The sequence below is a fragment of the Sesamum indicum genome, linkage group LG6 (assembly GCF_026168435.1).
Source record: "Sesamum indicum cultivar Baizhima isolate 11 linkage group LG6, ASM2616843v1, whole genome shotgun sequence".
Taxonomy (NCBI): domain Eukaryota; kingdom Viridiplantae; phylum Streptophyta; class Magnoliopsida; order Lamiales; family Pedaliaceae; genus Sesamum; species Sesamum indicum.
Window position 1 is genome coordinate 11,055,170 of NC_142662.1, and position 72,089 is coordinate 11,127,258.

The window sequence follows — 72,089 nt, forward strand, 5'->3', positions numbered from 1 at the left end:
CCACGACTTGCGCTGCCCTCGGGCCTCTTTGTTGGTTGTCTTCCTTCTTTTTGTAGCACTTCTCAAACTGACAAAAGAATACATTCGATGAAGTTTTGAACTTATTGTTAGAAATGGTGACCAGAAAGCCAATTAGATTGGAGGTTTTGGAAACATTAACAATCTTTATGAATTTGATATTCTCTTGATGAATGTAGTAAGCATTCATCTATGACACCATGTGTTTGTTATGCTTACTATTTATTTTGAACAGTGTTTTAACATCACAAAAAATGCCCACAGACCAATTGAACAACCAAAGTAGTTGGGCTGCTTATTGGATGGCAGCTATGAAACTAACTTCTGAGGGTTTGTCTGAAACGTTCCAAGTTGAGGATCTCGAAACTGAGCATTGAGAGTCATATAGAGACTTGCACTAAGTATTGCATTCATTGGGTGAGTGTCGTGTTTCATCAGTGATAGAATGGGATGTATATGAAATTTTAGTGGATTAGTTGACAAGGTTGTTAAGTGATTGAATTGACTCGCTGGAATCTTCATATGGAAGCATTAGAGGCTTGGTCGGTATGACTTGAATTCCTGGCTCCAATAGTACAGGATTAGTCCTTGGAATTGAAAAATCATGGCAGTCGCATGCTTATGATGGCTATATCTTGGATTTGGCAAGAGATGACTGTGTCTTCGATGTAGTCATTATAAGCCTTTTGTAGTATAGTCGAATTATGTATGTAGGATGGTGGATTTCAAGATAGAATCTGTCCCCTATTAATATATGATGGATATATATCCTATGCGTTCTGAGATGGCTTAGACTGTCTAAGTCTATGGCCATAGCAATTGGTCGAATAGGAAATGATTTCCTTTGTCGATCAATAGAGTAAATGCATCTCAAGTACTCAGGATAGTTGCTTGGTCCAGGATGGGAATTGACGCCCAATTCCATGCTCTAGACTAAGGCCGGGGATAGTCGACGGAAGGACCATACCTGTATGGGACTCGAGAGCCTATATGTTCACGCCATCATTCACGTAGTCTCTAGTGGCATGGACCGTTGCTAGACGACCACCCATGGTAACAAGCGTTTCTGATTAATGTTTAATTGAAAATAATTAATTATATTAAATTTAATTAATTATTTGTGTTGGATACAATGCCCAAGTCTAGTTGAGGGTGAACTTAAAGAGTCACACACGAATCACTATGGAATTGGTGGAATTAATTTGAAATTAATTCGAAAAGAAAAAAATTAATTTAATTGAATTAAATTAATTCTAGGAGAATATAAATAATTGGATCATATATTTAATAATCTATTTAATGGATGACTCAAACATTAATTAATTTTGGGCTTAACACCTTTAAATTATTTGGATTACTTTATTAGGTTTGGCTTAATTAATTGATTGGATCAATTAATTAGCGTTTGGGTTTAGATTTATTTACTTGGATTAAATGAATCTTTAGACTTAGTTGGGCTAAAATTAATTTAATTAATTATTATCCAATGGAATTTGTTGGACTTAATTTAATTTGATTAAATCAAGCCCGGTCCATATTAAAAGTCCAAGCCCATTTGAGGGAGGTCGAAGCAAGTTAAGAAGGACTTAAAACTCCTCACTATGATGAAGATAATGGAGTGATTATTTCATCATGGTTGAATGTTATATGCATGTGTGTGTACAGGTTGCCTTAGAGGCAAACTTGGTAGTTATTGAATTTTGAATTCAATTGTTTGTAATGTACAAAACTACATAGATATCATGCATAACCAGCACTTGAGACACGAAATTTGCTCTCTTTTTTCTCCAAAAATGTCCTCCTTTTTGTTTTACATTGAATTGAATTCAAGTTAGAACATAAAACAGTCCAAAACCACTAAACAATAGCATTAGTTTGGAGTTGTTTTTCTTCTTGTTCTTTGTTCTATCTAGTAATAGAAAAAGAACTATATCTCTTCCTTAGTGTGGTGTGAAAAAATTAAAGGGGTTCCTATTTGGATCCTAAACTGAACGAATGGTAGAACGTATAGGGAACAATGCACGTTGTTGCTCAACTATAGAAACAAAATGGTAAAGTTTCATTTTCGTTTCTATGTTTTTTAGTTTCATCCTTTAGGCACTTGTCTAGCAGTTTATATGTTGATTATTATGATTTTGAAAGGGAACACCCCTTGGAATCGTTTTAATTATTTTTAAAATTGGTTTTTTTTTTTGTAAATGCATGATTTTATTTCAGTTTTTAATTGTAGAAATTCAGAAAAATAAAATTATAAACGGAGTTGTACGGCCGTTGCTGCCCTACTGTCTGCACGCGTGCGGTAAGCAGAGGCGCCTGTGTGCACGAGCACAGTTGGCAGCAACCGGCCATCTAGTGTTCTGAACAGCTGGCCGTTTTGTGCCCTTTTTTTCTGGAAAATTGGATTTTCCTAATTTCTGCAATTTTTTCTGAAATTATTAATCCAATCACATATCCTCATCTCCTGCTCCTTCGTCAGGGTATAGACCGTTTTAGGCATAGCGTTCGGTCTCTATTTGTCCATCTCAAGCCCTGGTAGATTACATATGATCTTCAAGTTCTTCCGTGCATTAAAATTGTTCTTCGTTTTCCTTTTATGTCCATCACAGTGTTGAATATATTATCAAACAAAATTTCCTCAACGTGCATGACACCAAGGTTGTGTCGAATTAGATGCAATGTCCATCCCAGAAGATGTTTTTCTTTATCCACTTATGGTCATTTCCATAACCTGAGGGGAGTATCAATGGTTGTTTAACTGCACGACTGAAGTCTGCAACCCAATCACTCATCTACTCTCCTATCAGCCTCGAATATGCAACCTTATATTCCACTCAATTCTTTGTGAAGGCTTTCTTGTTCTTTCAGTAGGGATGGTCCTTAGGAAGAAGCTGTTTGTGGCGGTCAAAGTTGTGACGTCCATAGAAATTTTCACATAATTGGGAGACTAATTGGTAATTATTAGAAATTTAAATTTAATTAGTAAATAAATTATGGATTGAATTTGGGAGAAAATAAAACTTGAATGGATTAAATTGGAGTTTGTTATAATACTTGGGAACAAATTATATTAATTAAGAAAATAAGAAAGGACGTAATGAGTATTTTGAGAAAAGTTTAAACTAAATTAACAAAAAAAAAGAAGAAAGAAAGAGAAAAGAAAAAGAAAGAAAAATGAATTGGAGGAGGGGTGGGCCATCACCCACCGGCCACCCTCATGATATAGTATATATATATATATACTCTCAAACCTTCTCAATACAAGAAGCAATTTCCCTTTTCTTATTCGGTTGGGGCGCAGCGAGGTACGATTTGTATTTTAATTTTTATTAATTTATATAATTATATTATTTAATTACTCCATTTATTAAATATTGTTTATATTGAGCGATGTACTATTTATCCAAAGTATTTTATGATTTTGGCTATTAAAATTAGTGTCGAAGCAAATATCATATTCGTTATAAAAATGGTATAGTTGGTTAATTAAATTATTAGATTTGTTAGATTTAATTATTATTATTATAGAAAAGTTACACAATTCTATCGGAATAATTAATCAAAGATATAATTCTATGTATTGTTGCTCAATTAAATTATATAGCAATGATAAATTGGTAGAAAATTCATAGAAATATTTTGAAAATTATATTTAAGAAATAGTATATTATTAAAGGGGAAAATGAGATTCTAATAGTAATATAATTTAGGGATGTTATTAAAAACAATAGTTATAAATATATAAGGTGTTTGATTAAATTAATTCTTATAAATTAGTTGATGAATTAAATATATATTTGAGAAGCTTAGAAAATATAGTTATTTAAAAGAAAATGGAACAGAGGTGAACTTTAATATAAAGGGAATATTAAAGGATTGATGAAAAATATACAAACATTATATAATATTTTATTTAGAGTTTATAATATTCTAAATATATTGATTATACGTATAATATTATATTATAGGACGTGACGACAAAGTAGAGGGTTGAGCAGTCCCTCATGAAATCGAAGTATTTTGGAATTTAAGCTACGTATAGCTAATTGGATTTATATATAGCTATATTTGTAGTATTGTATATATTATATATATTGATTTCTTAGATGTGATTGTGAACTTAGCTTTATATTTATATACGTGAATTTCATATATTGATTGTTTATATAATTAGTTGTGGATTATTTGTTAGATTACCATGATATCGGTGAAATTGTTACTATGTGTTATGTGATTGTAATGTAGGGACATGCGGGATATGATTATGTGACTATCGTATAATTGATTGTTGTATGAAATCAAATTGGGAGTTATTATTAAGGAAGTAATTGTTATAAAGAATAAAATGATGATCGTGAATGGAAATAAAATATGGTCTTTACCTAGTTGGGAACACAATCAATGATTTTATGATAATGTGATTGATGTTGTGATGCGAAATATAAATTAATTAAGCTAGGTACTATGGCACGTAGGGTATCGAGGTATTTCGGGCAGCAGAGAATATCCTGTAGTATTAGCTACACAGTGGGAGTGGTGTGGGGATACCATGTTGTTGTGATGTCCTGTGCTGATATTGCTACACACTGGAGTAAGAGAGTGTGGGGATATCACATACAATAGGTATCTTGTGTTGTATTGATATGACGATGATATGATGATGGCCGGCGAAACCATTGACTGATGTACTCCAACTAGAGTAGGGCCCTTAGTTAATAAATGATAATATCAAATATTATGTTGTGGGTTGATTTATAGTTATGGTATATATTACTGCTTATATCGGATGTTGCTATATGACGAATGACTGCTAGTCGATGTGATTGCATGTACATGAATTGTTGCTTGTGTATATATATAGTCTGATTAGCTATACTTATTGAGTAGGCAACTCATTCCTTGCCATGTACTTTTAAGAAAATAAGTCACACTGACTAGCCACGTTGGACTTTAAGCCGTGCTGTCGTTCTTATTAGGTGGGTCAGCCGTGACATCTGAAGCCACAGTTTTGGCGGTCAGATTGTTAAATTTTCTAGTCTTTTATCGGGTTTGTGTTTAAAATTGTGATACTACTTTCTTAACGTTATGTATATGAGGACATCTAATGAGATATATATAAACTTTTGGTGGTATCTATTATCTTTTGTGATATATATATATATATTACATTGATAAAATTAGAATTTATTTTACAGATTGAAAGGGAATTACTTATCAAATGAGTTCTAAATTAAACAAATAATTAAATAGTGATAATTAGATGTAGCGAGTATGGGGTGCTACAAAAGTAGCACACCTTCCTACTGTGTTGAGATGGAATGCCTGTGTGTCATGTATACAAACAGGACAACCCATACAACAACGGTACTCTATCCAAATGTCATCCCATAAGTGGGTAGGTCGTTCGCGGTCCACATCAACGCCGCCCGCATAATGAATGCCTGGTCATGGTATTGTCATGCATTCGAACACCCACATGCCACAATTGCAACAACTGCTCAATCAACGACTTCAAGTAGACATCGATTTTCGGCCTAGAAGAGCCAAGGATCACCATCTTCAGAAATATATACTCAGAACTCATGCACACACCACGGGGGAGATTATGCGGTGTAAGTATGATGAGCCAACAAGAAAAAATACGAGCGTATTGCCCGTGCGGTGCCAACCCATTTGTGCAAAGGCCAACCGAATATCATGCTGCTCTTCTGCAAAATCGGAATATGTTTGGTCAAAATGCCTCCAACCTCTGCATCGAATGGATGACATGTGGAGCCTTTCGTCATCTGATGTATGGCGTGCCACGTCATGTGCTCTACAGTTGCTCTCGAAACACACAACCTCTAAAGATTGGGTGTAAGCAGCAGGTACCTAAGAACGACATATGGAGACTTCTTGCGGCAGGGATTTTGCTCCCTAATCAGCTTGTACCTAGTGTTTTCACAGAACCTGCAACCATTTTTAAACGCATCAATCTTTTCAATGGGTAAACCCGAATCCCTTATGAATTTCTTCGAACTATAGTAATGTCTTGGCAGGGTGTGATCGCAGGGAAATATATATTAATAGCCCACTGGGATATTTGAGCATATGTTCGCTCAGAAAAATTACCCTCGGCTTTGATAGTCACCAAACCAACAACCAACATCAATAGAGATTTCCGCTCTACAACGGCTAGTCAACAGCGTGCACTACATCGTAAAACCGGTCTGACAACCGTGGCACATAATCATAGAGTCGCCTATCAAACATCAAACTAGGATCGGTATTAGTAGGACAGGACCTCATACCATCATCAGACACAACATTCGTGTCAAGAAGAAAAATAACCTAGCCTGGCTGCATCAAAAACCATCCTCCACCCAATCCATTTGTTGTAACCACAGTAGTGCAAATTACCCTCCTCTTGAGCAGCTAAGGTTTCTCTTCCTGCACTGAGGGTCAGTCACAGCATCAAAGTACTTTTACACCCTCTCATCGACATACAAAGTTCAATTATATTATTTTGGCATAACTCTCGCATACATAAATGATAATTAACATCCTCAGGTGTTTTGAACCTTTTGTTTCTACACTTCGGACATGGGGACCTAATTTTGTCTCTATTTATATATCTAAGCTTACACTTGTCCCATTCTATGAAAGTCTTAACACCATCCTCAAACTCTAGCATAAGACCTACCCTCTCTAAAAAGTTCTTATCATACATTTATCTCCTCAGTTATCGTAACATGATGATCACTACATATTGATGTGCATATTTATAATTATATATATTTCAACCTATAAATCTATAAATATTACTTTACACTAATAATACATAATATATAAGATCCAAAAAAATAAAAAAACTAAAAACATTAAACATCAATTTAATTAACAAAAAGGGTTAAGGTTGTTACCTGGTCAACCAACTCAAGAGATCAACAGTACCAGTCCAATTTATGAAATTCTAGCCGATCAAGTGTATACGCACGAAAATCAGAAAGAAATTGAGAGTGTGAGGTCTAATAATCAATTATAGAATAAATGAAATGAAATAAAAACAACATGCAACACACATATATGTAAGCTAAGTTGTACTTATTTGTGGGGCGAAAATATAGCTATTTCAAAAAATAGTTTTTGAATATAGCCATTATACTCATTTGCAGTTAGAAAAACCTTTGTAACAATGGTAACGCACAAAGTCATTCCTATTGGTACGACCTTTGTATCAGCCAGTTGTAATACGACTTGTAACGGTCTTTTATCCAATGCGGGAAACGACTTTTCATTTTTTTCTTGGACCGTTACACAAGGACAAGGCCGTCACAATAATTGTACTAAATTTGCATCGACAAAAAATTATTAACGGTCTTTTTCAGGGTCATAAACATTTAAAATTTTGACCGGCTATAGTTACATGTTTTGGAACGGTTAACATCCGAAGAAAGGCAAGCCATCCCTCATTTCATAAGTAATTTCAAAAGTCATTACAACTTGTGAGTGCCAGTTATTTATAACGGCTTTACGGATACACATGTGTAGTAATGGCTTCTGTAACGATTACGGTTGTTACAAACAAATGCAATTCTTATGGACTCAAAAATGACATCATCAAATCTTCTCCATTCCAATCTTGCTACAAAGACCGTGCACAATCATTTTAAAGAAATCGTTACACTTTTTTTTTGTGGTGAAAAGAACGCATGAAAAAACTACCATGCACTAATCGTTATTCACTTGCATTTTTTTGACGGAAAAGTATCATTTTAGTCCGCTAAGTATGCCTAATTTTGATTTTAGTCCGATAACTATGCCCATATTTGTTTAGGTCCAGTAACTTTCGAAATTGCTTACTTTTAATCCTCTGACAGATTTTTGGACAATTTTACCCCTATGCAACTTTTAAAATGCAATTTTAATCCATATGCACTCACTTCAATTTTTCGCTAATGCTCGCCCGAGATAGTATTAGAGCCTAGGTTTATTGAAGAAATATATGATTATATTATATTTTGATATTATTTATGCACTAATGGAGGAGACTATTTGAGAAAAAATGGAACGAACGAAAGTTCAAGTTACTCTGAAAATAGGGAATATTTTAAAATTTTGAAAATACAAAGAAGAGAATTTCTCATGGAATTTCTTGACAAGTGTTACAACGGTCCCAAGAGATTGATCCAAGACTTCTCATGCCAGAAGAAGAACAAGAATGACTGAGAAATTTTGAAGTTCGACAGGTACTACCAGGAAATGCAGCGAACACTCCACTGAAGTCCAAAATTAAATCCTAGCCAGGAGAAGCGGAACGGGTAAATTCTTATATAATTTCAGTTTTAAAAACTATGATTAAAGGAACTGACTGGAAAGAACTCGAGATACATCTAAGATCTCCCAAAAGACAGTCCAAGACTATGGACATAGGCTAATTCATATAGGTCAAAAAGTGGAGGAGATCCTCAAGATCTTTCCAGATCCGAAGTAAAAAATCGCAGATCTAAAGTGAAAGCAAAGGGAGAACCCTGAGATATCAAAATCCAGACAAAAGCAAATCAGGGATTCCCTTGGAACAATACCTCTTCTACATCAGATGAGGAAGGCCACGGAGATTCCAAAAGCGAAAGTCTAGAGCAGATCTAATTATCGCTTCCATCAAATCTATAAAATAATGGAGGTAACAAGAGTGGATCTATCAGATTTACAAGAATTGGCGGAAACCTTTTCCTAACTCGGGATTGTGGATTTAGTCAATACCCAAACAAGTGAGATCACTCCAGCACTACCACCACCAGAGGGAAGTACATGCTCTAATGATGTTCCGTAGGATCAACCGATGAGAGAAAGTGTGGATTTCCACACTAATGCCACTCCAACGTTCGTGGGAACCACACTAAAGGAAAATCCAGGAAAAAATTCAAAGTAAGTACCTAAAAATACACTTTGAGAAAGGACCATGCTCCAGCCCGTACATCCATACGGCACTATACTTAACCTGCATATTATCGATTTTTGTAACACCAAGAAGTTGATTGCAACCATCAAGATAGCAGCAACTACCCTAGAGCTCGCCAAGAAAAACTTCATAAACTTGTTGAGTTGAGCTTGGAGGGATCTATGAAGATCGGATGGGATAATACCCCAAAAGATACCAAAGCCAACATCCTTCCCGGAGATTTGAGAGGCGCGATAGTAGATCGGCTAGGAAGGCTTATCAAGAACACTTCATCGGAGATGGATACTTTGAGGGAAGTAGAGCAGAAAAGGCTAGAGAATATGCACAAACTCTTTTCAGCCTTGAACTAAGGAGTATTTGCATAGTAGATGAATACATTTATTGGTTTCATAAGTATTTCTTCCAGAGTGGAGTAGCAACGGAAGTAGCAGCTCCAATGTTCTTTGCAAAAATATGCAGTCCATAGAGGAAAATGTTGATCCAGTCATACAAAGTACCTGAAGGCCAACTAGATTCAGTTGCAAGGAGAACGTCTTTCCTTAAAGACAAACTGAAGGATTTATGTTATCAAGCATCCATCCAGAAGAACATGAAAAGACTAAGAGGTAAAATCAAACGAGCTCCTCTTTGTTGTGATAACAATGATTTTCCAACTACTATAGGAGAATCAAGCGAGCCAAGGAAAATGAGGAAGCAAAATAATGACTCCTACCCCAGGAGTTGCAGAAGAGCCTTTTCCCAGCGGAGAACATGGTGGTCCCAGTCAAAAGCTAGAACATACAAATTTGGATAGAAAATAGAACCCTCAAGGGCTTCATCCCAAGGATCTAGACGAACAGATGCAAGATCCATTGGAAGAACCCCTATAAGAAGAACTTTCAGACGGACCTATACCCGAGCAAATGAAAGTTTCAAAGACTGTAATTGCTAGACTTGCGGAGCAAGAAGACATATCTCCCGACTACCCGGAGAAACGTGGTGAATAACAAATATTTGAAGCCACGAATGACATCTTGGATGCAATCTACTAAGAAAATTTAAAGCCACGTTATAAATCTCATAAAAATGTTATTGTAGATATCCTGACGAGGGATGTAGGCATCTGAAGCAAAGTCCATCATGCTAATACTCATGCACCTTTGAGAAAACTTCGAGGAGCTTGACAGGAAGTTCGGGTAGCTAGCGGTGAATGCCAACTTTTTGGACAAATCCTAAGAGCTGATCTAGACACAGTTCAGGTTGCAATAAGGAGTTACTTACTAGCATCCACATCGCTATGGAATAACTTAAGAGAACCAATTCGGAAGGCATCACCTTGAGGGATGACTCACGAGTTGAGGGAGCATGACCCTGGACATGCTTTTAGAGTACATGACTCTAGACCTGCAGTATCAGACTCTGGTGAAATGGCAAAAATTGAGTCACAGGAAGTTCAAACTCCTATAGATTCAAGTCAACCCAGCACCTCTAGGGTTAAAGAGAGAGAGATTAACCTTAGGCCAATGACAGACACCTCTAAGGTTAATACTAATGAATTGATATCTTCTTCTGCTTGGCAGGAATATCAGCGAATGTGGGAAAAATTAATTTCTCACAAAGGAGTAAACCTAGGCAAGACCATTATCGGAACACCCGAAAAATATAATAAGGTTTGGATGTTAGAAGGGTCTAAACCAGAAGATGTCCAAGAATGGTATGATTTTGGAGCTCTTGCTTAAGTTCATACTATGGCACCAAGTTTCCTAAAATCTCAAAACTTCTGGAATAGATTAGTGAGGCGATCTTCGATTCGTGGCAAAACAACCCCCACCTAAAAATAGGCGATGTTCTGGAGATAAAATTCGTAGCAGTTGCTCTAAAAACAATAGGAAAAGGGTCTCACCCAACATTTCATTCCATGAAGTTGCAGAGGCCAGACATGGTGGCTTTCAATAAAATCAAAGCTGCCTCAAGAGAAGCTCCTCTAGTATCAGCCATCAGTGAAGATAGCATCTCTGGCAGAAGAGCTTGGGGACTATGGGTCTGTCTCACTGAGATGGACAAAGTTAAGTATCCATTCAAAATCTTCTGCAACAAAGTGAATGGATCGTTTTTGTTAAATTCCATGATAGGAAAAAGCACTGAGTTCGTAGAAAGCTTATTTGAGAATAAGAGAATGTTAATTAGGGAGTATAAGCTGTCGGCGATCGAAGTTACAAGGATGAATACGTGCAAGATATTGCATGTTGGGCAATAGTATAACCATTTATGCCCTTGCTGTGAAATACAAGAGAAACCCCTGTTCTAGACAAGAATTTGGGTCACACAAAATAAACCCGAACCAGACCAGGACAAGAGAAAAAGAAAAAAATTTACAAAAAGAAGTAAAAATGAAAGAATGTAAAAGATCAAGGATAAGACTGTCGGCAGAAAATGACAAAGGCCAACAGTCAGCAAAGCAGGAAAGCTAGTTGGAAATCACATAGCTGACAAGCTATTATGACCACCAGCTGGAAAAGAACAAACGCAGTGACGTCATTTGAAAGAGACAAGAGGATGGCGAATGCAATGATGACATCAAAGACAAGTTTGAAGTCTGCGTACGCCTATAAATAAAGATGCAATGAAGCAGATGGGGATCATTATAAAACTTCTCCTACTCTTCTAATCATTAGAGTTTGGAGTCTTTTCAATCTTTTTTAGTGTTTTAATCTTTCATTTTATGGGGGTTTCCCCAATAAGTCAAGTCCTCTATCATATGAGAGGCTAAACAGTTGTCTCCTCCAATGGAGGAATAATATCTATGTAATATTTTCTATATTTTTTCAATAAAAGTAAGGCTTCTGTTCAACTTGTTCGTTCAAAATTCTATTAAGTCCCTGTATTGGAATCCCTTTCACTCCCTAAGGTAGGAAATGAAATAAGGCTGTGCTATTTTGTTACTAAAGGAGCCAAGTACCTACAAATCATCTGATACGATAGTGTGATTGGAGGAAGTTCGTAAAATCGAGGACTTGGAGAATCCGGAAATAGAGCTGTCAAAACAAGGTACGAGTCTTAGTTTATTTCGGAAGCATATTGGGCCATTTTTAGAGTATTAAAATGGACTATTAGGCTTTATTACCAAAGAAGGGCAAAATGGTCATAAAGTTGGCTGAAGGACCGAATCTAAGCAAAATGAAAAGATACAAGACCAAAATTAATTGTTAAAATTAAAGGACCAAAATGATTTTAGGACATAAATATAGGACTATTCGAATCTTTTTCCCTATTTTTGATGACAAATAATTTTGAAGTCACATGAAACAAAAAACGAAATAAGTTCCAAATTAAACAACCTGATTGAACAATCATATTTCAAAATGAATGACTGTTGTATATACAGAGAAAGGATGAGTGGTTTATAAGACTTTGATGATTGCTAGTTCTTTTAAGAAATCAGCTAAACTCGTATTTGATTCGGTATTAGGGGATACAATACTGCCAAGGAAGAAACACTTGAGAGAAGTATGTGGCAATTTAAATAAACGAAACACTTGGGGTTAAGCTACGATAATTGTGTCACAAATGGATGAAAGACCGAAAACTAACCACTAGATAACCTACAACTGAATTTGAACGACCTAGCATTTTTTACGGGAAAAATTGCAAACAACCCCCTTGTGATATCACAAATGATCAAATTATCCCCTTACAAAAAAAACAAATAGCGATTTACCTCCATGTATTTTTTAAAGTACAACAATTTACCTCCCTATGTTTTTTAAAATTAAGTAATATTTACCTCCTATATAAGGAGGTAAATTGCTTCTTTTTAAAATGTACTGGGGAGTAAATTGCTATATTTCTTTTTATAAGGGGTAATCTGTTCATTTCAATATCACAGGGGGATAAATTGCTATTCACCCATTTTTTAAGTATTGATAAGTTTTAAATTAACTGTTGTGTATTAAAGAATGTATTTTGTAAGATTTTGGGGTAGATCACAGATTACCTTTAAATGTAATTCGAAATGTTTACGTAAGCTCTTATAAGAAAAATAAAATATCAGTATATCCTAATATATTTTTTAAAAAAAGAGCAAATTATCCCCTCACCAGAGAGGCAGTACACTCCTTTTTAAAAATACAAAACGTGAAATGGTATTTTATTTTTTACAAAAATTTATACGAACATCTCAAATAACGCTGGGAGGGTGGACAGTCTAGGTTGGTTTGGAATGAACTATTCATCCTTTCATAGTTTGTCCGAAGGAGTTGTGGAAAAACAAAAACAAAAAGTCTAGTACTATTTTGTATTTTTAAAAATAAAAATTATTTGTTAAATTAAGTACTTAGCTAAGCTAAGTGTCAGTTATTATATCTATTTTCTATTAATTTTATATTTATGAATGATTGAACTTTGAGTTTAATATTGTTAGTTGTTATTAATGTGCTTCGGTCAAATATTCATACTATTTGTATTGAATGCAAATTAAAAAATAAAAATCTTTCTGTTACAAAATAGTTATTTAGATACATCAAACCATAGGGAGAAGATAATTTTGGTCCTTATACTTAACATTTATGTAGTTTTGATCCTCAAATTTTCAGGCTTGACAATATTAGTCCTTAAATTGATAATTTTTTAACAGTTTTAATGCCTGCCAATAGATATTGCATTAGAATCGACGCAGACAACATTGGAGGGTAGGAAACCTCCTTCTCCCATCTTCAATGTTGTCTGCTTCATGAAATTGGTCAAAAATATAAGCTTCTATCATTTTTGTTCAAGTTGAAGGTTTAATATGTTGCAAAGTATTGGGACGTTGAGTGAGGGTTTCTTTTTTCAAAAAAGGGGATAATGTGGATTTTTCATAATGGTGGGATGATGAAATGTGTGAGCCATAAAAGATGATAATCCTTGGACAGTTGAGAAGAACAAACAATGAAAATGAAGTCAAAAGCTACAAGGCCAAGAGGAAGTGGAACTAGAGAAAGAAGATATGAGAAAAAGGATGAAGAAATTAGAGGAATTAATTGAAAGTCACACCTTAAATGCTGAAATTTATGTGTGGACGCCCCTGGGGAAGAAGCTAAGGGAGGCGTCCCCGTCTCCAATGATTGAAAGCCAGGGACCTCCACCATTGGCCTCACATGAAGTCCCCCATAGTGGCTTGCGCATTTTGAGTACCTTCAACAAAGCCTCCAAGACATCCAGTACCAGATTGTAGGGGCCACTGAAGGTGAGAAATAGGGTGTCCATTCACAGAAACAGTGATGTCCGACGATCTCTCAGAAAATTGTCGTACCACGGCCATTGCTGAATACGATGGCACAACTGACCCACAGGAGCATCTCTCGCGCATAGAAAATGCAACCCTCCTCCACAAGTGCATGGACATGATCAAATGCCTGTTTTCCTCACCACCTTTGTCAGGGTAGCTCAACAATGGTTTAAATAATTGCACGTGGGTGCAATAAAAAGTTTCCAGGAATTCCGATCTCTGTTTTTTCACCAGTTTCCCAATATTCAAAAGCTTCAAAAAAAGCAACTTAGTTTCTTTGGTTTTAGACAGAGGAAGAACGAACCTTTGAAGGAGTACCTCCAAAGGTTCAACGCAGCCTACCTTGGAGGTGCTTTTTGCTACCCAAGAAGTAAAAACTAGTGCTTTCGCTCAGGGGCTTTTTGGAGGAGACTTCTTAAGGTCCTTGGCTAAGAATTCCATATCCAAGTTTGATACCCTTCTAGCTCGCGCCACAAAAATACATCAATATGATGGATGCCCAAGCCTTCAAGAGGGAGATCCATGGGGAAAAGAGGATGAAACGAAAGAAGAGCCCCCTCTAAGAAACCGCGAAGTAATTTTCGAGACAAAAAGCCATCATTCCAGAAAATGAATGTAGTGTACACCCCCGTTGACCGTACCAATCAACCATGCTCTCATGGCGGTGGTAGGAAAATGCTCGTCCAAAATTGCAGAAAGATGGCCCCCATCGCCCCAAATCTGACGAACTCTATCATTTTCATAATAATTATAGTTATACCACCGAAGAATGTCGACACCTCAAGAATGAAATTGAAAGACTTATCCAAAATGTATACCTGCAGGAATATGTGCATTGGGAGAAAACCATAGGGACAGGACCATATCAGAAGCAGGAAGCGAAAATCTCTAGCCCAGAACCCCTCCCCAAGGAATGATCCAGACATGCTCCTCGAAGCAGAATCGAGATCAATGACCCCCTTGCATAGGAATCATACGAATGATAGCTGGAGGACCTATTGGGGGTGATTCTCACCATGCTAGAAAGTCTCGAGTAACAGAAGTGCATGATATAACCTTCAAGGAGGTAATGGAGGTGGAGAGGATGGAAGACACCCCTCTCATCCAGTTCAGATGAGCAAAACGATTAGGATCTAAAACATTCCATAATGACGCTTTAGACATCACTGCCACACTAGCCAATTATGAATTGGGGCAAATTTTCATAGATTTCTGAAGCTCAATTGTTATGTTATTTGGGGAAGCTTGCATCCAAATGCAGTAGGGGGCTACCCCCCTAAAGAACGTGAATACCTCCCTATATGCCTTCACGGGGTAGCTAGTCCATTCGCAAGGCACGACTTCACTCCCCTTGACCCTAGGGGTCGAGTCCACTCGGAAAACATGTTTCCTAAAGTTCCTGGTGGTGGATGTACTCTCTGCCTATAACCTTGTCTTTAGAAGACCTACCCTCAACGCTTTCCAAGACGTAGTCTTTACTTATCATATGAAGATTAAATTCCCCGCACCTGAGGATCTAGGAGAATTACAAGGGGACTCCCTTAAGTGACGCAAATGCTACATAGAGGTTGTACGCAAAGGGCAGAAGAGAAATAAAAATGAGGTGTTTAAGGGGGCACCCCCAAGCAAGCGAGGGAAAGAAGCTGAGTTGGTGGGGGAAACTAAAGAAGGTGAGGGGCGCCTCCAAAGTTCAACCAGCTAAAAAATTGTTAAACATTGAACTCGTGCTTGGGGATCCGGAGAAAATTACTCGAATTTGTTACCAAATACAGGATAGAGTTCGGGAAGAAGTAATTCGATGCATACGCTGCAATGCAGGCATCTTCACATGGACCCCTTTAAAACTTGGAAGGGATCGACCCAAACACTATTACCCATCATCTCAATATCGATTCCAGCATCAAATCAGTTGAACAAAAGAAAATACATTTCGAACCTAAGAAAGATAAGATTATCCAACTCTAGATGGTTAAATTGATGACAGCATGACACGTCAAGGAGATTCAGTTCCCTGAGTAGCTATCCAATGTGGTTTCAGTACTTACGCCTAGAGGAAAATAAAGAATGTGCATTGACTTCAGAGACTTCAATAAAAAATGTGCTAAAGACTTTTATCCCCTACCCAAAATCGATCAACTAATTGACTCTACCTTGGGGTGTAAACTACTAAGCATGATGGACGCCTCGCAATCATGTTATGGTGGCTCCTGAAGATCATAAGAGGGTCAACTTCATCACTTCTGTTGGCAAAATTTTGTTATGTGGCTATCCCATTCGGCTTAAAAAATGCAAGAGCTACCTACAAGCTTTTGGTAGACAAGATATTTCGTCCACAATATGGAGGAACATCAAAGTTTATGTGAATAATATATTTGTAAAAAGTAAAAAGGCCAGAAATCACACCACGGACCTAGAAGGGATGTTTTCTATCTTGAAGCAGTATCGATTAAAGCTTAATACAGGAAAATGCGCATTTGGAGTACGAGGAGGGCGTTTCCTCATATTCATGGTAACTCAAAGAGGAATCGAGGTCAACCCTCTCAAGATTAAAGCCAACTTAGACATTAAGGCCCCAACCAACATTAACGAAGCACAGAGACTAACTGGAGGATAGTTGCGCTTAGTCACTTTTTTTCCAAAGCAACAAAAAAGAGTTTGCCCCTCTGAAACATTAGAGACCTCGTGAACAACGTGGCCTTACAGATCCTGCCTCGCCAACTTCGCGCCCTACATTTCTTCAAAGTGCACAAAGACGTAGTGACGCAAGGGGAATGAGTTAATGCCCATCACTTCTCCATGAGTTGCAGATAAAGATTTTAACTCAGAATCTGTCACTTTAGGTGACAAATTGCCGATCCACATGTTGTTGGATGGATGAATCTCCCGCTGCAAATATTTGATAGTCATATCTTGGTTCTATGTAGTTTTCGCCCCTGATTTTACAGGTGGTGCCATTAAATGGCTCAAGTAAAGAGAACAAGAAAAATAATGGATTGTCGGAGGTTTCGATATGAATGAAACGCTGAATAAAAGGAGATTTGTGTGCAATTGGGATATGGTGGAGTGAGGTTTTGTAAGTGTATGAATGGGGTGGTTACTGCAATATTTTGTTGGATTTGTCTGAATTTAATGAAATTTAGTGGCTCTTGGTTGTATAGTGCATTATTTGGAAATATGATAACTTTTATCCTGAATTAAATTAAAATTCTAAATTGGTTCTATTACTTAATAATACTTATTAGACTTGTCCTCTATAAACACTAAGAAAATTAGTATGGCATTACATTATAGGGTTTAATGCAATTTCCGTCCGATGGTATGGTACTTGAATAAATTACCCCTCTATGTAAAAGAATCAAATTACCTTCCTATATTTTTAAAAATAAAGCAATTTACATCTGTGTCTAAAGTGGTAAATTATTTCATTTTAAAAAATATAAGGAGGAACTTTGCAAATTTCTTTTTACAAGGAATAATTTATTCATTTGCTATAATAATTACAGGAGGTTGCTTTCATTTTTTTCTCATTATTATAAACTTTCTTGTGTTTTTAATCTTAAATTGTTGATTTTTTCAAGCAATTTTATCTTGAAATTTCTTTAGAGACTAAAGTTCATGCTTCCATTTTTGCATACTTTGTGTTCAATATTTTTCTTATCATTATATTTTATAAAAATCAAACTTTGAAATTTTAAAATTATTTATTAATTGCATGCTATTGATATGATAAAGTTTATATCCATACTTTATGATTGTATATGATAATTTTATTAATCTTCTTACTATTATTATTACTCTTCTTGTTATATATTGCAAGAGCCGATCAATTCTATGCAATTTACTACTTAAAATCTTTCATTATATTGTTGATTCCATGCAACTTGTTGTTGAAAAATCCTCCTAAAATCTCTTATTATAGCTAAACTTATGTCAAATTTCAAATTCCTGACTAACTACTAAACTTTCGGTCAACGATGTCTTAGCCTATCACTCATATGTGAGCTAGGTTTCTTGAATAAGTAGGTGATGGGTTCGAATCCCACCGAACAAGTGAGTATATGACTCACTTTATGTGAGTTTATTATAATTTATTTTATTATTCTTTGTTATATTTAATATATGAATAGAATATCGATATATTGTCAAAAACTAATCAATTTATTAAAATATTGATGTTATCATGTGATTACTATATATATATATAATAAATTCATCCCAAAAATTTTCAAAAATATGAATTAAATTCCCATCAATATTTCCGTTGTTTGACAATTTTTAAATTTCACTAATTGAATGATGGGTTCTTCCTTATAAGAAGATTGGTGTAATTTTAGTTGTTTGGCATTTGGGTCCATATAGAATTAGAATTTGCAACTTGGTCCATTAGTTGTGCATATTTCATGATTTGTGGACACATTTTTCCAGAAAGTTAAAAATTAGCTGGAAAACCACATGCGCACGTCATGAATATGTTATCAAATTTATGCTAGCACATGACTTGCACGTACTAATTTTTGACAAATTTAAAAATTTCTAGCCAAAAACGTGTTAGCAAATTGTAAAATTTACTAAGATAAGTTTAACTTTTTAAAGGCCCAAAACGCCAAATACCTCTAATTATAGGACCAAAACTTTTAATAGACTTTATAATATTCACTTCAAAATGAAATCATTAATCAAAATTATTATCTACGTTAACATGATTTTAATCTAGAATTACTTGATAACTAAACATTCAACTTGCTCCACAAATATTTATAAACATTCTATGCGTATTTTCAGATAATAGTACTTAATTATCTCATTCGATATGTAATATTTCTTTTAAAGAAGTTTATGTGTCATTCCAGACATGGAAAGTAGAAAAAAAATAGAGAAATCAAAAAATTAAAAAATTACCAACCAGTTTAGCGAAGTTAAACATTAGAGACTTCTCGTGAACAACGTGGCCTTACAGACCCTATCTCGCCAACTTCGCGCCCTACATTTCTTTAAAGTGCACAAAGACATAGTGACGCAAGGGGAATGAGTTAATGCCCATCACTTCTCCATGAGTTGCAGATAAAGATTTTAACTCAGAATCTGTCACTTTAGGTGACAAATTGCCGATCGACACGTTGTTGGATGGATGAATCTCCCGCTGCAAATATTTGACAGCCATATCGTGGCTCTATGTAGTTTTCGCCGCTGATTTTACAGGTGGTGCCATTAAATGGCTCAAGTAAAGAGAACAAGAAAAATAATGGATCGTCGGAGGTTGCGATGTGAATGAAATGTTGAATAAAAGGAGATTTGTGTGCAATTGGGATATGGTGGAGTGAGGTTTTGTAAGTGTATGAATGGGGTGGTTACTGCAATATTTTGTTGGATTTGTCTGAATTTAATGAAATTTATGGCTCTTGGTTGTATAGTGCATTATTTGGAAATATGATAACTGTTATCCTGAATTAAATTAAAATTCTAAATTGGTTCTATTACTTAATAATATTTCTTCGACTTGTCCTCTATAAACACTACGAAATATTAGTATCGGATTACATTATAGGGTCTTATGCAATTTCCGATGTATGGTATGGTACTTGAATAAATTACCCCTCTGTGAAAAACAAATCAAATTACCTCCCTATATTTTTAAAAATAAAGCAATTTATATTTGTGTCTAAATTATTTCATTTTAAAAAATATAAGGAGGTACTTTGTAATTTCTTTTTACAAGGAATAATTTATTCATTTTCTATAATAATTACAGGAGGTTGCTTTCATTTTTTTCTCAATATTATAAACTTTCTTGTGTTTTTAATCATAAATTGTTGATTTTTTCAAGCAATTTTATCTTGAAATTTCTTTAGAGAGTAAAGTTCATGCTTCCATTTTTGCATACTTTGTGTTCAATTTTTTTCTTATCATTATAGTTTATAAAAATCAAACTTTGAAATTTTAAAATTATTTATTAATTGCATGCTATTGATATGATAAATTTTATATCCATACTTTATGATTGTATTATGATAATTTTATTAATCTTTTTACTATTATTATTACTCTTCTTGTTATATATTGCAAGAGCCGATCAATTCTATGCAATTTACTGCTTAAAATCTTTCATTATATTGTTGATTCCATGCAACTTGTTGTTGAAAAATCCTCCTAAAATCTCTTATTATAGCTAAACTTATGTCAAATTTCAAATTCCTGACTAACTACTAAACTTTCGGTCAACGATGTCTTAGCCTATCACTCATATGTGAGCTAGGTTTCTTGAATAAGTAGGTGATGGGTTCGAATCCCACCGAACAAGTGAGTATATGACTCACTTTATGTGAGTTTATTATAATTTATTTTATTATTCTTTGTTATATTTAATATATGAATAGAATATCGATATATTGTCAAAAACTAATCAATTTATTAAAATATTGATGTTATCATGTGATTACTATATATATATATAATAAATTCATCCCAAAAATTTTCAAAAATATGAATTAATTTCCCTTCAATATTTCCGTTGTTTGACAATTTTTAAATTTCACTAATTGAATGATGCGTTCTTCCTTATAAGCAGATTGGTGTAATTTTAGTTGTTTGGCATTTGGGTCCATAAAGAATTAGAATTTGCAACTTGGTCCATTAGTTGTTCATATTTCATGATTTGTGGACACATTTTTCCAGAAAGTTAAAACCACATGCGCACGTCATGAATATGTTATCAAATTTATGCTAGCACATGACTTGCACGTACTAATTTTTGACAAATTTAAAAATTTCTAGCCAAAAACGTGTTAGCAAATTGTAAAATTTACTAAGATAAGTTTAACTTTTTAAAGGCCCAAAACGCCAAATACCTTTAATTATAGGACCAAAACTTTTAATAGACTTTATAATATTCGCTTCAAAATGAAATCATTAATCAAAATTATTATCTGACGTTAACATGATTTTAATCTAGAATTACTTGATAACTAAACATTCAACTTGCTCCATAAATATTTATAAACATTCTATGCGTGTTTTCAAATATTAGTACTTAATAATCTCATTCGATATGTATTATTTCTTTTAAAGAAGTTTATGTGTCATTTCAGACATAGAAAGTAGAAAAAAAAATAGAGAAATCAAAAAATTAAAAAATTACCAACCGGTTTAGCGAAGTTAAACATTAGAGACTTCTCGTGAACAACGTGGCCTTACAGACCCTGCCTCGCCAACTTCGCGCCCTACATTTCCTTAAAGTGCACAAAGACAAAGTGACGCAAGGGGAATGAGTTAATGTCCATCACTTCTCCATGAGTTGCAGACCAGTGCTAATATAGTTTTAAGTACGTGGGCTCCAAAATAAGAATGACCATTTCTAATACCATTACTAAAATAATTTTACATGACTGACTGTTCATAAAACAGTTACAGAAGACTGTTCCAATAAAAAATATAACCATGCCTAATAGTATTGCAAACATTGACAAACAAACCATTACAAATACTATTTCTATATTTATCACAAATATAAATAAATACAGTTCTAAAATTCAGACACGAGTGTTATAAAGACCTTTCCAAAAGTAAACCGATGTAAATAATATAGCCATTCTAAATTTAGTCCAGTCCATTCCAATTAAAAAAATAAATTTTTTAGAAATGTTTAATACTGAGAGCAATTTCTAACAATGTGTTACGGTGCCCGTCCTAAATTGGAACGGTCAAGCATGACCTGTTCCTAAATATTTGTAACGCATTTATAAGAATGTATAGCCAACTATTCCAAAAATCAGTCCACATTAATTTGGTCACTTTCAAACATTTCGAACGAAAAAAAACAAAAACCGTTCACAGATTTTTTTCTATCCTCTCTCTCTCCTGTCAACTTCTACATCAATTTTTATTCTCTCTCTCTCTCTCTCTCTTTCCTTCAGAATTTTCTTATTATATTTATTTTATATTTTTTATTTATCTAATTAATATATTTTTAAATAATAATTAGTTTTTTAAATTTAAATTAATAGTGCACACACATTTAAGTGTGCCATATATATATTAGTCGTTTTTTATTTTTGATCTTGAGGCTCTATTTATCATTAAATTAAAATATTATTCAGATTAGCAGATTGATTATGAACATAAGCTATTTATAAAATAATAATAAGTTTTGGGTAAACCCTAAATTTATAAACTGGTATCTTTTCAAGACATTTGATGGCATATGTGATTGAGGTTGATTTACATTAAAAATTAATATAAAGAGTTTGTGTATTTTACAAAAAGAAATTAATAAAAGAAAGGGTGGGGGTGGGGGCTAATGGCAACTTTGGGAATTACAAGTGGTACATGTCGTCATCATCATCTTCATACCCAAAAAACACAAACATTTCTCTCTCATATTTCTCAAAGTCTGTCTCTCTTCACTTCAGAATGGAGATGACGAATGCGAATTCCTTTTCTTCTTCTTCTTCCTTTTATGGATGATTTCTCAGAATCATGATGTCATAGTTTTGGGAAGAAATTGTACTAAAGATATCCCAAAAAAGAAAAAATCCACGGGTAACAAACCCTAAAAATCACCATCCTCTTTGCGGCCATTTTACCCAAAACCACCGTCCATCCACAATCCCACGTTTTAAGCCTCACCCCTTCATTTTCCATTTCCTCTATTCATGTTCCGATTCTCACCCAAAAAAACAGAGGAAAGAATAAGGGGGGAAAGATCAGCAGAAAGGGAGGGAAGGGTTAGGGTTGAGTACCAGCGGCGGCGGAGGGTGATGTGAACAAGGGGGCCGTTAAGTGGTTTCATGATCTGGGTTTATGACTTCGGAGGGTGATGGGGACCTCTTGTCTCTGTTCCAATGTAATTCATTTTGACGCTCTCAGCTTTCCACTTTTCTTGAAATATTGGGTGATGAAAACTTGTTAGCTTTTCACTTTTGAATGTATGGAAACTGCGCTTTTGGTTTTATCATTGGGTTGAAGAGTAGTTCAATTCTTGGCTTCTTGATTGAATTCTTGGTTGGTTTTCTCTGGAATCAAGTTTTAGAAGTGTTCTCTTGTTTTTCTTGGGTAAAAGATGTCTAGAGAACAACACGTTTTTCCACCCTCCAGTTTTTAGTTTCTTTAGGGTTTTCCTAAAAGATGGTGGGTTGTTCGTTTCTTGGTTGATTTCTTTCAAGAATTTGATTGGCCTGCCAAGGCAGGGTTTAGTTGTTTATTAACTGCTGCGCCACTCAGGGATGTTCTTGATTGAATTCAAGTTTCTCAATTATCTTCTTTATGGTTTTTATTGAACTTTAGGATGTAAGAATTGGAGTGAGAATGCAGATTTTTGTTTTAACGAAAAAAATGCACCCCAAGAAGACCATGCGGTTCTTAGATAAAATTTGGCTATTCTTCTTTCTCTTTGGGTTTCATCCATTTTAAACTGGGACCTGCAGAGGAGGTTTTTTAAGTTACAGCCATCCGCATATATCTACAAATAAAGCCTGATTATGCATTAGTCATGGAATTTCTATGGCAAATCAAGGAAACAGAATGGGCTTGAATGAAAAATAATAGGCATGCATTTCTAACTAGGTATTTTATCATTATCACGGATCTGTTTCTTTTGATCCCTTTATTGGTTGTTAGGTATGACTAACTCCATCTTGTTGTCAGCATAGTTCAAAACTTTAATATTGGAACATATGTGGATATTGTTTTGTATGTTCTTTTGGTAGTGGTCATGACTCACAAGGAAAATATGTTATGGTCACCTGTACAATTAAATTAACAGTCGCGTATTTAATTGACAGTTGTTAATGTTTTCATGAAGTCCTAACCGAGGACATAACTTGTCTTAGCCTTATCATTGCTTTATCTGCCACTTTTAATGTATGCCCTCTCACTTCTTGTTTCTTTGCTATGAAACTGAGCTCTTATGACAATTTGCACAATCTTAATTTATAAAATATAGAGTTTTCTAAAACTAATTTACTAATATTTTGTGTTTTTCATGGTTGTTTCAGAGATTGGTCATTTGCCTGAAATGGCCAATAACTCCCAGTCCACAAGCATGCAGGTATCAAATTTAAAATGCTTTCTTAAATAATATCGTTTGATAGTGGTTTCTACTTAAGCACATATTCTTGACGTATTTGGTGCACATTAGTTGATTATGTATTATTACATGTGAAGTAGTTTGCCAGTATTATTACATTAGCGTGATTAAATGCTATTCCCATTCCTGTAAAAGATAGTGTAGTAATCTAACGTGATTAAAGGTGAAGGCAATAAGCCTTTTTTTTTGCATTCAAGTCTCCATTTCTGCTGTCGTTCTTGGTTCATACTTGAATTAGTTTTTGCATGTAATGTTTAATCTTGGTTGTCTTATACGATGCTTCATTTAAAATAAATAAATATTCATAAGCTATGCCATGTTATCTCCATTGTTGAAGTGTGAAGAGCATTCTTTATAGTCAGTGCTTTTTAGTCCTCATTAATTAACAAGATATTTCCTCCACTCCTTTCAAGTTCTAATAGTTAGCATCGATATACCGGGTTTTACATAATGCTGGGATTGGTTTGACATTACCATGGTTAACCTGTGAATAGCGCTCCCTTTTGTCAATTATGTTGAAGCTTTTTTCCGGAACTCAGGGAAAGTTTGATGCTCTAGCAACTAATATGACTTAAGATAAATATTTCAACGTGGTTAACCATAGCTAAAAAATTGATATTATATTAATCTTGTGTTACGGGGACGAGGATTATACTTTTCTTTCATAGAAGCTGCTAATTTATGTTCTTCCGTATTTACTAAATATGCTTTTACGCTATATTTGTCATGTACTTGTCTCTTCTCTTGTCCAGTGTACCGTGGGCATGTCGTAATTGGAAGTCCTGGATGTAATAACTCATCTATATGTTTTCATATGTATAATTTAATGGAAGAATTGGGCGCTTTCTTGAAAGAGGATGAGGAAAGTTTGACTTAGACTTGTATGCCTACTCGTAATCCATCTAGAATCGTGATGAATCATCTGATTTCTTTATGTTTTGCAGGGTGATGCTGAATTTGTACCCCCAGCATTGGTGATAAGTTGACAACTGCTGGGATTTGCTGCAGTTTTCTTAATGTAAATAGAATAGAATACAGTAAAAAATGTGGGGAGCTTGTTCCAGGAAGCGAGACCAGCCAGTAAACGAGGATAACCTGAACCGAGGGGTTTCAGGTAGATATACTAAAAGTGGAAGCTCAAAATGGCTTGGAACCTCATTTTCTAGATCATCTATGGACGCTGGTCAAGGGAAACGAAGTTGCCCATCTCTTATGGATATGTGTATATATAAAATTCGGCAAGTATGTTTGGCGTTACTCTGTTTATAGTTCACTGTATAACAGGGAGAGCCAAACTGTTTTAAGTGTATTGACAAGCAATTTTCTTTTGTTGAAGGACATAAACAAAGATAGCACCTTCTCCATGCTGCCAAGGGATATAAGTCAACAGATTTTTTGACAATTTAGTGTGTTCCCAATGTCTAACTGATTCTGTACTTGAAGCTTTTCGGGATTGTGCTCTTCAGGTTTGCAAGCTTTGCTAAGTGAAGAAATGGGTCACAAATTGCTTTGGCTGCCTAAAGGATAGACAACAGCTGGTCTCATGAGCTCACTTTTCTGTTTGTTGCAGGATCTTAATTTGGGAGAATACCCAGGATTTAATGACAATTGGATGGACGTCGTCTCTTCACAGGTTCATCTCTACTCTCTGTGGATCTTTCGGGTTCGGATGTTAGTTATTATCAAACTACTCTCTTTTTTTTTTTGTTTTCTTTTGCTAGTTATTATCAAACTACTTTCATTTATATTATTTTTCTAGTTTACCCTTAGTAATTTGACAAATAAATGTGATTTTAGGAAGTCATAAGATTGAGACATGAATGTGCACTAGCGTTATGTGACTGTTGCTTTGATTAAATGTGGAGTAGTTGAGGCATAATTTCATGCATTTTGAATTGCTTTGAAAGAGAGTTGGAATGTCTTCGCTTCTACTAACTCTTAGGATTCTTGTGACATCATATTTGTTTGCTAAAACCCTACCCGATTGATCCTTATATCCCTAACATGGGACATGCATCATTTTGAAAAAAAATTCAAAGGCCCTTCCCCTTGGGAAAAAAGAGAAAGAATAGCAAAAAAAAAATGAAATTACATCTACTCCGCTGGTTTAGGTCACTTAGTAACTGGGTAAATTCATCACAAATGTTGTTATTCACGTAAAACGGTGGCCGGAGCTATGAGTATGCAAAGCACTTTAGGTAAAATGTGTTTTGGTTGAATAACCGGGTGCCTTCACCACAAGTGTTGTCATTCGCGTCAAAAGGCCAGAATACGACGTTTTTTGGTTGAGTAACCGGGTGCCTTCACCACAAGTGTTGTCATTCGCGTCAAAAGACCGAAAGACGGCCTAAAGAACACAAGTCACGGGCAAAAATGAAGGAAAAAAAAGGAGAAAAGAGCCGTGACAAAATACAAGGGGAAGAAAAAAGAAAAAAAATCATTATTGGCCCAAAGAAAAGAAAGAAAAGCGAAATCCGTCCCTACTTAGGTAGATATAAGGAGATAAAGGGTATTGTGATAGCATCGGGGATGATAACATTTAGAAACCTATAGATTTTGTGGAAGCTTGATTGTCCTGCTCTCTACCTGGCAAAACAAAGTGTGGTGATGTGATTGGCCTCTTACCCTCGTTATGATAAGTTAGCATTTGTATAACGTATTGCTGCATTTGTGTTTTAAGATTATGTGTACATAATATTTCGTTTTGTCTCGGGGGCTATAACTTTAAAGACATTACAACAATCCTTTCTTTCTTTTTCGATTTATTGAAAAAATTATCACATTTATTTCTTGGTGGCTATATGAAATTTTGTCTGTATAAAAATGATTTATTTAGAGATGCCTTTTCTTGTGGGACTATTATCTTTGGATAGTAGGAGATAGATTTTTGCCTTAATATTATTTTATCAATATAACTGAAAATAATTATTGTAACGACATTTAAATTTTATATTATTATAGTTCTCTTTAATTTTATGAATTATTTCTTTTAGATTGCCATCTCAGCAGGTTCAAGATCAGTATACAGCGGTGATGCTTCTTACATGGGTTCTCCCCAAGCCCCAACTGTAAAACTTAGAAGGAAAATGTACAAGTTGTGCTTGAATATAAGAGTTAAAGAAATCTTTCATGCTGGATATAAAGAAGTATCATAACTTTTTAACTTTACTGACCCATGAATGCAGTTTATCCAGGTATATGAGGTCGGGAATCATTATTAACTAACAATTGAATATAAAATCAGATTCCGTTTTTGTCTTCCATTTTTGTTTTAACTCTTTTAATGAAGTTCATAAGATAATTTTATTTCAGTTATATTTGTACACTTGGTGAGAAGACCATGGTGATGTCGCGGGAAGTGCTTCTTAGTGTTGGTGTTCCATGGTGCAGGTGACTATTCGTATTCTATCATATCATTTTTATCATTTGTCCCACACAATTGTGTGTTGCTGGGTTCTTATGTTAAACCCATTCAATAGTTCATTGGTAGGGTGACCTATTGGAGAATTTATTGTCACTCCCCAAAAGCTTATCACTCGAGGTTCAGTCCTGGTAAGTCACTTTTACTGGCTTAACTCCTGTCAATATTTATGTTGATCTATCTCTAGAAGTTATTTAATTTCAATATCTGACAATTAAAGTGCTTATTTTGTTTATTCGATCTATTGTTTTAGGATTTTATTGTGGAGATGCTGCTGATATTTCTACTCTTGAACGGTTGAGTTTTGCCAAACAAGCTTCAATACGTAGTGCACTATTAATTGTCCTCCAATGGTGTCTCACTTCCAGTTATGATAGATTTAGCAATCGTGTTATGTTCTCGGTTTGTTTTTTTTTCTTCTTGTGTGTGAACCTCTTCTTGTATCACACAGAAAATGATCTCCTTTTGAGTTGAGTTACTTAAGAAGGTTCCACATGTAAATTATGGATAAAAAAGCACCAGCTACTGGCCAAATATCTTAGAAACCGCATGGAGCCTCTTAGATTGTTAGAGCATTTCGGTAACAAGCCTTATGTCACTCATTTTTGCTTTTATTTTTAGATGCTTTTCTCTCCCATATTATTTGTATGTTGTATGTGCTTTGAGGTAGATACACATCATATTTATATGATAATGGACAATTTGGGCCGTTTTATTGTAGTGGAGGCAGCTTTTCTTTTGATGATCATCATCGATCTCCCTTGTTCTGTTTTATCCCTACATGTCAATTTATTTTGGAATCTACATAGAGGACGTCTCTAAGGAACAAGAAGAATGTGAGGTTTATAAGGTGACTCTTGTGCAATACGATAATTTTAATGATTCAAAGGCCCTCATGGTATGTTCTCTTGTTTTCATCTTCCTATGACTTTGAATTATAAAAGTATGCTCCATGACTTCTGGCTTTATGTGTTCTCTTTATCCATTTATGCTATCTCTTCGAATAGATGAAGTGCCAGAGCCCATATATGTAGCATGTAATTTTATTTTGTGCGACTCAAGTGTATAAACTTGGCCGTGGAATATACTAATTACATTGCAGCATATAATAGGATCATTCTCATGTGATAGTATGTTTGCTCTTTGAACTCTAGGTTTTTGTCAACAAGTGAATGACTTTGGATAAGCTAAGGTAATCTTTATCAATAGTAATCGATACCATGAGTTTGACTGATAAGAGTATGCTCCATGACTTGTTGCTTCACTTGTTCTCTTTATGTGCATGTTTCCATGCTTTAAAATATTACAACATTGAAAATATTTGTTGCTTTTATACACCAAAAGCATAATCTATTGCATATCCTTTAATTTATAAAAGTGTGTACATGATACAGAAAAAGATGTGAAAAATGATAGAGATTGATTTGTCTGATTGGATGTAAGAAATATTAGAGAATGGATTTGGGTTTACCCGAGGCCATCATAAGCTTAATTTGAAATAGAACTAGAAATCTATATCTATATCTATCTACATTTACTTCTATGTAAAAATTATGAAGAGTTCAAATAATTTCTTACCGTTTTTAATTTGACTAAACTAAACTTTTAATAGTTATATTACGTAGTCCTTGTGAGTTGAGTTACTTAAGAAGGTTCCACATTTAGTAAATTATGGAAAAAAACACACCATGTACTGGCCAAATATCTTCAAAGCCGCCAGAAGCCCCTAAGTCTTTTAGATCATTTCTGTAAAAAATCTTATGCCACTTGTATTTGGTGTTATTGTTTAGATATTTTTCTCTCCCACATAATTTGTTTGTTGTATAAAAATCATTTATCTAGAGATGCCTTTTCTTATGTGACTATTATTTTTGGTTAGTAGGAGATAGATTTTTGCCTTGATATTATTTTACCAATATAACTGAAAATAATTATTGTAACGACATTTAAATTTTATATTATTATAGTTCTTTAATTTTATGAATTATTTCTTTTAGATTGCCATCTCAACAGGTTCAAGATGAGTATACAGTGATGCTTCTTACATGGGTTCTCCCCCCCACCCCCCTTACCCCCGCCCCCCAACTGTAAAACTTAGAAGGAAAATGTACAGGTTGTGCTTGAATATAATAGTTAAAGAAATCTTTCATGCTGGATATAGAGAAGTATCATAACTTTTTAACTTTACTGACCCTTGAATGCAGTTTATCCAGGTATATAAGGTCGGGAATCATTGTTAACTAATAATTGAAAATAAAATAAGATTCCTTTTTTGTCTTCCATTTTTCTTTTAACTCTTCTAATGAAGTTCATGAGATAATTTTATTTCAGTTACATTTGTACACTTGGTGAGAAGACCATGGTGATGTCGCGGGAAGTGCTTCTTGGTGTTGGTGTTCCATGGTGCAAGTGACTATTCATATTCTATAATATCATGTCATTTGTCCCCCACAATTGTGTGTTGCTGGATTGTTATGTTAAACCCATTCATTAGTTCATTGGTAGGGTGAGCTATTGGAGAATTTATTGTCACTTCCCAAAAGCTTATCACTCGAGGTTCAGTCCTGGTAAGTCACTTTTACTGGCTTAATTCCTGTCAATATTTATGTTGATCTATCTCTATAAGTTATTTAATATCAATATCTGACAATTAAAGTGCTTATTTTGTTTATTCGATCTATTGTTTTAGGATTTTATTTTGGAGATGCTGCTGATATTGCTACTCTTGAATGGTTGAGTTTTGCCAAACAAGCTTCAATACGTAGTGCACTATTAATTGTCCTCCAATGGTGTCTCACTTCTAGTTATGATAGATTAGCAATCATGTTATGTTCTAAGTTTGTTTTCTTTTCTTCTTATATGTGAACCTCTTCTTGTATCACATAGAAAATGATCTCCTTTTGAGTTGAGTTTCTTAAGAAGGTTCCACATGTAAATTATGGATAAAACTTAGATTGTTAGATCATTTTGGCAACAACCCTTATGTCACTCATTTTTGCTTTTATTTTTAGATGCTTTTCTCTCCCATATTATTTGTATGTTGTATGTGCTTTGAGGTAGATACACATCATATTTATATGCTAATGGACAATTTGGGCCATTTTATTGTAGTGGAGGCAGCTTTTCTTTTGATGATCATCATCGATCTCCCTCGTTCTCTTTTAACCCTACATGTCAATTTATTTTGGAATCTACATAGAGGACGTCTCTAAGGAACAAGAATAATGTGAGGTTTATAAGGTGACTCTTGTGCAATACGATAATTTTAATGATTCAAAGGCCCTCATGGTATGTTCTCTTGTTTTCATCTTCCTACGACTTTGAATTATAAAAGTATGCTCCATGACTTCTGGCTTTATGTGTTCTCTTTATCCATTTATGCTATCTCTTCGGATAGATGAAGTGCCAGAGCCCATATATGTAGCATGTAATTTTATTTTGTGCGACTCAAGTGTATAAACTTGGCCGTGGAATATACTAATTACATTGCAGCATATAATAGGATCATTCTCATGTGATAGTATGTTTGCTCTTTGAACTCTAGGTTTTTGTCAACAAGTGAATGACTTTGGATAAGCTAAGGTAATCTTTATCAATAGTAATCGATACCATGAGTTTGACTGATAAGAGTATGCTCCATGACTTGTTGCTTCACTTGTTCTCTTTATGTGCATGTTTCCATGCTTTAAAATATTACAACATTGAAAATATTTGTTGCTTTTATACACCAAAAGCATAATCTATTGCATATCCTTTAATTTATAAAAGTGTGTACATGATACAGAAAAAGATGTGAAAAATGATAGAGATTGATTTGTCTGATTGGATGTAAGAAATATTAGAGAATGGATTTGGGTTTACCCGAGGCCATCATAAGCTTAATTTGAAATAGAACTAGAAATCTATATCTATATCTATCTACATTTACTTCTATGTAAAAATTATGAAGAGTTCAAATAATTTCTTACCGTTTTTAATTTGACTAAACTAAACTTTTAATAGTTATATTACGTAGTCCTTGTGAGTTGAGTTACTTAAGAAGGTTCCACATTTAGTAAATTATGGAAAAAAACACACCATGTACTGGCCAAATATCTTCAAAGCCGCCAGAAGCCCCTAAGTCTTTTAGATCATTTCTGTAAAAAATCTTATGCCACTTGTATTTGGTGTTATTGTTTAGATATTTTTCTCTCCCACATAATTTGTTTGTTGTATAAAAATCATTTATCTAGAGATGCCTTTTCTTATGTGACTATTATTTTTGGTTAGTAGGAGATAGATTTTTGCCTTGATATTATTTTACCAATATAACTGAAAATAATTATTGTAACGACATTTAAATTTTATATTATTATAGTTCTTTAATTTTATGAATTATTTCTTTTAGATTGCCATCTCAACAGGTTCAAGATGAGTATACAGTGATGCTTCTTACATGGGTTCTCCCCCCCACCCCCCTTACCCCCGCCCCCCAACTGTAAAACTTAGAAGGAAAATGTACAGGTTGTGCTTGAATATAATAGTTAAAGAAATCTTTCATGCTGGATATAGAGAAGTATCATAACTTTTTAACTTTACTGACCCATGAATGCAGTTTATCCAGGTATATAAGGTCGGGAATCATTGTTAACTAATAATTGAAAATAAAATAAGATTCCTTTTTTGTCTTCCATTTTTCTTTTAACTCTTCTAATGAAGTTCATGAGATAATTTTATTTCAGTTACATTTGTACACTTGGTGAGAAGACCATGGTGATGTCGCGGGAAGTGCTTCTTGGTATTGGTGTTCCATGGTGCAAGTGACTATTCATATTCTATAATATCATGTCATTTGTCCCCCACAATTGTGTGTTGCTGGATTGTTATGTTAAACCCATTCATTAGTTCATTGGTAGGGTGAGCTATTGGAGAATTTATTGCCACTTCCCAAAAGCTTATCACTCGAGGTTCAGTCCTGGTAAGTCACTTTTACTGGCTTAATTCCTGTCAATATTTATGTTGATCTATCTCTATAAGTTATTTAATATCAATATCTGACAATTAGAGTGCTTATTTTGTTTATTCGATCTATTGTTTTAGGATTTTATTTTGGAGATGCTGCTGATATTGCTACTCTTGAATGGTTGAGTTTTGCCAAACAAGCTTCAATACGTAGTGCACTATTAATTGTCCTCCAATGGTGTCTCACTTCTAGTTATGATAGATTAGCAATCATGTTATGTTCTAAGTTTGTTTTCTTTTCTTCTTATATGTGAACCTCTTCTTGTATCACATAGAAAATGATCTCCTTTTGAGTTGAGTTTCTTAAGAAGGTTCCACATGTAAATTATGGATAAAACTTAGATTGTTAGATCATTTTGGCAACAACCCTTATGTCACTCATTTTTGCTTTTATTTTTAGATGCTTTTCTCTCCCATATTATTTGTATGTTGTATGTGCTTTGAGGTAGATACACATCATATTTATATGCTAATGGACAATTTGGGCCATTTTATTGTAGTGGAGGCAGCTTTTCTTTTGATGATCATCATCGATCTCCCTCGTTCTCTTTTAACCCTACATGTCAATTTATTTTGGAATCTACATAGAGGACGTCTCTAAGGAACAAGAATAATGTGAGGTTTATAAGGTGACTCTTGTGCAATACGATAATTTTAATGATTCAAAGGCCCTCATGGTATGTTCTCTTGTTTTCATCTTCCTACGACTTTGAATTATAAAAGTATGCTCCATGACTTCTGGCTTTATGTGTTCTCTTTATCCATTTATGCTATCTCTTCGGATAGATGAAGTGCCAGAGCCCATATATGTAGCATGTAATTTTATTTTGTGCGACTCAAGTGTATAAACTTGGCCGTGGAATATACTAATTACATTGCAGCATATAATAGGATCATTCTCATGTGATAGTATGTTTGCTCTTTGAACTCTAGGTTTTTGTCAACAAGTGAATGACTTTGGATAAGCTAAGGTAATCTTTATCAATAGTAATCGATACCATGAGTTTGACTGATAAGAGTATGCTCCATGACTTGTTGCTTCACTTGTTCTCTTTATGTGCATGTTTCCATGCTTTAAAATATTACAACATTGAAAATATTTGTTGCTTTTATACACCAAAAGCATAATCTATTGCATATCCTTTAATTTATAAAAGTGTGTACATGATACAGAAAAAGATGTGAAAAATGATAGAGATTGATTTGTCTGATTGGATGTAAGAAATATTAGAGAATGGATTTGGGTTTACCCGAGGCCATCATAAGCTTAATTTGAAATAGAACTAGAAATCTATATCTATATCTATCTACATTTACTTCTATGTAAAAATTATGAAGAGTTCAAATAATTTCTTACCGTTTTTAATTTGACTAAACTAAACTTTTAATAGTTATATTACGTAGTCCTTGTGAGTTGAGTTACTTAAGAAGGTTCCACATTTAGTAAATTATGGAAAAAAACACACCATGTACTGGCCAAATATCTTCAAAGCCGCCAGAAGCCCCTAAGTCTTTTAGATCATTTCTGTAAAAAATCTTATGCCACTTGTATTTGGTGTTATTGTTTAGATATTTTTCTCTCCCACATAATTTGTTTGTTGAATAAAAATCATTTATCTAGAGATGCCTTTTCTTATGTGACTATTATTTTTGGTTAGTAGGAGATAGATTTTTGCCTTGATATTATTTTACCAATATAACTGAAAATAATTATTGTAACGACATTTAAATTTTATATTATTATAGTTCTTTAATTTTATGAATTATTTCTTTTAGATTGCCATCTCAACAGGTTCAAGATGAGTATACAGTGATGCTTCTTACATGGGTTCTCCCCCCACCCCCCCTTACCCCCGCCCCCCAACTGTAAAACTTAGAAGGAAAATGTACAGGTTGTGCTTGAATATAATAGTTAAAGAAATCTTTCATGCTGGATATAGAGAAGTATCATAACTTTTTAACTTTACTGACCCATGAATGCAGTTTATCCAGGTATATAAGGTCGGGAATCATTGTTAACTAATAATTGAAAATAAAATAAGATTCCTTTTTTGTCTTCCATTTTTCTTTTAACTCTTCTAATGAAGTTCATGAGATAATTTTATTTCAGTTACATTTGTACACTTGGTGAGAAGACCATGGTGATGTCGCGGGAAGTGCTTCTTGGTGTTGGTGTTCCATGGTGCAAGTGACTATTCATATTCTATAATATCATGTCATTTGTCCCCCACAATTGTGTGTTGCTGGATTGTTATGTTAAACCCATTCATTAGTTCATTGGTAGGGTGAGCTATTGGAGAATTTATTGTCACTTCCCAAAAGCTTATCACTCGAGGTTCAGTCCTGGTAAGTCACTTTTACTGGCTTAATTCCTGTCAATATTTATGTTGATCTATCTCTATAAGTTATTTAATATCAATATCTGACAATTAAAGTGCTTATTTTGTTTATTCGATCTATTGTTTTAGGATTTTATTTTGGAGATGCTGCTGATATTGCTACTCTTGAATGGTTGAGTTTTGCCAAACAAGCTTCAATACGTAGTGCACTATTAATTGTCCTCCAATGGTGTCTCACTTCTAGTTATGATAGATTAGCAATCATGTTATGTTCTAAGTTTGTTTTCTTTTCTTCTTATATGTGAACCTCTTCTTGTATCACATAGAAAATGATCTCCTTTTGAGTTGAGTTTCTTAAGAAGGTTCCACATGTAAATTATGGATAAAACTTAGATTGTTAGATCATTTTGGCAACAACCCTTATGTCACTCATTTTTGCTTTTATTTTTAGATGCTTTTCTCTCCCATATTATTTGTATGTTGTATGTGCTTTGAGGTAGATACACATCATATTTATATGCTAATGGACAATTTGGGCCATTTTATTGTAGTGGAGGCAGCTTTTCTTTTGATGATCATCATCGATCTCCCTCGTTCTCTTTTAACCCTACATGTCAATTTATTTTGGAATCTACATAGAGGACGTCTCTAAGGAACAAGAATAATGTGAGGTTTATAAGGTGACTCTTGTGCAATACGATAATTTTAATGATTCAAAGGCCCTCATGGTATGTTCTCTTGTTTTCATCTTCCTACGACTTTGAATTATAAAAGTATGCTCCATGACTTCTGGCTTTATGTGTTCTCTTTATCCATTTATGCTATCTCTTCGGATAGATGAAGTGCCAGAGCCCATATATGTAGCATGTAATTTTATTTTGTGCGACTCAAGTGTATAAACTTGGCCGTGGAATATACTAATTACATTGCAGCATATAATAGGATCATTCTCATGTGATAGTATGTTTGCTCTTTGAACTCTAGGTTTTTGTCAACAAGTGAATGACTTTGGATAAGTTAAGGTAATCTTTATCAATAGTAATCGATACCATGAGTTTGACTGATAAGAGTATGCTCCATGACTTGTTGCTTCACTTGTTCTCTTTATGTGCATGTTTCCATGCTTTAAAATATTACAACATTGAAAATATTTGTTGCTTTTATACACCAAAAGCATAATCTATTGCATATCCTTTAATTTATAAAAGTGTGTACATGATACAGAAAAAGATGTGAAAAATGATAGAGATTGATTTGTCTGATTGGATGTAAGAAATATTAGAGAATGGATTTGGGTTTACCCGAGGCCATCATAAGCTTAATTTGAAATAGAACTAGAAATCTATATCTATATCTATCTACATTTACTTCTATGTAAAAATTATGAAGAGTTCAAATAATTTCTTACCGTTTTTAATTTGACTAAACTAAACTTTTAATAGTTATATTACGTAGTCCTTGTGAGTTGAGTTACTTAAGAAGGTTCCACATTTAGTAAATTATGGAAAAAAACACACCATGTACTGGCCAAATATCTTCAAAGCCGCCAGAAGCCCCTAAGTCTTTTAGATCATTTCTGTAAAAAATCTTATGCCACTTGTATTTGGTGTTATTGTTTAGATATTTTTCTCTCCCACATAATTTGTTTGTTGTATAAAAATCATTTATCTAGAGATGCCTTTTCTTATGTGACTATTATTTTTGGTTAGTAGGAGATAGATTTTTGCCTTGATATTATTTTACCAATATAACTGAAAATAATTATTGTAACGACATTTAAATTTTATATTATTATAGTTCTTTAATTTTATGAATTATTTCTTTTAGATTGCCATCTCAACAGGTTCAAGATGAGTATACAGTGATGCTTCTTACATGGGTTCTCCCCCCCACCCCCCTTACCCCCGCCCCCCAACTGTAAAACTTAGAAGGAAAATGTACAGGTTGTGCTTGAATATAATAGTTAAAGAAATCTTTCATGCTGGATATAGAGAAGTATCATAACTTTTTAACTTTACTGACCCTTGAATGCAGTTTATCCAGGTATATAAGGTCGGGAATCATTGTTAACTAATAATTGAAAATAAAATAAGATTCCTTTTTTGTCTTCCATTTTTCTTTTAACTCTTCTAATGAAGTTCATGAGATAATTTTATTTCAGTTACATTTGTACACTTGGTGAGAAGACCATGGTGATGTCGCGGGAAGTGCTTCTTGGTGTTGGTGTTCCATGGTGCAAGTGACTATTCATATTCTATAATATCATGTCATTTGTCCCCCACAATTGTGTGTTGCTGGATTGTTATGTTAAACCCATTCATTAGTTCATTGGTAGGGTGAGCTATTGGAGAATTTATTGTCACTTCCCAAAAGCTTATCACTCGAGGTTCAGTCCTGGTAAGTCACTTTTACTGGCTTAATTCCTGTCAATATTTATGTTGATCTATCTCTATAAGTTATTTAATATCAATATCTGACAATTAAAGTGCTTATTTTGTTTATTCGATCTATTGTTTTAGGATTTTATTTTGGAGATGCTGCTGATATTGCTACTCTTGAATGGTTGAGTTTTGCCAAACAAGCTTCAATACGTAGTGCACTATTAATTGTCCTCCAATGGTGTCTCACTTCTAGTTATGATAGATTAGCAATCATGTTATGTTCTAAGTTTGTTTTCTTTTCTTCTTATATGTGAACCTCTTCTTGTATCACATAGAAAATGATCTCCTTTTGAGTTGAGTTTCTTAAGAAGGTTCCACATGTAAATTATGGATAAAACTTAGATTGTTAGATCATTTTGGCAACAACCCTTATGTCACTCATTTTTGCTTTTATTTTTAGATGCTTTTCTCTCCCATATTATTTGTATGTTGTATGTGCTTTGAGGTAGATACACATCATATTTATATGCTAATGGACAATTTGGGCCATTTTATTGTAGTGGAGGCAGCTTTTCTTTTGATGATCATCATCGATCTCCCTCGTTCTCTTTTAACCCTACATGTCAATTTATTTTGGAATCTACATAGAGGACGTCTCTAAGGAACAAGAATAATGTGAGGTTTATAAGGTGACTCTTGTGCAATACGATAATTTTAATGATTCAAAGGCCCTCATGGTATGTTCTCTTGTTTTCATCTTCCTACGACTTTGAATTATAAAAGTATGCTCCATGACTTCTGGCTTTATGTGTTCTCTTTATCCATTTATGCTATCTCTTCGGATAGATGAAGTGCCAGAGCCCATATATGTAGCATGTAATTTTATTTTGTGCGACTCAAGTGTATAAACTTGGCCGTGGAATATACTAATTACATTGCAGCATATAATAGGATCATTCTCATGTGATAGTATGTTTGCTCTTTGAACTCTAGGTTTTTGTCAACAAGTGAATGACTTTGGATAAGCTAAGGTAATCTTTATCAATAGTAATCGATACCATGAGTTTGACTGATAAGAGTATGCTCCATGACTTGTTGCTTCACTTGTTCTCTTTATGTGCATGTTTCCATGCTTTAAAATATTACAACATTGAAAATATTTGTTGCTTTTATACACCAAAAGCATAATCTATTGCATATCCTTTAATTTATAAAAGTGTGTACATGATACAGAAAAAGATGTGAAAAATGATAGAGATTGATTTGTCTGATTGGATGTAAGAAATATTAGAGAATGGATTTGGGTTTACCCGAGGCCATCATAAGCTTAATTTGAAATAGAACTAGAAATCTATATCTATATCTATCTACATTTACTTCTATGTAAAAATTATGAAGAGTTCAAATAATTTCTTACCGTTTTTAATTTGACTAAACTAAACTTTTAATAGTTATATTACGTAGTCCTTGTGAGTTGAGTTACTTAAGAAGGTTCCACATTTAGTAAATTATGGAAAAAAACACACCATGTACTGGCCAAATATCTTCAAAGCCGCCAGAAGCCCCTAAGTCTTTTAGATCATTTCTGTAAAAAATCTTATGCCACTTGTATTTGGTGTTATTGTTTAGATATTTTTCTCTCCCACATAATTTGTTTGTTGTATAAAAATCATTTATCTAGAGATGCCTTTTCTTATGTGACTATTCTTTTTGGTTAGTAGGAGATAGATTTTTGCCTTGATATTATTTTACCAATATAACTGAAAATAATTATTGTAACGACATTTAAATTTTATATTATTATAGTTCTTTAATTTTATGAATTATTTCTTTTAGATTGCCAGCTCAACAGGTTCAAGATGAGTATACAGTGATGCTTCTTACATGGGTTCTCCCCCCCACCCCCCTTACCCCCGCCCCCCAACTGTAAAACTTAGAAGGAAAATGTACAGGTTGTGCTTGAATATAATAGTTAAAGAAATCTTTCATGCTGGATATAGAGAAGTATCATAACTTTTTAACTTTACTGACCCTTGAATGCAGTTTATCCAGGTATATAAGGTCGGGAATCATTGTTAACTAATAATTGAAAATAAAATAAGATTCCTTTTTTGTCTTCCATTTTTCTTTTAACTCTTCTAATGAAGTTCATGAGATAATTTTATTTCAGTTACATTTGTACACTTGGTGAGAAGACCATGGTGATGTCGCGGGAAGTGCTTCTTGGTGTTGGTGTTCCATGGTGCAAGTGACTATTCATATTCTATAATATCATGTCATTTGTCCCCCACAATTGTGTGTTGCTGGATTGTTATGTTAAACCCATTCATTAGTTCATTGGTAGGGTGAGCTATTGGAGAATTTATTGTCACTTCCCAAAAGCTTATCACTCGAGGTTCAGTCCTGGTAAGTCACTTTTACTGGCTTAATTCCTGTCAATATTTATGTTGATCTATCTCTATAAGTTATTTAATATCAATATCTGACAATTAAAGTGCTTATTTTGTTTATTCGATCTATTGTTTTAGGATTTTATTTTGGAGATGCTGCTGATATTGCTACTCTTGAATGGTTGAGTTTTGCCAAACAAGCTTCAATACGTAGTGCACTATTAATTGTCCTCCAATGGTGTCTCACTTCTAGTTATGATAGATTAGCAATCATGTTATGTTCTAAGTTTGTTTTCTTTTCTTCTTATATGTGAACCTCTTCTTGTATCACATAGAAAATGATCTCCTTTTGAGTTGAGTTTCTTAAGAAGGTTCCACATGTAAATTATGGATAAAACTTAGATTGTTAGATCATTTTGGCAACAACCCTTATGTCACTCATTTTTGCTTTTATTTTTAGATGCTTTTCTCTCCCATATTATTTGTATGTTGTATGTGCTTTGAGGTAGATACACATCATATTTATATGCTAATGGACAATTTGGGCCATTTTATTGTAGTGGAGGCAGCTTTTCTTTTGATGATCATCATCGATCTCCCTCGTTCTCTTTTAACCCTACATGTCAATTTATTTTGGAATCTACATAGAGGACGTCTCTAAGGAACAAGAATAATGTGAGGTTTATAAGGTGACTCTTGTGCAATACGATAATTTTAATGATTCAAAGGCCCTCATGGTATGTTCTCTTGTTTTCATCTTCCTACGACTTTGAATTATAAAAGTATGCTCCATGACTTCTGGCTTTATGTGTTCTCTTTATCCATTTATGCTATCTCTTCGGATAGATGAAGTGCCAGAGCCCATATATGTAGCATGTAATTTTATTTTGTGCGACTCAAGTGTATAAACTTGGCCGTGGAATATACTAATTACATTGCAGCATATAATAGGATCATTCTCATGTGATAGTATGTTTGCTCTTTGAACTCTAGGTTTTTGTCAACAAGTGAATGACTTTGGATAAGCTAAGGTAATCTTTATCAATAGTAATCGATACCATGAGTTTGACTGATAAGAGTATGCTCCATGACTTGTTGCTTCACTTGTTCTCTTTATGTGCATGTTTCCATGCTTTAAAATATTACAACATTGAAAATATTTGTTGCTTTTATACACCAAAAGCATAATCTATTGCATATCCTTTAATTTATAAAAGTGTGTACATGATACAGAAAAAGATGTGAAAAATGATAGAGATTGATTTGTCTGATTGGATGTAAGAAATATTAGAGAATGGATTTGGGTTTACCCGAGGCCATCATAAGCTTAATTTGAAATAGAACTAGAAATCTATATCTATATCTATCTACATTTACTTCTATGTAAAAATTATGAAGAGTTCAAATAATTTCTTACCGTTTTTAATTTGACTAAACTAAACTTTTAATAGTTATATTACGTAGTCCTTGTGAGTTGAGTTACTTAAGAAGGTTCCACATTTAGTAAATTATGGAAAAAAACACACCATGTACTGGCCAAATATCTTCAAAGCCGCCAGAAGCCCCTAAGTCTTTTAGATCATTTCTGTAAAAAATCTTATGCCACTTGTATTTGGTGTTATTGTTTAGATATTTTTCTCTCCCACATAATTTGTTTGTTGTATAAAAATCATTTATCTAGAGATGCCTTTTCTTATGTGACTATTATTTTTGGTTAGTAGGAGATAGATTTTTGCCTTGATATTGTTTTACCAATATAACTGAAAATAATTATTGTAACGACATTTAAATTTTATATTATTATAGTTCTTTAATTTTATGAATTATTTCTTTTAGATTGCCATCTCAACAGGTTCAAGATGAGTATACAGTGATGCTTCTTACATGGGTTCTCCCCCCCACCCCCCTTACCCCCGCCCCCCAACTGTAAAACTTAGAAGGAAAATGTACAGGTTGTGCTTGAATATAATAGTTAAAGAAATCTTTCATGCTGGATATAGAGAAGTATCATAACTTTTTAACTTTACTGACCCATGAATGCAGTTTATCCAGGTATATAAGGTCGGGAATCATTGTTAACTAATAATTGAAAATAAAATAAGATTCCTTTTTTGTCTTCCATTTTTCTTTTAACTCTTCTAATGAAGTTCATGAGATAATTTTATTTCAGTTACATTTGTACACTTGGTGAGAAGACCATGGTGATGTCGCGGGAAGTGCTTCTTGGTGTTGGTGTTCCATGGTGCAAGTGACTATTCATATTCTATAATATCATGTCATTTGTCCCCCACAATTGTGTGTTGCTGGATTGTTATGTTAAACCCATTCATTAGTTCATTGGTAGGGTGAGCTATTGGAGAATTTATTGTCACTTCCCAAAAGCTTATCACTCGAGGTTCAGTCCTGGTAAGTCACTTTTACTGGCTTAATTCCTGTCAATATTTATGTTGATCTATCTCTATAAGTTATTTAATATCAATATCTGACAATTAAAGTGCTTATTTTGTTTATTCGATCTATTGTTTTAGGATTTTATTTTGGAGATGCTGCTGATATTGCTACTCTTGAATGGTTGAGTTTTGCCAAACAAGCTTCAATACGTAGTGCACTATTAATTGTCCTCCAATGGTGTCTCACTTCTAGTTATGATAGATTAGCAATCATGTTATGTTCTAAGTTTGTTTTCTTTTCTTCTTATATGTGAACCTCTTCTTGTATCACATAGAAAATGATCTCCTTTTGAGTTGAGTTTCTTAAGAAGGTTCCACATGTAAATTATGGATAAAACTTAGATTGTTAGATCATTTTGGCAACAACCCTTATGTCACTCATTTTTGCTTTTATTTTTAGATGCTTTTCTCTCCCATATTATTTGTATGTTGTATGTGCTTTGAGGTAGATACACATCATATTTATATGCTAATGGACAATTTGGGCCATTTTATTGTAGTGGAGGCAGCTTTTCTTTTGATGATCATCATCGATCTCCCTCGTTCTCTTTTAACCCTACATGTCAATTTATTTTGGAATCTACATAGAGGACGTCTCTAAGGAACAAGAATAATGTGAGGTTTATAAGGTGACTCTTGTGCAATACGATAATTTTAATGATTCAAAGGCCCTCATGGTATGTTCTCTTGTTTTCATCTTCCTACGACTTTGAATTATAAAAGTATGCTCCATGACTTCTGGCTTTATGTGTTCTCTTTATCCATTTATGCTATCTCTTCGGATAGATGAAGTGCCAGAGCCCATATATGTAGCATGTAATTTTATTTTGTGCGACTCAAGTGTATAAACTTGGCCGTGGAATATACTAATTACATTGCAGCATATAATAGGATCATTCTCATGTGATAGTATGTTTGCTCTTTGAACTCTAGGTTTTTGTCAACAAGTGAATGACTTTGGATAAGCTAAGGTAATCTTTATCAATAGTAATCGATACCATGAGTTTGACTGATAAGAGTATGCTCCATGACTTGTTGCTTCACTTGTTCTCTTTATGTGCATGTTTCCATGCTTTAAAATATTACAACATTGAAAATATTTGTTGCTTTTATACACCAAAAGCATAATCTATTGCATATCCTTTAATTTATAAAAGTGTGTACATGATACAGAAAAAGATGTGAAAAATGATAGAGATTGATTTGTCTGATTGGATGTAAGAAATATTAGAGAATGGATTTGGGTTTACCCGAGGCCATCATAAGCTTAATTTGAAATAGAACTAGAAATCTATATCTATATCTATCTACATTTACTTCTATGTAAAAATTATGAAGAGTTCAAATAATTTCTTACCGTTTTTAATTTGACTAAACTAAACTTTTAATAGTTATATTACGTAGTCCTTGTGAGTTGAGTTACTTAAGAAGGTTCCACATTTAGTAAATTATGGAAAAAAACACACCATGTACTGGCCAAATATCTTCAAAGCCGCCAGAAGCCCCTAAGTCTTTTAGATCATTTCTGTAAAAAATCTTATGCCACTTGTATTTGGTGTTATTGTTTAGATATTTTTCTCTCCCACATAATTTGTTTGTTGTATAAAAATCATTTATCTAGAGATGCCTTTTCTTATGTGACTATTATTTTTGGTTAGTAGGAGATAGATTTTTGCCTTGATATTATTTTACCAATATAACTGAAAATAATTATTGTAATGACATTTAAATTTTATATTATTATAGTTCTTTAATTTTATGAATTATTTCTTTTAGATTGCCATCTCAACAGGTTCAAGATGAGTATACAGTGATGCTTCTTACATGGGTTCTCCCCCCCACCCCCCTTACCCCCGCCCCCCAACTGTAAAACTTAGAAGGAAAATGTACAGGTTGTGCTTGAATATAATAGTTAAAGAAATCTTTCATGCTGGATATAGAGAAGTATCATAACTTTTTAACTTTACTGACCCATGAATGCAGTTTATCCAGGTATATAAGGTCGGGAATCATTGTTAACTAATAATTGAAAATAAAATAAGATTCCTTTTTTGTCTTCCATTTTTCTTTTAACTCTTCTAATGAAGTTCATGAGATAATTTTATTTCAGTTACATTTGTACACTTGGTGAGAAGACCATGGTGATGTCGCGGGAAGTGCTTCTTGGTGTTGGTGTTCCATGGTGCAAGTGACTATTCATATTCTATAATATCATGTCATTTGTCCCCCACAATTGTGTGTTGCTGGATTGTTATGTTAAACCCATTCATTAGTTCATTGGTAGGGTGAGCTATTGGAGAATTTATTGTCACTTCCCAAAAGCTTATCACTCGAGGTTCAGTCCTGGTAAGTCACTTTTACTGGCTTAATTCCTGTCAATATTTATGTTGATCTATCTCTATAAGTTATTTAATATCAATATCTGACAATTAAAGTGCTTATTTTGTTTATTCGATCTATTGTTTTAGGATTTTATTTTGGAGATGCTGCTGATATTGCTACTCTTGAATGGTTGAGTTTTGCCAAACAAGCTTCAATACGTAGTGCACTATTAATTGTCCTCCAATGGTGTCTCACTTCTAGTTATGATAGATTAGCAATCATGTTATGTTCTAAGTTTGTTTTCTTTTCTTCTTATATGTGAACCTCTTCTTGTATCACATAGAAAATGATCTCCTTTTGAGTTGAGTTTCTTAAGAAGGTTCCACATGTAAATTATGGATAAAACTTAGATTGTTAGATCATTTTGGCAACAACCCTTATGTCACTCATTTTTGCTTTTATTTTTAGATGCTTTTCTCTCCCATATTATTTGTATGTTGTATGTGCTTTGAGGTAGATACACATCATATTTATATGCTAATGGACAATTTGGGCCATTTTATTGTAGTGGAGGCAGCTTTTCTTTTGATGATCATCATCGATCTCCCTCGTTCTCTTTTAACCCTACATGTCAATTTATTTTGGAATCTACATAGAGGACGTCTCTAAGGAACAAGAATAATGTGAGGTTTATAAGGTGACTCTTGTGCAATACGATAATTTTAATGATTCAAAGGCCCTCATGGTATGTTCTCTTGTTTTCATCTTCCTACGACTTTGAATTATAAAAGTATGCTCCATGACTTCTGGCTTTATGTGTTCTCTTTATCCATTTATGCTATCTCTTCGGATAGATGAAGTGCCAGAGCCCATATATGTAGCATGTAATTTTATTTTGTGCGACTCAAGTGTATAAACTTGGCCGTGGAATATACTAATTACATTGCAGCATATAATAGGATCATTCTCATGTGATAGTATGTTTGCTCTTTGAACTCTAGGTTTTTGTCAACAAGTGAATGACTTTGGATAAGCTAAGGTAATCTTTATCAATAGTAATCGATACCATGAGTTTGACTGATAAGAGTATGCTCCATGACTTGTTGCTTCACTTGTTCTCTTTATGTGCATGTTTCCATGCTTTAAAATATTACAACATTGAAAATATTTGTTGCTTTTATACACCAAAAGCATAATCTATTGCATATCCTTTAATTTATAAAAGTGTGTACATGATACAGAAAAAGATGTGAAAAATGATAGAGATTGATTTGTCTGATTGGATGTAAGAAATATTAGAGAATGGATTTGGGTTTACCCGAGGCCATCATAAGCTTAATTTGAAATAGAACTAGAAATCTATATCTATATCTATCTACATTTACTTCTATGTAAAAATTATGAAGAGTTCAAATAATTTCTTACCGTTTTTAATTTGACTAAACTAAACTTTTAATAGTTATATTACGTAGTCCTTGTGAGTTGAGTTACTTAAGAAGGTTCCACATTTAGTAAATTATGGAAAAAAACACACCATGTACTGGCCAAATATCTTCAAAGCCGCCAGAAGCCCCTAAGTCTTTTAGATCATTTCTGTAAAAAATCTTATGCCACTTGTATTTGGTGTTATTGTTTAGATATTTTTCTCTCCCACATAATTTGTTTGTTGTATAAAAATCATTTATCTAGAGATGCCTTTTCTTATGTGACTATTATTTTTGGTTAGTAGGAGATAGATTTTTGCCTTGATATTGTTTTACCAATATAACTGAAAATAATTATTGTAACGACATTTAAATTTTATATTATTATAGTTCTTTAATTTTATGAATTATTTCTTTTAGATTGCCATCTCAACAGGTTCAAGATGAGTATACAGTGATGCTTCTTACATGGGTTCTCCCCCCCACCCCCCTTACCCCCGCCCCCCAACTGTAAAACTTAGAAGGAAAATGTACAGGTTGTGCTTGAATATAATAGTTAAAGAAATCTTTCATGCTGGATATAGAGAAGTATCATAACTTTTTAACTTTACTGACCCATGAATGCAGTTTATCCAGGTATATAAGGTCGGGAATCATTGTTAACTAATAATTGAAAATAAAATAAGATTCCTTTTTTGTCTTCCATTTTTCTTTTAACTCTTCTAATGAAGTTCATGAGATAATTTTATTTCAGTTACATTTGTACACTTGGTGAGAAGACCATGGTGATGTCGCGGGAAGTGCTTCTTGGTGTTGGTGTTCCATGGTGCAAGTGACTATTCATATTCTATAATATCATGTCATTTGTCCCCCACAATTGTGTGTTGCTGGATTGTTATGTTAAACCCATTCATTAGTTCATTGGTAGGGTGAGCTATTGGAGAATTTATTGTCACTTCCCAAAAGCTTATCACTCGAGGTTCAGTCCTGGTAAGTCACTTTTACTGGCTTAATTCCTGTCAATATTTATGTTGATCTATCTCTATAAGTTATTTAATATCAATATCTGACAATTAAAGTGCTTATTTTGTTTATTCGATCTATTGTTTTAGGATTTTATTTTGGAGATGCTGCTGATATTGCTACTCTTGAATGGTTGAGTTTTGCCAAACAAGCTTCAATACGTAGTGCACTATTAATTGTCCTCCAATGGTGTCTCACTTCTAGTTATGATAGATTAGCAATCATGTTATGTTCTAAGTTTGTTTTCTTTTCTTCTTATATGTGAACCTCTTCTTGTATCACATAGAAAATGATCTCCTTTTGAGTTGAGTTTCTTAAGAAGGTTCCACATGTAAATTATGGATAAAACTTAGATTGTTAGATCATTTTGGCAACAACCCTTATGTCACTCATTTTTGCTTTTATTTTTAGATGCTTTTCTCTCCCATATTATTTGTATGTTGTATGTGCTTTGAGGTAGATACACATCATATTTATATGCTAATGGACAATTTGGGCCATTTTATTGTAGTGGAGGCAGCTTTTCTTTTGATGATCATCATCGATCTCCCTCGTTCTCTTTTAACCCTACATGTCAATTTATTTTGGAATCTACATAGAGGACGTCTCTAAGGAACAAGAATAATGTGAGGTTTATAAGGTGACTCTTGTGCAATACGATAATTTTAATGATTCAAAGGCCCTCATGGTATGTTCTCTTGTTTTCATCTTCCTACGACTTTGAATTATAAAAGTATGCTCCATGACTTCTGGCTTTATGTGTTCTCTTTATCCATTTATGCTATCTCTTCGGATAGATGAAGTGCCAGAGCCCATATATGTAGCATGTAATTTTATTTTGTGCGACTCAAGTGTATAAACTTGGCCGTGGAATATACTAATTACATTGCAGCATATAATAGGATCATTCTCATGTGATAGTATGTTTGCTCTTTGAACTCTAGGTTTTTGTCAACAAGTGAATGACTTTGGATAAGCTAAGGTAATCTTTATCAATAGTAATCGATACCATGAGTTTGACTGATAAGAGTATGCTCCATGACTTGTTGCTTCACTTGTTCTCTTTATGTGCATGTTTCCATGCTTTAAAATATTACAACATTGAAAATATTTGTTGCTTTTATACACCAAAAGCATAATCTATTGCATATCCTTTAATTTATAAAAGTGTGTACATGATACAGAAAAAGATGTGAAAAATGATAGAGATTGATTTGTCTGATTGGATGTAAGAAATATTAGAGAATGGATTTGGGTTTACCCGAGGCCATCATAAGCTTAATTTGAAATAGAACTAGAAATCTATATCTATATCTATCTACATTTACTTCTATGTAAAAATTATGAAGAGTTCAAATAATTTCTTACCGTTTTTAATTTGACTAAACTAAACTTTTAATAGTTATATTACGTAGTCCTTGTGAGTTGAGTTACTTAAGAAGGTTCCACATTTAGTAAATTATGGAAAAAAACACACCATGTACTGGCCAAATATCTTCAAAGCCGCCAGAAGCCCCTAAGTCTTTTAGATCATTTCTGTAAAAAATCTTATGCCACTTGTATTTGGTGTTATTGTTTAGATATTTTTCTCTCCCACATAATTTGTTTGTTGTATAAAAATCATTTATCTAGAGATGCCTTTTCTTATGTGACTATTATTTTTGGTTAGTAGGAGATAGATTTTTGCCTTGATATTATTTTACCAATATAACTGAAAATAATTATTGTAACGACATTTAAATTTTATATTATTATAGTTCTTTAATTTTATGAATTATTTCTTTTAGATTGCCATCTCAACAGGTTCAAGATGAGTATACAGTGATGCTTCTTACATGGGTTCTCCCCCCCACCCCCCTTACCCCCGCCCCCCAACTGTAAAACTTAGAAGGAAAATGTACAGGTTGTGCTTGAATATAATAGTTAAAGAAATCTTTCATGCTGGATATAGAGAAGTATCATAACTTTTTAACTTTACTGACCCATGAATGCAGTTTATCCAGGTATATAAGGTCGGGAATCATTGTTAACTAATAATTGAAAATAAAATAAGATTCCTTTTTTGTCTTCCATTTTTCTTTTAACTCTTCTAATGAAGTTCATGAGATAATTTTATTTCAGTTACATTTGTACACTTGGTGAGAAGACCATGGTGATGTCGCGGGAAGTGCTTCTTGGTGTTGGTGTTCCATGGTGCAAGTGACTATTCATATTCTATAATATCATGTCATTTGTCCCCCACAATTGTGTGTTGCTGGATTGTTATGTTAAACCCATTCATTAGTTCATTGGTAGGGTGAGCTATTGGAGAATTTATTGTCACTTCCCAAAAGCTTATCACTCGAGGTTCAGTCCTGGTAAGTCACTTTTACTGGCTTAATTCCTGTCAATATTTATGTTGATCTATCTCTATAAGTTATTTAATATCAATATCTGACAATTAAAGTGCTTATTTTGTTTATTCGATCTATTGTTTTAGGATTTTATTTTGGAGATGCTGCTGATATTGCTACTCTTGAATGGTTGAGTTTTGCCAAACAAGCTTCAATACGTAGTGCACTATTAATTGTCCTCCAATGGTGTCTCACTTCTAGTTATGATAGATTAGCAATCATGTTATGTTCTAAGTTTGTTTTCTTTTCTTCTTATATGTGAACCTCTTCTTGTATCACATAGAAAATGATCTCCTTTTGAGTTGAGTTTCTTAAGAAGGTTCCACATGTAAATTATGGATAAAACTTAGATTGTTAGATCATTTTGGCAACAACCCTTATGTCACTCATTTTTGCTTTTATTTTTAGATGCTTTTCTCTCCCATATTATTTGTATGTTGTATGTGCTTTGAGGTAGATACACATCATATTTATATGCTAATGGACAATTTGGGCCATTTTATTGTAGTGGAGGCAGCTTTTCTTTTGATGATCATCATCGATCTCCCTCGTTCTCTTTTAACCCTACATGTCAATTTATTTTGGAATCTACATAGAGGACGTCTCTAAGGAACAAGAATAATGTGAGGTTTATAAGGTGACTCTTGTGCAATACGATAATTTTAATGATTCAAAGGCCCTCATGGTATGTTCTCTTGTTTTCATCTTCCTACGACTTTGAATTATAAAAGTATGCTCCATGACTTCTGGCTTTATGTGTTCTCTTTATCCATTTATGCTATCTCTTCGGATAGATGAAGTGCCAGAGCCCATATATGTAGCATGTAATTTTATTTTGTGCGACTCAAGTGTATAAACTTGGCCGTGGAATATACTAATTACATTGCAGCATATAATAGGATCATTCTCATGTGATAGTATGTTTGCTCTTTGAACTCTAGGTTTTTGTCAACAAGTGAATGACTTTGGATAAGCTAAGGTAATCTTTATCAATAGTAATCGATACCATGAGTTTGACTGATAAGAGTATGCTCCATGACTTGTTGCTTCACTTGTTCTCTTTATGTGCATGTTTCCATGCTTTAAAATATTACAACATTGAAAATATTTGTTGCTTTTATACACCAAAAGCATAATCTATTGCATATCCTTTAATTTATAAAAGTGTGTACATGATACAGAAAAAGATGTGAAAAATGATAGAGATTGATTTGTCTGATTGGATGTAAGAAATATTAGAGAATGGATTTGGGTTTACCCGAGGCCATCATAAGCTTAATTTGAAATAGAACTAGAAATCTATATCTATATCTATCTACATTTACTTCTATGTAAAAATTATGAAGAGTTCAAATAATTTCTTACCGTTTTTAATTTGACTAAACTAAACTTTTAATAGTTATATTACGTAGTCCTTGTGAGTTGAGTTACTTAAGAAGGTTCCACATTTAGTAAATTATGGAAAAAAACACACCATGTACTGGCCAAATATCTTCAAAGCCGCCAGAAGCCCCTAAGTCTTTTAGATCATTTCTGTAAAAAATCTTATGCCACTTGTATTTGGTGTTATTGTTTAGATATTTTTCTCTCCCACATAATTTGTTTGTTGTATAAAAATCATTTATCTAGAGATGCCTTTTCTTATGTGACTATTATTTTTGGTTAGTAGGAGATAGATTTTTGCCTTGATATTATTTTACCAATATAACTGAAAATAATTATTGTAACGACATTTAAATTTTATATTATTATAGTTCTTTAATTTTATGAATTATTTCTTTTAGATTGCCATCTCAACAGGTTCAAGATGAGTATACAGTGATGCTTCTTACATGGGTTCTCCCCCCCACCCCCCTTACCCCCGCCCCCCAACTGTAAAACTTAGAAGGAAAATGTACAGGTTGTGCTTGAATATAATAGTTAAAGAAATCTTTCATGCTGGATATAGAGAAGTATCATAACTTTTTAACTTTACTGACCCATGAATGCAGTTTATCCAGGTATATAAGGTCGGGAATCATTGTTAACTAATAATTGAAAATAAAATAAGATTCCTTTTTTGTCTTCCATTTTTCTTTTAACTCTTCTAATGAAGTTCATGAGATAATTTTATTTCAGTTACATTTGTACACTTGGTGAGAAGACCATGGTGATGTCGCGGGAAGTGCTTCTTGGTGTTGGTGTTCCATGGTGCAAGTGACTATTCATATTCTATAATATCATGTCATTTGTCCCCCACAATTGTGTGTTGCTGGATTGTTATGTTAAACCCATTCATTAGTTCATTGGTAGGGTGAGCTATTGGAGAATTTATTGTCACTTCCCAAAAGCTTATCACTCGAGGTTCAGTCCTGGTAAGTCACTTTTACTGGCTTAATTCCTGTCAATATTTATGTTGATCTATCTCTATAAGTTATTTAATATCAATATCTGACAATTAAAGTGCTTATTTTGTTTATTCGATCTATTGTTTTAGGATTTTATTTTGGAGATGCTGCTGATATTGCTACTCTTGAATGGTTGAGTTTTGCCAAACAAGCTTCAATACGTAGTGCACTATTAATTGTCCTCCAATGGTGTCTCACTTCTAGTTATGATAGATTAGCAATCATGTTATGTTCTAAGTTTGTTTTCTTTTCTTCTTATATGTGAACCTCTTCTTGTATCACATAGAAAATGATCTCCTTTTGAGTTGAGTTTCTTAAGAAGGTTCCACATGTAAATTATGGATAAAACTTAGATTGTTAGATCATTTTGGCAACAACCCTTATGTCACTCATTTTTGCTTTTATTTTTAGATGCTTTTCTCTCCCATATTATTTGTATGTTGTATGTGCTTTGAGGTAGATACACATCATATTTATATGCTAATGGACAATTTGGGCCATTTTATTGTAGTGGAGGCAGCTTTTCTTTTGATGATCATCATCGATCTCCCTCGTTCTCTTTTAACCCTACATGTCAATTTATTTTGGAATCTACATAGAGGACGTCTCTAAGGAACAAGAATAATGTGAGGTTTATAAGGTGACTCTTGTGCAATACGATAATTTTAATGATTCAAAGGCCCTCATGGTATGTTCTCTTGTTTTCATCTTCCTACGACTTTGAATTATAAAAGTATGCTCCATGACTTCTGGCTTTATGTGTTCTCTTTATCCATTTATGCTATCTCTTCGGATAGATGAAGTGCCAGAGCCCATATATGTAGCATGTAATTTTATTTTGTGCGACTCAAGTGTATAAACTTGGCCGTGGAATATACTAATTACATTGCAGCATATAATAGGATCATTCTCATGTGATAGTATGTTTGCTCTTTGAACTCTAGGTTTTTGTCAACAAGTGAATGACTTTGGATAAGCTAAGGTAATCTTTATCAATAGTAATCGATACCATGAGTTTGACTGATAAGAGTATGCTCCATGACTTGTTGCTTCACTTGTTCTCTTTATGTGCATGTTTCCATGCTTTAAAATATTACAACATTGAAAATATTTGTTGCTTTTATACACCAAAAGCATAATCTATTGCATATCCTTTAATTTATAAAAGTGTGTACATGATACAGAAAAAGATGTGAAAAATGATAGAGATTGATTTGTCTGATTGGATGTAAGAAATATTAGAGAATGGATTTGGGTTTACCCGAGGCCATCATAAGCTTAATTTGAAATAGAACTAGAAATCTATATCTATATCTATCTACATTTACTTCTATGTAAAAATTATGAAGAGTTCAAATAATTTCTTACCGTTTTTAATTTGACTAAACTAAACTTTTAATAGTTATATTACGTAGTCCTTGTGAGTTGAGTTACTTAAGAAGGTTCCACATTTAGTAAATTATGGAAAAAAACACACCATGTACTGGCCAAATATCTTCAAAGCCGCCAGAAGCCCCTAAGTCTTTTAGATCATTTCTGTAAAAAATCTTATGCCACTTGTATTTGGTGTTATTGTTTAGATATTTTTCTCTCCCACATAATTTGTTTGTTGTATAAAAATCATTTATCTAGAGATGCCTTTTCTTATGTGACTATTATTTTTGGTTAGTAGGAGATAGATTTTTGCCTTGATATTATTTTACCAATATAACTGAAAATAATTATTGTAACGACATTTAAATTTTATATTATTATAGTTCTTTAATTTTATGAATTATTTCTTTTAGATTGCCATCTCAACAGGTTCAAGATGAGTATACAGTGATGCTTCTTACATGGGTTCTCCCCCCCACCCCCCTTACCCCCGCCCCCCAACTGTAAAACTTAGAAGGAAAATGTACAGGTTGTGCTTGAATATAATAGTTAAAGAAATCTTTCATGCTGGATATAGAGAAGTATCATAACTTTTTAACTTTACTGACCCATGAATGCAATTTATCCAGGTATATAAGGTCGGGAATCATTGTTAACTAATAATTGAAAATAAAATAAGATTCCTTTTTTGTCTTCCATTTTTCTTTTAACTCTTCTAATGAAGTTCATGAGATAATTTTATTTCAGTTACATTTGTACACTTGGTGAGAAGACCATGGTGATGTCGCGGGAAGTGCTTCTTGGTGTTGGTGTTCCATGGTGCAAGTGACTATTCATATTCTATAATATCATGTCATTTGTCCCCCACAATTGTGTGTTGCTGGATTGTTATGTTAAACCCATTCATTAGTTCATTGGTAGGGTGAGCTATTGGAGAATTTATTGTCACTTCCCAAAAGCTTATCACTCGAGGTTCAGTCCTAGTAAGTCACTTTTACTGGCTTAATTCCTGTCAATATTTATGTTGACCTATCTCTATAAGTTATTTAATATCAATATCTGACAATTAAAGTGCTTATTTTGTTTATTCGATCTATTGTTTTAGGATTTTATTTTGGAGATGCTGCTGATATTGCTACTCTTGAATGGTTGAGTTTTGCCAAACAAGCTTCAATACGTAGTGCACTATTAATTGTCCTCCAATGGTGTCTCACTTCTAGTTATGATAGATTAGCAATCATGTTATGTTCTAAGTTTGTTTTCTTTTCTTCTTATATGTGAACCTCTTCTTGTATCACATAGAAAATGATCTCCTTTTGAGTTGAGTTTCTTAAGAAGGTTCCACATGTAAATTATGGATAAAACTTAGATTGTTAGATCATTTTGGCAACAACCCTTATGTCACTCATTTTTGCTTTTATTTTTAGATGCTTTTCTCTCCCATATTATTTGTATGTTGTATGTGCTTTGAGGTAGATACACATCATATTTATATGCTAATGGACAATTTGGGCCATTTTATTGTAGTGGAGGCAGCTTTTCTTTTGATGATCATCATCGATCTCCCTCGTTCTCTTTTAACCCTACATGTCAATTTATTTTGGAATCTACATAGAGGACGTCTCTAAGGAACAAGAATAATGTGAGGTTTATAAGGTGACTCTTGTGCAATACGATAATTTTAATGATTCAAAGGCCCTCATGGTATGTTCTCTTGTTTTCATCTTCCTACGACTTTGAATTATAAAAGTATGCTCCATGACTTCTGGCTTTATGTGTTCTCTTTATCCATTTATGCTATCTCTTCGGATAGATGAAGTGCCAGAGCCCATATATGTAGCATGTAATTTTATTTTGTGCGACTCAAGTGTATAAACTTGGCCGTGGAATATACTAATTACATTGCAGCATATAATAGGATCATTCTCATGTGATAGTATGTTTGCTCTTTGAACTCTAGGTTTTTGTCAACAAGTGAATGACTTTGGATAAGCTAAGGTAATCTTTATCAATAGTAATCGATACCATGAGTTTGACTGATAAGAGTATGCTCCATGACTTGTTGCTTCACTTGTTCTCTTTATGTGCATGTTTCCATGCTTTAAAATATTACAACATTGAAAATATTTGTTGCTTTTATACACCAAAAGCATAATCTATTGCATATCCTTTAATTTATAAAAGTGTGTACATGATACAGAAAAAGATGTGAAAAATGATAGAGATTGATTTGTCTGATTGGATGTAAGAAATATTAGAGAATGGATTTGGGTTTACCCGAGGCCATCATAAGCTTAATTTGAAATAGAACTAGAAATCTATATCTATATCTATCTACATTTACTTCTATGTAAAAATTATGAAGAGTTCAAATAATTTCTTACCGTTTTTAATTTGACTAAACTAAACTTTTAATAGTTATATTACGTAGTCCTTGTGAGTTGAGTTACTTAAGAAGGTTCCACATTTAGTAAATTATGGAAAAAAACACACCATGTACTGGCCAAATATCTTCAAAGCCGCCAGAAGCCCCTAAGTCTTTTAGATCATTTCTGTAAAAAATCTTATGCCACTTGTATTTGGTGTTATTGTTTAGATATTTTTCTCTCCCACATAATTTGTTTGTTGTATAAAAATCATTTATCTAGAGATGCCTTTTCTTATGTGACTATTATTTTTGGTTAGTAGGAGATAGATTTTTGCCTTGATATTATTTTACCAATATAACTGAAAATAATTATTGTAACGACATTTAAATTTTATATTATTATAGTTCTTTAATTTTATGAATTATTTCTTTTAGATTGCCATCTCAACAGGTTCAAGATGAGTATACAGTGATGCTTCTTACATGGGTTCTCCCCCCCACCCCCCTTACCCCCGCCCCCCAACTGTAAAACTTAGAAGGAAAATGTACAGGTTGTGCTTGAATATAATAGTTAAAGAAATCTTTCATGCTGGATATAGAGAAGTATCATAACTTTTTAACTTTACTGACCCTTGAATGCAGTTTATCCAGGTATATAAGGTCGGGAATCATTGTTAACTAATAATTGAAAATAAAATAAGATTCCTTTTTTGTCTTCCATTTTTCTTTTAACTCTTCTAATGAAGTTCATGAGATAATTTTATTTCAGTTACATTTGTACACTTGGTGAGAAGACCATGGTGATGTCGCGGGAAGTGCTTCTTGGTGTTGGTGTTCCATGGTGCAAGTGACTATTCATATTCTATAATATCATGTCATTTGTCCCCCACAATTGTGTGTTGCTGGATTGTTATGTTAAACCCATTCATTAGTTCATTGGTAGGGTGAGCTATTGGAGAATTTATTGTCACTTCCCAAAAGCTTATCACTCGAGGTTCAGTCCTGGTAAGTCACTTTTACTGGCTTAATTCCTGTCAATATTTATGTTGATCTATCTCTATAAGTTATTTAATATCAATATCTGACAATTAAAGTGCTTATTTTGTTTATTCGATCTATTGTTTTAGGATTTTATTTTGGAGATGCTGCTGATATTGCTACTCTTGAATGGTTGAGTTTTGCCAAACAAGCTTCAATACGTAGTGCACTATTAATTGTCCTCCAATGGTGTCTCACTTCTAGTTATGATAGATTAGCAATCATGTTATGTTCTAAGTTTGTTTTCTTTTCTTCTTATATGTGAACCTCTTCTTGTATCACATAGAAAATGATCTCCTTTTGAGTTGAGTTTCTTAAGAAGGTTCCACATGTAAATTATGGATAAAACTTAGATTGTTAGATCATTTTGGCAACAACCCTTATGTCACTCATTTTTGCTTTTATTTTTAGATGCTTTTCTCTCCCATATTATTTGTATGTTGTATGTGCTTTGAGGTAGATACACATCATATTTATATGCTAATGGACAATTTGGGCCATTTTATTGTAGTGGAGGCAGCTTTTCTTTTGATGATCATCATCGATCTCCCTCGTTCTCTTTTAACCCTACATGTCAATTTATTTTGGAATCTACATAGAGGACGTCTCTAAGGAACAAGAATAATGTGAGGTTTATAAGGTGACTCTTGTGCAATACGATAATTTTAATGATTCAAAGGCCCTCATGGTATGTTCTCTTGTTTTCATCTTCCTACGACTTTGAATTATAAAAGTATGCTCCATGACTTCTGGCTTTATGTGTTCTCTTTATCCATTTATGCTATCTCTTCGGATAGATGAAGTGCCAGAGCCCATATATGTAGCATGTAATTTTATTTTGTGCGACTCAAGTGTATAAACTTGGCCGTGGAATATACTAATTACATTGCAGCATATAATAGGATCATTCTCATGTGATAGTATGTTTGCTCTTTGAACTCTAGGTTTTTGTCAACAAGTGAATGACTTTGGATAAGCTAAGGTAATCTTTATCAATAGTAATCGATACCATGAGTTTGACTGATAAGAGTATGCTCCATGACTTGTTGCTTCACTTGTTCTCTTTATGTGCATGTTTCCATGCTTTAAAATATTACAACATTGAAAATATTTGTTGCTTTTATACACCAAAAGCATAATCTATTGCATATCCTTTAATTTATAAAAGTGTGTACATGATACAGAAAAAGATGTGAAAAATGATAGAGATTGATTTGTCTGATTGGATGTAAGAAATATTAGAGAATGGATTTGGGTTTACCCGAGGCCATCATAAGCTTAATTTGAAATAGAACTAGAAATCTATATCTATATCTATCTACATTTACTTCTATGTAAAAATTATGAAGAGTTCAAATAATTTCTTACCGTTTTTAATTTGACTAAACTAAACTTTTAATAGTTATATTACGTAGTCCTTGTGAGTTGAGTTACTTAAGAAGGTTCCACATTTAGTAAATTATGGAAAAAAACACACCATGTACTGGCCAAATATCTTCAAAGCCGCCAGAAGCCCCTAAGTCTTTTAAATCATTTCTGTAAAAAATCTTATGCCACTTGTATTTGGTGTTATTGTTTAGATATTTTTCTCTCCCACATAATTTGTTTGTTGTATAAAAATCATTTATCTAGAGATGCCTTTTCTTATGTGACTATTATTTTTGGTTAGTAGGAGATAGATTTTTGCCTTGATATTATTTTACCAATATAACTGAAAATAATTATTGTAACGACATTTAAATTTTATATTATTATAGTTCTTTAATTTTATGAATTATTTCTTTTAGATTGCCATCTCAACAGGTTCAAGATGAGTATACAGTGATGCTTCTTACATGGGTTCTCCCCCCCACCCCCCTTACCCCCGCCCCCCAACTGTAAAACTTAGAAGGAAAATGTACAGGTTGTGCTTGAATATAATAGTTAAAGAAATCTTTCATGCTGGATATAGAGAAGTATCATAACTTTTTAACTTTACTGACCCATGAATGCAGTTTATCCAGGTATATAAGGTCGGGAATCATTGTTAACTAATAATTGAAAATAAAATAAGATTCCTTTTTTGTCTTCCATTTTTCTTTTAACTCTTCTAATGAAGTTCATGAGATAATTTTATTTCAGTTACATTTGTACACTTGGTGAGAAGACCATGGTGATGTCGCGGGAAGTGCTTCTTGGTATTGGTGTTCCATGGTGCAAGTGACTATTCATATTCTATAATATCATGTCATTTGTCCCCCACAATTGTGTGTTGCTGGATTGTTATGTTAAACCCATTCATTAGTTCATTGGTAGGGTGAGCTATTGGAGAATTTATTGCCACTTCCCAAAAGCTTATCACTCGAGGTTCAGTCCTGGTAAGTCACTTTTACTGGCTTAATTCCTGTCAATATTTATGTTGATCTATCTCTATAAGTTATTTAATATCAATATCTGACAATTAGAGTGCTTATTTTGTTTATTCGATCTATTGTTTTAGGATTTTATTTTGGAGATGCTGCTGATATTGCTACTCTTGAATGGTTGAGTTTTGCCAAACAAGCTTCAATACGTAGTGCACTATTAATTGTCCTCCAATGGTGTCTCACTTCTAGTTATGATAGATTAGCAATCATGTTATGTTCTAAGTTTGTTTTCTTTTCTTCTTATATGTGAACCTCTTCTTGTATCACATAGAAAATGATCTCCTTTTGAGTTGAGTTTCTTAAGAAGGTTCCACATGTAAATTATGGATAAAACTTAGATTGTTAGATCATTTTGGCAACAACCCTTATGTCACTCATTTTTGCTTTTATTTTTAGATGCTTTTCTCTCCCATATTATTTGTATGTTGTATGTGCTTTGAGGTAGATACACATCATATTTATATGCTAATGGACAATTTGGGCCATTTTATTGTAGTGGAGGCAGCTTTTCTTTTGATGATCATCATCGATCTCCCTCGTTCTCTTTTAACCCTACATGTCAATTTATTTTGGAATCTACATAGAGGACGTCTCTAAGGAACAAGAATAATGTGAGGTTTATAAGGTGACTCTTGTGCAATACGATAATTTTAATGATTCAAAGGCCCTCATGGTATGTTCTCTTGTTTTCATCTTCCTACGACTTTGAATTATAAAAGTATGCTCCATGACTTCTGGCTTTATGTGTTCTCTTTATCCATTTATGCTATCTCTTCGGATAGATGAAGTGCCAGAGCCCATATATGTAGCATGTAATTTTATTTTGTGCGACTCAAGTGTATAAACTTGGCCGTGGAATATACTAATTACATTGCAGCATATAATAGGATCATTCTCATGTGATAGTATGTTTGCTCTTTGAACTCTAGGTTTTTGTCAACAAGTGAATGACTTTGGATAAGCTAAGGTAATCTTTATCAATAGTAATCGATACCATGAGTTTGACTGATAAGAGTATGCTCCATGACTTGTTGCTTCACTTGTTCTCTTTATGTGCATGTTTCCATGCTTTAAAATATTACAACATTGAAAATATTTGTTGCTTTTATACACCAAAAGCATAATCTATTGCATATCCTTTAATTTATAAAAGTGTGTACATGATACAGAAAAAGATGTGAAAAATGATAGAGATTGATTTGTCTGATTGGATGTAAGAAATATTAGAGAATGGATTTGGGTTTACCCGAGGCCATCATAAGCTTAATTTGAAATAGAACTAGAAATCTATATCTATATCTATCTACATTTACTTCTATGTAAAAATTATGAAGAGTTCAAATAATTTCTTACCGTTTTTAATTTGACTAAACTAAACTTTTAATAGTTATATTACGTAGTCCTTGTGAGTTGAGTTACTTAAGAAGGTTCCACATTTAGTAAATTATGGAAAAAAACACACCATGTACTGGCCAAATATCTTCAAAGCCGCCAGAAGCCCCTAAGTCTTTTAGATCATTTCTGTAAAAAATCTTATGCCACTTGTATTTGGTGTTATTGTTTAGATATTTTTCTCTCCCACATAATTTGTTTGTTGAATAAAAATCATTTATCTAGAGATGCCTTTTCTTATGTGACTATTATTTTTGGTTAGTAGGAGATAGATTTTTGCCTTGATATTATTTTACCAATATAACTGAAAATAATTATTGTAACGACATTTAAATTTTATATTATTATAGTTCTTTAATTTTATGAATTATTTCTTTTAGATTGCCATCTCAACAGGTTCAAGATGAGTATACAGTGATGCTTCTTACATGGGTTCTCCCCCCACCCCCCTTACCCCCGCCCCCCAACTGTAAAACTTAGAAGGAAAATGTACAGGTTGTGCTTGAATATAATAGTTAAAGAAATCTTTCATGCTGGATATAGAGAAGTATCATAACTTTTTAACTTTACTGACCCATGAATGCAGTTTATCCAGGTATATAAGGTCGGGAATCATTGTTAACTAATAATTGAAAATAAAATAAGATTCCTTTTTTGTCTTCCATTTTTCTTTTAACTCTTCTAATGAAGTTCATGAGATAATTTTATTTCAGTTACATTTGTACACTTGGTGAGAAGACCATGGTGATGTCGCGGGAAGTGCTTCTTGGTGTTGGTGTTCCATGGTGCAAGTGACTATTCATATTCTATAATATCATGTCATTTGTCCCCCACAATTGTGTGTTGCTGGATTGTTATGTTAAACCCATTCATTAGTTCATTGGTAGGGTGAGCTATTGGAGAATTTATTGTCACTTCCCAAAAGCTTATCACTCGAGGTTCAGTCCTGGTAAGTCACTTTTACTGGCTTAATTCCTGTCAATATTTATGTTGATCTATCTCTATAAGTTATTTAATATCAATATCTGACAATTAAAGTGCTTATTTTGTTTATTCGATCTATTGTTTTAGGATTTTATTTTGGAGATGCTGCTGATATTGCTACTCTTGAATGGTTGAGTTTTGCCAAACAAGCTTCAATACGTAGTGCACTATTAATTGTCCTCCAATGGTGTCTCACTTCTAGTTATGATAGATTAGCAATCATGTTATGTTCTAAGTTTGTTTTCTTTTCTTCTTATATGTGAACCTCTTCTTGTATCACATAGAAAATGATCTCCTTTTGAGTTGAGTTTCTTAAGAAGGTTCCACATGTAAATTATGGATAAAACTTAGATTGTTAGATCATTTTGGCAACAACCCTTATGTCACTCATTTTTGCTTTTATTTTTAGATGCTTTTCTCTCCCATATTATTTGTATGTTGTATGTGCTTTGAGGTAGATACACATCATATTTATATGCTAATGGACAATTTGGGCCATTTTATTGTAGTGGAGGCAGCTTTTCTTTTGATGATCATCATCGATCTCCCTCGTTCTCTTTTAACCCTACATGTCAATTTATTTTGGAATCTACATAGAGGACGTCTCTAAGGAACAAGAATAATGTGAGGTTTATAAGGTGACTCTTGTGCAATACGATAATTTTAATGATTCAAAGGCCCTCATGGTATGTTCTCTTGTTTTCATCTTCCTACGACTTTGAATTATAAAAGTATGCTCCATGACTTCTGGCTTTATGTGTTCTCTTTATCCATTTATGCTATCTCTTCGGATAGATGAAGTGCCAGAGCCCATATATGTAGCATGTAATTTTATTTTGTGCGACTCAAGTGTATAAACTTGGCCGTGGAATATACTAATTACATTGCAGCATATAATAGGATCATTCTCATGTGATAGTATGTTTGCTCTTTGAACTCTAGGTTTTTGTCAACAAGTGAATGACTTTGGATAAGCTAAGGTAATCTTTATCAATAGTAATCGATACCATGAGTTTGACTGATAAGAGTATGCTCCATGACTTGTTGCTTCACTTGTTCTCTTTATGTGCATGTTTCCATGCTTTAAAATATTACAACATTGAAAATATTTGTTGCTTTTATACACCAAAAGCATAATCTATTGCATATCCTTTAATTTATAAAAGTGTGTACATGATACAGAAAAAGATGTGAAAAATGATAGAGATTGATTTGTCTGATTGGATGTAAGAAATATTAGAGAATGGATTTGGGTTTACCCGAGGCCATCATAAGCTTAATTTGAAATAGAACTAGAAATCTATATCTATATCTATCTACATTTACTTCTATGTAAAAATTATGAAGAGTTCAAATAATTTCTTACCGTTTTTAATTTGACTAAACTAAACTTTTAATAGTTATATTACGTAGTCCTTGTGAGTTGAGTTACTTAAGAAGGTTCCACATTTAGTAAATTATGGAAAAAAACACACCATGTACTGGCCAAATATCTTCAAAGCCGCCAGAAGCCCCTAAGTCTTTTAGATCATTTCTGTAAAAAATCTTATGCCACTTGTATTTGGTGTTATTGTTTAGATATTTTTCTCTCCCACATAATTTGTTTGTTGTATAAAAATCATTTATCTAGAGATGCCTTTTCTTATGTGACTATTATTTTTGGTTAGTAGGAGATAGATTTTTGCCTTGATATTATTTTACCAATATAACTGAAAATAATTATTGTAACGACATTTAAATTTTATATTATTATAGTTCTTTAATTTTATGAATTATTTCTTTTAGATTGCCATCTCAACAGGTTCAAGATGAGTATACAGTGATGCTTCTTACATGGGTTCTCCCCCCCACCCCCCTTACCCCCGCCCCCCAACTGTAAAACTTAGAAGGAAAATGTACAGGTTGTGCTTGAATATAATAGTTAAAGAAATCTTTCATGCTGGATATAGAGAAGTATCATAACTTTTTAACTTTACTGACCCATGAATGCAGTTTATCCAGGTATATAAGGTCGGGAATCATTGTTAACTAATAATTGAAAATAAAATAAGATTCCTTTTTTGTCTTCCATTTTTCTTTTAACTCTTCTAATGAAGTTCATGAGATAATTTTATTTCAGTTACATTTGTACACTTGGTGAGAAGACCATGGTGATGTCGCGGGAAGTGCTTCTTGGTGTTGGTGTTCCATGGTGCAAGTGACTATTCATATTCTATAATATCATGTCATTTGTCCCCCACAATTGTGTGTTGCTGGATTGTTATGTTAAACCCATTCATTAGTTCATTGGTAGGGTGAGCTATTGGAGAATTTATTGTCACTTCCCAAAAGCTTATCACTCGAGGTTCAGTCCTGGTAAGTCACTTTTACTGGCTTAATTCCTGTCAATATTTATGTTGATCTATCTCTATAAGTTATTTAATATCAATATCTGACAATTAAAGTGCTTATTTTGTTTATTCGATCTATTGTTTTAGGATTTTATTTTGGAGATGCTGCTGATATTGCTACTCTTGAATGGTTGAGTTTTGCCAAACAAGCTTCAATACGTAGTGCACTATTAATTGTCCTCCAATGGTGTCTCACTTCTAGTTATGATAGATTAGCAATCATGTTATGTTCTAAGTTTGTTTTCTTTTCTTCTTATATGTGAACCTCTTCTTGTATCACATAGAAAATGATCTCCTTTTGAGTTGAGTTTCTTAAGAAGGTTCCACATGTAAATTATGGATAAAACTTAGATTGTTAGTACATTTTGGCAACAACCCTTATGTCACTCATTTTTGCTTTTATTTTTAGATGCTTTTCTCTCCCATATTATTTGTATGTTGTATGTGCTTTGAGGTAGATACACATCATATTTATATGCTAATGGACAATTTGGGCCATTTTATTGTAGTGGAGGCAGCTTTTCTTTTGATGATCATCATCGATCTCCCTCGTTCTCTTTTAACCCTACATGTCAATTTATTTTGGAATCTACATAGAGGACGTCTCTAAGGAACAAGAATAATGTGAGGTTTATAAGGTGACTCTTGTGCAATACGATAATTTTAATGATTCAAAGGCCCTCATGGTATGTTCTCTTGTTTTCATCTTCCTACGACTTTGAATTATAAAAGTATGCTCCATGACTTCTGGCTTTATGTGTTCTCTTTATCCATTTATGCTATCTCTTCGGATAGATGAAGTGCCAGAGCCCATATATGTAGCATGTAATTTTATTTTGTGCGACTCAAGTGTATAAACTTGGCCGTGGAATATACTAATTACATTGCAGCATATAATAGGATCATTCTCATGTGATAGTATGTTTGCTCTTTGAACTCTAGGTTTTTGTCAACAAGTGAATGACTTTGGATAAGCTAAGGTAATCTTTATCAATAGTAATCGATACCATGAGTTTGACTGATAAGAGTATGCTCCATGACTTGTTGCTTCACTTGTTCTCTTTATGTGCATGTTTCCATGCTTTAAAATATTACAACATTGAAAATATTTGTTGCTTTTATACACCAAAAGCATAATCTATTGCATATCCTTTAATTTATAAAAGTGTGTACATGATACAGAAAAAGATGTGAAAAATGATAGAGATTGATTTGTCTGATTGGATGTAAGAAATATTAGAGAATGGATTTGGGTTTACCCGAGGCCATCATAAGCTTAATTTGAAATAGAACTAGAAATCTATATCTATATCTATCTACATTTACTTCTATGTAAAAATTATGAAGAGTTCAAATAATTTCTTACCGTTTTTAATTTGACTAAACTAAACTTTTAATAGTTATATTACGTAGTCCTTGTGAGTTGAGTTACTTAAGAAGGTTCCACATTTAGTAAATTATGGAAAAAAACACACCATGTACTGGCCAAATATCTTCAAAGCCGCCAGAAGCCCCTAAGTCTTTTAGATCATTTCTGTAAAAAATCTTATGCCACTTGTATTTGGTGTTATTGTTTAGATATTTTTCTCTCCCACATAATTTGTTTGTTGTATAAAAATCATTTATCTAGAGATGCCTTTTCTTATGTGACTATTCTTTTTGGTTAGTAGGAGATAGATTTTTGCCTTGATATTATTTTACCAATATAACTGAAAATAATTATTGTAACGACATTTAAATTTTATATTATTATAGTTCTTTAATTTTATGAATTATTTCTTTTAGATTGCCAGCTCAACAGGTTCAAGATGAGTATACAGTGATGCTTCTTACATGGGTTCTCCCCCCCACCCCCCTTACCCCCGCCCCCCAACTGTAAAACTTAGAAGGAAAATGTACAGGTTGTGCTTGAATATAATAGTTAAAGAAATCTTTCATGCTGGATATAGAGAAGTATCATAACTTTTTAACTTTACTGACCCTTGAATGCAGTTTATCCAGGTATATAAGGTCGGGAATCATTGTTAACTAATAATTGAAAATAAAATAAGATTCCTTTTTTGTCTTCCATTTTTCTTTTAACTCTTCTAATGAAGTTCATGAGATAATTTTATTTCAGTTACATTTGTACACTTGGTGAGAAGACCATGGTGATGTCGCGGGAAGTGCTTCTTGGTGTTGGTGTTCCATGGTGCAAGTGACTATTCATATTCTATAATATCATGTCATTTGTCCCCCACAATTGTGTGTTGCTGGATTGTTATGTTAAACCCATTCATTAGTTCATTGGTAGGGTGAGCTATTGGAGAATTTATTGTCACTTCCCAAAAGCTTATCACTCGAGGTTCAGTCCTGGTAAGTCACTTTTACTGGCTTAATTCCTGTCAATATTTATGTTGATCTATCTCTATAAGTTATTTAATATCAATATCTGACAATTAAAGTGCTTATTTTGTTTATTCGATCTATTGTTTTAGGATTTTATTTTGGAGATGCTGCTGATATTGCTACTCTTGAATGGTTGAGTTTTGCCAAACAAGCTTCAATACGTAGTGCACTATTAATTGTCCTCCAATGGTGTCTCACTTCTAGTTATGATAGATTAGCAATCATGTTATGTTCTAAGTTTGTTTTCTTTTCTTCTTATATGTGAACCTCTTCTTGTATCACATAGAAAATGATCTCCTTTTGAGTTGAGTTTCTTAAGAAGGTTCCACATGTAAATTATGGATAAAACTTAGATTGTTAGATCATTTTGGCAACAACCCTTATGTCACTCATTTTTGCTTTTATTTTTAGATGCTTTTCTCTCCCATATTATTTGTATGTTGTATGTGCTTTGAGGTAGATACACATCATATTTATATGCTAATGGACAATTTGGGCCATTTTATTGTAGTGGAGGCAGCTTTTCTTTTGATGATCATCATCGATCTCCCTCGTTCTCTTTTAACCCTACATGTCAATTTATTTTGGAATCTACATAGAGGACGTCTCTAAGGAACAAGAATAATGTGAGGTTTATAAGGTGACTCTTGTGCAATACGATAATTTTAATGATTCAAAGGCCCTCATGGTATGTTCTCTTGTTTTCATCTTCCTACGACTTTGAATTATAAAAGTATGCTCCATGACTTCTGGCTTTATGTGTTCTCTTTATCCATTTATGCTATCTCTTCGGATAGATGAAGTGCCAGAGCCCATATATGTAGCATGTAATTTTATTTTGTGCGACTCAAGTGTATAAACTTGGCCGTGGAATATACTAATTACATTGCAGCATATAATAGGATCATTCTCATGTGATAGTATGTTTGCTCTTTGAACTCTAGGTTTTTGTCAACAAGTGAATGACTTTGGATAAGCTAAGGTAATCTTTATCAATAGTAATCGATACCATGAGTTTGACTGATAAGAGTATGCTCCATGACTTGTTGCTTCACTTGTTCTCTTTATGTGCATGTTTCCATGCTTTAAAATATTACAACATTGAAAATATTTGTTGCTTTTATACACCAAAAGCATAATCTATTGCATATCCTTTAATTTATAAAAGTGTGTACATGATACAGAAAAAGATGTGAAAAATGATAGAGATTGATTTGTCTGATTGGATGTAAGAAATATTAGAGAATGGATTTGGGTTTACCCGAGGCCATCATAAGCTTAATTTGAAATAGAACTAGAAATCTATATCTATATCTATCTACATTTACTTCTATGTAAAAATTATGAAGAGTTCAAATAATTTCTTACCGTTTTTAATTTGACTAAACTAAACTTTTAATAGTTATATTACGTAGTCCTTGTGAGTTGAGTTACTTAAGAAGGTTCCACATTTAGTAAATTATGGAAAAAAACACACCATGTACTGGCCAAATATCTTCAAAGCCGCCAGAAGCCCCTAAGTCTTTTAGATCATTTCTGTAAAAAATCTTATGCCACTTGTATTTGGTGTTATTGTTTAGATATTTTTCTCTCCCACATAATTTGTTTGTTGTATAAAAATCATTTATCTAGAGATGCCTTTTCTTATGTGACTATTATTTTTGGTTAGTAGGAGATAGATTTTTGCCTTGATATTGTTTTACCAATATAACTGAAAATAATTATTGTAACGACATTTAAATTTTATATTATTATAGTTCTTTAATTTTATGAATTATTTCTTTTAGATTGCCATCTCAACAGGTTCAAGATGAGTATACAGTGATGCTTCTTACATGGGTTCTCCCCCCCACCCCCCTTACCCCCGCCCCCCAACTGTAAAACTTAGAAGGAAAATGTACAGGTTGTGCTTGAATATAATAGTTAAAGAAATCTTTCATGCTGGATATAGAGAAGTATCATAACTTTTTAACTTTACTGACCCATGAATGCAGTTTATCCAGGTATATAAGGTCGGGAATCATTGTTAACTAATAATTGAAAATAAAATAAGATTCCTTTTTTGTCTTCCATTTTTCTTTTAACTCTTCTAATGAAGTTCATGAGATAATTTTATTTCAGTTACATTTGTACACTTGGTGAGAAGACCATGGTGATGTCGCGGGAAGTGCTTCTTGGTGTTGGTGTTCCATGGTGCAAGTGACTATTCATATTCTATAATATCATGTCATTTGTCCCCCACAATTGTGTGTTGCTGGATTGTTATGTTAAACCCATTCATTAGTTCATTGGTAGGGTGAGCTATTGGAGAATTTATTGTCACTTCCCAAAAGCTTATCACTCGAGGTTCAGTCCTGGTAAGTCACTTTTACTGGCTTAATTCCTGTCAATATTTATGTTGATCTATCTCTATAAGTTATTTAATATCAATATCTGACAATTAAAGTGCTTATTTTGTTTATTCGATCTATTGTTTTAGGATTTTATTTTGGAGATGCTGCTGATATTGCTACTCTTGAATGGTTGAGTTTTGCCAAACAAGCTTCAATACGTAGTGCACTATTAATTGTCCTCCAATGGTGTCTCACTTCTAGTTATGATAGATTAGCAATCATGTTATGTTCTAAGTTTGTTTTCTTTTCTTCTTATATGTGAACCTCTTCTTGTATCACATAGAAAATGATCTCCTTTTGAGTTGAGTTTCTTAAGAAGGTTCCACATGTAAATTATGGATAAAACTTAGATTGTTAGATCATTTTGGCAACAACCCTTATGTCACTCATTTTTGCTTTTATTTTTAGATGCTTTTCTCTCCCATATTATTTGTATGTTGTATGTGCTTTGAGGTAGATACACATCATATTTATATGCTAATGGACAATTTGGGCCATTTTATTGTAGTGGAGGCAGCTTTTCTTTTGATGATCATCATCGATCTCCCTCGTTCTCTTTTAACCCTACATGTCAATTTATTTTGGAATCTACATAGAGGACGTCTCTAAGGAACAAGAATAATGTGAGGTTTATAAGGTGACTCTTGTGCAATACGATAATTTTAATGATTCAAAGGCCCTCATGGTATGTTCTCTTGTTTTCATCTTCCTACGACTTTGAATTATAAAAGTATGCTCCATGACTTCTGGCTTTATGTGTTCTCTTTATCCATTTATGCTATCTCTTCGGATAGATGAAGTGCCAGAGCCCATATATGTAGCATGTAATTTTATTTTGTGCGACTCAAGTGTATAAACTTGGCCGTGGAATATACTAATTACATTGCAGCATATAATAGGATCATTCTCATGTGATAGTATGTTTGCTCTTTGAACTCTAGGTTTTTGTCAACAAGTGAATGACTTTGGATAAGCTAAGGTAATCTTTATCAATAGTAATCGATACCATGAGTTTGACTGATAAGAGTATGCTCCATGACTTGTTGCTTCACTTGTTCTCTTTATGTGCATGTTTCCATGCTTTAAAATATTACAACATTGAAAATATTTGTTGCTTTTATACACCAAAAGCATAATCTATTGCATATCCTTTAATTTATAAAAGTGTGTACATGATACAGAAAAAGATGTGAAAAATGATAGAGATTGATTTGTCTGATTGGATGTAAGAAATATTAGAGAATGGATTTGGGTTTACCCGAGGCCATCATAAGCTTAATTTGAAATAGAACTAGAAATCTATATCTATATCTATCTACATTTACTTCTATGTAAAAATTATGAAGAGTTCAAATAATTTCTTACCGTTTTTAATTTGACTAAACTAAACTTTTAATAGTTATATTACGTAGTCCTTGTGAGTTGAGTTACTTAAGAAGGTTCCACATTTAGTAAATTATGGAAAAAAACACACCATGTACTGGCCAAATATCTTCAAAGCCGCCAGAAGCCCCTAAGTCTTTTAGATCATTTCTGTAAAAAATCTTATGCCACTTGTATTTGGTGTTATTGTTTAGATATTTTTCTCTCCCACATAATTTGTTTGTTGTATAAAAATCATTTATCTAGAGATGCCTTTTCTTATGTGACTATTATTTTTGGTTAGTAGGAGATAGATTTTTGCCTTGATATTATTTTACCAATATAACTGAAAATAATTATTGTAATGACATTTAAATTTTATATTATTATAGTTCTTTAATTTTATGAATTATTTCTTTTAGATTGCCATCTCAACAGGTTCAAGATGAGTATACAGTGATGCTTCTTACATGGGTTCTCCCCCCCACCCCCCTTACCCCCGCCCCCCAACTGTAAAACTTAGAAGGAAAATGTACAGGTTGTGCTTGAATATAATAGTTAAAGAAATCTTTCATGCTGGATATAGAGAAGTATCATAACTTTTTAACTTTACTGACCCATGAATGCAGTTTATCCAGGTATATAAGGTCGGGAATCATTGTTAACTAATAATTGAAAATAAAATAAGATTCCTTTTTTGTCTTCCATTTTTCTTTTAACTCTTCTAATGAAGTTCATGAGATAATTTTATTTCAGTTACATTTGTACACTTGGTGAGAAGACCATGGTGATGTCGCGGGAAGTGCTTCTTGGTGTTGGTGTTCCATGGTGCAAGTGACTATTCATATTCTATAATATCATGTCATTTGTCCCCCACAATTGTGTGTTGCTGGATTGTTATGTTAAACCCATTCATTAGTTCATTGGTAGGGTGAGCTATTGGAGAATTTATTGTCACTTCCCAAAAGCTTATCACTCGAGGTTCAGTCCTGGTAAGTCACTTTTACTGGCTTAATTCCTGTCAATATTTATGTTGATCTATCTCTATAAGTTATTTAATATCAATATCTGACAATTAAAGTGCTTATTTTGTTTATTCGATCTATTGTTTTAGGATTTTATTTTGGAGATGCTGCTGATATTGCTACTCTTGAATGGTTGAGTTTTGCCAAACAAGCTTCAATACGTAGTGCACTATTAATTGTCCTCCAATGGTGTCTCACTTCTAGTTATGATAGATTAGCAATCATGTTATGTTCTAAGTTTGTTTTCTTTTCTTCTTATATGTGAACCTCTTCTTGTATCACATAGAAAATGATCTCCTTTTGAGTTGAGTTTCTTAAGAAGGTTCCACATGTAAATTATGGATAAAACTTAGATTGTTAGATCATTTTGGCAACAACCCTTATGTCACTCATTTTTGCTTTTATTTTTAGATGCTTTTCTCTCCCATATTATTTGTATGTTGTATGTGCTTTGAGGTAGATACACATCATATTTATATGCTAATGGACAATTTGGGCCATTTTATTGTAGTGGAGGCAGCTTTTCTTTTGATGATCATCATCGATCTCCCTCGTTCTCTTTTAACCCTACATGTCAATTTATTTTGGAATCTACATAGAGGACGTCTCTAAGGAACAAGAATAATGTGAGGTTTATAAGGTGACTCTTGTGCAATACGATAATTTTAATGATTCAAAGGCCCTCATGGTATGTTCTCTTGTTTTCATCTTCCTACGACTTTGAATTATAAAAGTATGCTCCATGACTTCTGGCTTTATGTGTTCTCTTTATCCATTTATGCTATCTCTTCGGATAGATGAAGTGCCAGAGCCCATATATGTAGCATGTAATTTTATTTTGTGCGACTCAAGTGTATAAACTTGGCCGTGGAATATACTAATTACATTGCAGCATATAATAGGATCATTCTCATGTGATAGTATGTTTGCTCTTTGAACTCTAGGTTTTTGTCAACAAGTGAATGACTTTGGATAAGCTAAGGTAATCTTTATCAATAGTAATCGATACCATGAGTTTGACTGATAAGAGTATGCTCCATGACTTGTTGCTTCACTTGTTCTCTTTATGTGCATGTTTCCATGCTTTAAAATATTACAACATTGAAAATATTTGTTGCTTTTATACACCAAAAGCATAATCTATTGCATATCCTTTA

General features: G+C 33.3%; 1 long non-coding RNA gene across 2 annotated transcripts; it reads left to right on the forward strand.

Moving 5' to 3' along the window:
- Positions 1-22,505: 22,505 nt before the first annotated feature.
- LOC148787752 (uncharacterized) lies at positions 22,506-28,538 on the forward strand. Of its 2 annotated transcripts, XR_016065816.1 has the most exons (8): positions 22,506-23,040; positions 24,191-24,243; positions 25,227-25,524; positions 25,619-25,748; positions 25,853-25,915; positions 27,595-27,672; positions 27,762-27,834; positions 27,957-28,538. It is a non-coding gene; the product is annotated as an uncharacterized LOC148787752 (long non-coding RNA). The 2 variants fall into 2 exon arrangements; XR_016065817.1 differs by lacking the exons at positions 27,595-27,672; positions 27,762-27,834; positions 27,957-28,538 and adding an exon at positions 27,276-27,574.
- The last annotated feature ends 43,551 nt before the right edge of the window (positions 28,539-72,089 follow it).